The sequence below is a fragment of the Trematomus bernacchii genome, unplaced genomic scaffold (genome assembly GCF_902827165.1).
Source record: "Trematomus bernacchii unplaced genomic scaffold, fTreBer1.1, whole genome shotgun sequence".
Taxonomy (NCBI): domain Eukaryota; kingdom Metazoa; phylum Chordata; class Actinopteri; order Perciformes; family Nototheniidae; genus Trematomus; species Trematomus bernacchii.
Window position 1 is genome coordinate 13,146,739 of NW_022987593.1, and position 55,000 is coordinate 13,201,738.

General features: G+C 33.2%; 1 protein-coding gene and 1 long non-coding RNA gene across 2 annotated transcripts; both read left to right on the forward strand.

Annotated features, from left to right (window-relative positions):
• The first annotated feature begins 1,067 nt into the window (after window positions 1–1,067).
• LOC117481722 (NACHT, LRR and PYD domains-containing protein 12-like) lies at window positions 1,068–13,936 on the forward strand. The gene is made up of 11 exons (XM_034129575.1): window positions 1,068–1,161; window positions 6,377–6,802; window positions 7,166–7,255; window positions 7,628–9,500; window positions 9,876–10,049; window positions 10,246–10,419; window positions 11,381–11,554; window positions 11,819–11,989; window positions 12,285–12,455; window positions 12,636–12,682; window positions 12,883–13,936. The coding sequence occupies exons 2-11, from the start codon at window positions 6,529–6,531 to the stop codon at window positions 13,461–13,463; spliced, it is 3,729 nt and encodes a 1,242-aa protein (XP_033985466.1). The 5' UTR covers window positions 1,068–1,161; window positions 6,377–6,528; the 3' UTR covers window positions 13,464–13,936.
• Window positions 13,937–15,432: 1,496 nt separating this feature from the next.
• LOC117481801 lies at window positions 15,433–22,460 on the forward strand. The gene is made up of 3 exons (XR_004555804.1): window positions 15,433–15,505; window positions 16,903–17,167; window positions 21,681–22,460. It is a non-coding gene; the product is annotated as an uncharacterized LOC117481801 (long non-coding RNA).
• Window positions 22,461–55,000: the final 32,540 nt, after the last annotated feature.

Below are 55,000 nucleotides of genomic sequence, written 5' to 3' on the forward strand. Positions count from 1 at the left end.
GAAGCAGTTCCTGCCGTTGCTACGTAGTTCGAACGGTAACAACGGACTATTTTTCTTAGCGGATGCATGTCATTTTAAATCAATAAAACTATTTTTTAAATCAATAAAAACATTTTCTAAATCTTCAGCCTGTCGGGTGTTCTTTTACCCATAATGACCAAGTCGCTGCACATTATCTCGCTTATTACATGGCCACATTCTCAACAAAGTAACGACATGACTCCCAATATTAATTGAAATGTTTTTATTGATTTAAAAAATAGTATTATTGATTTAAAAAATAGTTTTATTGATTTAAAATGACATGCATCCGCTAAGAAAAATAGTCCGTTGTTACTGTTTGAACTACGTAGCAACGGCAGGAACTGCTTCGATAGCGTTTTGCTTTTTGATTACAGATTTGAAAATATCGTTGCTTGCTTTAAAAGTAGCACAATTCATTATGTCAAACCTTGGAAAGTATCTAGATATCCCTGCCCTAATGCCAAAGTGACTGGCAACTGAAAATATGGTTTCAAAAATATGTTTTGCCGTTTGATTTCCATGTCTGGACCGTTGCGTAAAAAGGACCGCAGCTCCGTGTTGAGGGTTTCTGCCCCGTTACTTCTCCGCTGTTTTCTTGTCCCTCTTGTCTTTTTATTTTCTTCGCTGGGGACTCATCAGCCACTAACCATTCCTCCAAATTACTGTGCTCTCCAAATATATAAAAATTAGTATTACAATCCTCCATGTTGCTCTCAGACGGGAGACAACGGAAAACTAAAGACAAGCAAACAGTTTGAAAAGTAAACTGCATGCAGAAACTGTATAGCCTACTACAGTTAAATCGACCGGACTTCTTTCTGCAGATGTGAGCGTCCTTAAAACGGTCAATAAATCCTTGACAGCGGTCTGTACTACTGGATTACGTAACAACGTGTCACGTGTTCTGAATTGACCAATCAGGATCGAGTATTCAACTAAGGCTAAACCATGTAATAAAGGAAGTTACAAAACAAAGAGGAACATAAATGAGCAGAAGTTGAAATCTCTGACTTTATTTCCTCATTTATCATTTCCTTAAAACTTTAAACCCTTCATTTGACGGAAATGAAGCAAGACAGCATAGAGAATGGACTTTTGTGGTGTCTACACGTTATATAATATTCTCCCAAATATCAGGTAAGTGTTTTGTTGTTTTATGTTAATGCTTGTAGATACATTTGTAATGTGATTGTGATGTAAAATGTAAACAGCTCTCTGTCTCAACACTAAAGCCTTCAAAATACTTGCTGTCTATTTGTTGCACTTGAAGAATAACAGGATTGGTTTGCCATTTCCCTATTTATACTGTAAAGATGTTTTATACATTTGGTAAACACCTCACTTTTCTATGGGCTCAGAACAGTCTCATAATACACACATGCACACAGAAGGATTCACACTTGTATTTCATGATCCGCACTTGTTTTTCAATGCACACACAAATGTGTTCCGTTTCATATACATGTAAATAAAATCCAAATACAGAAAAAAGTTTTACATATGTATTTTTGAGCCTCTATTTGTTTTCCGTTTAAAACCGCTGCACCTACAAACACAAACCGCTTTCTGTGCATGGATCGCTGTGCATTCGTGTGTGGGTTTTTTGAGACTCCCCTGATGGTCACCCGATTCGTACTTGTAATTTTTTCTATCTATAGCCAATCAGTTGTCTCCTCAATTCTAAGCCAATCACATGAGCGCGCCCCCACGAGGGTAGATTTCTTGCGTTCATGACGTAGCGCTTCATGTACGCATTTTGCGCTGTCCGGAGCTGGCAGGTCCATGGAGCCTGCCTGCAGGCGCTAATCTCAGGACACTTCCACTCTCAGTACATTGCCACTTTCCGAGCAGGAAATGCACGCAAATACAAGCCTTTATATTATTAAGGGACAGTGCCACTTTCCGAACCATTAATGAATGCTTGTGTACACAAAAACGGCAGGCAAAACCGTTTTAAATGTGTGTTTCCTGTATGGCGAATACAGCTGCTTTATTTATGTCTGTATGAAGTTGTTGTGAGTGTGGAGGGAGCAGCTACAGGTTAGCTTAGCCTAATCGATCAGTGCACTACGAAGCCAGTGCTAGACAGTGAACTGTCAACGGGGGGAGCCTCGCCGGTCATTATAGGCCGATATTCACTCTTAATAGTTTGATCGGTGCTCTCTATAAAGGCCGATCAGGAGAGCTGGATCTGATCGATATGGACATAAACGCGAGTAAAGTTTTAGCGAGCTGCATGACGGGCTGTCAGGAGAGAGGGAGGGAGAGAGGAAAAAAGAGATGATCCTTACGGCCCGTCCACACAGCAGCGTTAAAAAAATCTTGGAGGTGGGCGTATCTGAAGCTTGGGGATTTTTTGCGAGCAAGGCACCAACAACCAATCACATGAATCTCCCGCCCCCGACATACGAAGCAAAAAAGCCTGAAGTAAACTGGATATAAACTCCCCAAACAGGCGAAAACCTACCACTGTCTCTGCCACCTCCCTCCATGCCTGGCTCCTCCGGTTTATATCCCGGTAGGTAAATAGGGACTGGTCATAAAGCACCGGGTGATTCCCTACCGCTAATTTCTCCTCCATTTTTTGGAATATGAGGAAATGACCTGCGGTATGTCTCTCCCAGCATACACGCGGTTTGATTGGCTAGCGCTTGAACTGTCAGATTTGCATACACGGCATTTGATTGGCTGACGCTTCCACCTCAGCTTCAAAAGTTGAACATTGCTCAACTTTGAATCCTGAAAATCCTGAAAATCTCCGCTCTGCTGCCCACAATGCAGTTCGGCGAAAAGTGAGGCAAAGTGACGTCACCCCATTCAAAGTGAATGGGCAGAAGCGTTCCAAGATTTTTTAACGCTGCTGTGTGGACGGTCCGTGAATCCTGAAAATCCTGAAAATCTCCGCTCTGCTGCCCACAATGCAGTTCGGCGAAAAGTGAGGCAAAGTGACGTCACCCCATTCAAAGTGAATGGGCAGAAGCGTTCCAAGATTTTTTAACGCTGCTGTGTGGACGGTCCGTTACTCCCGTGTTATTAGCCATATCCGGTCATAGTCCGGTAATTACCTGCTAACGGAAACTCTGCTACACAATTCTTATTATTATTGAAACATGACCGGTAAGTTTCAAATTTGTCCGGTAAAATAAATTCTGTCCGCGGGGACCCGCTCATGTGATTGGCTTAGAATGAAGGAGACATCTGATTGGCTATAGATAGAAAAAATTACAAGTACGAATCGGGTGACCATCAGGGGAGTCTCAAAAAACCCACACACGAATGCACAGCGATCCATGCACAGAAAGCGGTTTGTGTTTGCAGGTTCAGGGGATTTAAACGGAAAACAAATATGTGAGGATCAAAAATACATATGTAAAACTTTTTTCTGTATTTGGATTTTATTTACATGTATATGAAACGGAACACATTTGTGTGTGCATTGAAAAACACAAGTGTGGATCCGGAAATACAAGTGTGAATCCTTTTGCGGATCATGAAATACAAGTGTGAATCCTTCTGTGTGCATGTGTGTATTATGAGACTGTTCTGAGCCCATACTTTTCATCTAGTTCCATCATCAGGGCACATTTTGACTTTGTTCAATACTTTGGGTTATGTCTAAACCAGGGGTCTCCAACACGTCGATAGCTCGCGGGCAGCTTTTCAGTAGCTCGCCGCTCGCGGTTCACAGACTGTAGAAAAAATCCGACGACAATAAATGCTCCTGACTCAGTCCGTGTCGCTGCGGCTCCTCAGACACACATGGATTTATGTTTTAAAAAATACTCGTGTTAGCACCATGTCAGGTTTTTAGTGGATTTAATCAAGTCTTGGATTTGTTAGAAATTTAAAATCAATGTTTACAGATGAAGAACTCATTAATTTCAGTATTGTGTTCACACCTTAAAAGGTGTGAAAGGAGGGATTGTTAGAAATTAAAATCAATGTTTAATATAATAATTAGTCTAAAATATATCGTCAGTTTAAAAGCTGTTTTATTGTGAAAAAACCCGGAAGTTCTCATACAATCTCAATGCCAAGCTTTTATTCCTTCATATCCGGTCAGTATGTAGCATGTCGCTAACAATGTTTTAAATTAACTATTACAGCTGTTTATAAGGTATTAAATAGAAAGTCATGAAAGAGATAAGGAGGATAAAAGACTTAAGGAAGTAGGCACTCTCAGAGAGATGACCTAATCAGAGAAACTAAGACAATGAGAAAGAGGAGGGAAGTTCCCTCCCTACACCAACTATTAGAAGTATTCGATGTTCTCGCGTCCAGGAGAGGAGCTTAGAATGAAGAGACTAATGGAGTCTCCGAAAAGGTTCAAATTGGTGAGTTTAATTAAATGGCACGATGATACAACAAGCAGAGGGTAGGGAAAAGACAAAGCAGGTGATGTCTCTCGTGACGATATATTTTAGACTAATTATTATATTAAACATTGATTTTAATTTCTAACAGATTGCAGAGTATGAATGTCCTCTTCTTGCTATTTTCAGTTGATAAATACTTGTGTAAAGTTTGTGAAGGCAGGAGGAAAAAAGCTTCCGCGATCACCGTCTCCTCTGTTCCTCCAAACCCCGCCCTCTCCCTAAAAATAATGAGTGACAGGCTGATAGTAACCTGATAGAAACTTTATTATTCACTTAATCACTGATTGAGATGATAAAGCTAACTTAATCTCATACATTCATGGGATTTATGTAACAGTATAGAGAATGTAAGTGTGCACCCACATGCACTATTTTTGTTTTTATATGCTGTAACTTGTAAATACTCCTGTTGTCTGCTGTGTTCAGACTCAAGTCATGTTTGTGATGCCACATTCAGGACCTTCAGTGTCCTTTTTTTAACAGAAGACCATTGCTAGAAGCTGCAGCTAGACTGCAGAAGTATTAGTTTTTTGTTTTTGAGGGTGGAACAATTTCACACACAGATATAGGGAGGCTAGACCTATACAATTGATTTATTATGGTTTATAATTTAATGTCAAGACGAAGAAGAAGAAGATGGCTGAACTGTTCAGTGTCAATCCTGTGGAGATGGAGATGGAGGTTATAAATCTCCAAAATCATGTTCAGCTTAAGTCTCGGCAAAACTCACAACATTTCTGGAGCCTTGTAGACCCAGAAAACTATAAGAACATCACCAAGCAGCACTGAAAATGTCTGCTTTATTTGGCTCTACATACCTTTGTGAAGCAGCTTTTTCTGACATGAATGTCATGAAATCTAAATACAGAACAAGACTGACTGATGAACATTTAAATGACTATTAGAGTGAACCTGGGTACACTCCAGCATACACCTCTGGTGGACTGTGAAAAAGAGTGAATGCCACTTATTTTACACATGTGCCATAAGATGCTTGTAAGGTGGTGATTAAGGTGATGTATTTACTATGTGGGCCATAATAAGAAGTGAAAAAATTGTCTTTTTTTCTTGGACATTTATGTGAATTTTCTGTGATGTATTTACATGTGGGCTATAATAATATGTGAGAAATTGTCATTTTCTTGGACCTTGATGTGAAGTTAAGATTTTTTATAAGCTTTGGGTATTCACACGTGTACAATAGCTTAATTCAACTGGTGAGTGCTATTTGAATAAATGTAAGCGATGTGATGCAAGTAGCTCTTGGCCACTTTCATTTTTTCAACGTAGCTCTCAGATAAGGAAAGGTTGGAGACCCCTGGTCTAAACCAACAAGTCCTCCAACTAATACGACCAAATAGGTCGATTGTTCAAGCCCTTATTAAGACCAAATAGGTCGATTGTTCAAGCGCTTATTACGACCTATAATCACGTTTTAAAGTTTTAGACCTCTAGTGCTCCCGTTGACTGAAAACGCTCCGGTGGGTCGTATATTCACAAATAGAGAACCGCGTCCTGAAACCCGGAAGTAAACTCCTTCCGGTTCCTTCGACAAAAACCAATGCAATTTCTCCATAGGATTTGGGAAAATAGCTCGAAATAAGGTCTGTGGTTGACACACATTTAAGAGACAGATCACGTTTTGTTCAGCCGGATAATATCCACATGTTTACCCTACTTTTATAATTTTCTAATCATAAATCTATCGATTAGATTTATGATTATTATTACAGCAAAGCGGATGTTTCTCCGAATCGAAGGTTAAAAACACAAAAGCATTGTACACAATACATGTAACATGTAACGCTTTCTTTAGTTAACTTCTAAGTACATTTTTAATGATGTTACCTTTCTTGTCAAGTGGTGTCTGGTGTCAACATAGCCTCTTTTTAGAAGTAACAGACTTTAACTCCTTAACAATTGTTTTTGCTTTATTCCTCCTGCTCTTTTACAACTTCCATTTCATGGTGCTTTAGTCAAGGATGGCTCTATTTAAAATGAAACCAAGACCACCAGTAGGAGCTTTAAATGGCCAGAGTCTACATACCAATCATGTTAGCCAATCAGAACTTTTTTGTTACAGACCTTGAGGTTGAAAACAACTGCCTTATTTCAGCAGAGAGCCACAATGAATGCAGAAGACCTTTTAAACACTTTGGAAGATTTGAAAGAAAATGAATTTAAGGCCTTCAAGTGGCATCTGCAGCAACCTGGAGTCCTGGAAGGCGACCAAGCCATTAAAGAGTCCAAGCTGGAGAAAGCAGAGAGGCGGGACACAGTGGATCTGATGGTGAACACCTACAAACTCCATGGAGCACTCAAGCTGACCAAGAAGGTTTTAGAGAAGATACCCAGAAATGATCTGGTGCAGAGGCTTTCATACGCCAGCTCAGGACCAGAAGGTAAGTTACACTGTTTTATTTTGCATTTTTTGGTAAAAGCAGTTGTTTAACACACTACTATTTTAGGGGAACAGGATCTTTTTAGTGTGGTCTTTTATGTATTGGGGTAATCACCAATGAGTTATGTACTGTATGTGAGGTTAATGTGTTGATGACCTGAAATAAAGAAGTAGCATTGTTGTTAAAGAATGTATGTATTTCAGTAAGAGTTACCCTGAGCATAAGAATAAGTCAACATTGTGCAGACTTTTAAAGTCTTTGGGATGTTGGAAGAACGCTGATCAGCTGCTTGAAAACGCTGATAACCTTAATGATTAATAATTTGTCAAAATGATGAAATAATACATAACCTCTCTCTCACAGTCTCAGTTGCTGTCAAAGATGTTGGAGAGACTTCAGAGAGCAGAGGGACTACCTTCTTTCAGAGGGAAGGTAAAGCTGCGGTTTTCTCTGGTAAAAGGTTTTTAATAATTAAGTGTAATTATTTTAAATGTGTGGTCACACTGCTGTTGTAAGACATTATGACAGCATTATAACTGAGTACAAGTTTAACATGTTCCTTTAATTCATTCTTATAAAAGTTGCTCAGTGGTCCACGTCCAAATATACTTTAATCTTCCAGGGATCTTCCAATGGTTTTCCCATAGAGCATGCGAGACAACTTGCTCCACCTTTATGTTAAAGTTTGTTTGCAGTTTTGTATTTTCTTGAGAAACAAACCTTCGGTAAACCCAAAGCAAGTTGTTTACTGATGATTGTGAGAATACTATAGATGCATCTGTGGACTGATTCTATATCGTCGATTTTTCTTTCAATGTCACACAGATGTGATTGTTCCAGTACCAGAGCCACAGCCCATCACATATTACCAAAAGTTGCTTCAATCACACTTCCAGGACAAGTTTATGTGCGCACAAGAAGGGTGGTTACAGAAAAAGGATGAGCAACGTCTTGATGATATCTACACAGAGCTGTACATCACAGCTGGGGGGGACGTAAACATCAACACACAGCATGAGGTCAGGCAGATCGAGGCGTTGGTGGTGAAGCCAGCAGGAACAGAGAAAACAATTAAACACAGTGACATGTTCAAACCCCCCTGTGGAAGATATAAACCCATAAGAACAGTACTGACCATTGGCATTGCAGGAATTGGCAAATCATTCCTTGTACGCAAGTTTGTGTTGGACTGGGCTGAAGGAAGAACCAACCAAGACGTACATCTAATTTTCCCTTTCAGCTTCCGCCAACTGAATTTGTTTAAGGGAGAAAAGTTTAGTTTGGTAAAGCTCATTCAGGAATGCATCCAGGAAACCAGAGACATGAAGGAAGAAGTTATGAATCACATCTTTACAACTCTGCAGTCATCAGGAAACACCAACTATGACAAGAGCAAGTTTAAACTTCTGTTTGTTTTGGATGGACTGGATGAGAGCCGCCTTGATCTGAACTGCTCTACTAGTGAATACGAGGCAGTTAACATTGATGTGACAGCGTCAATGTCAGTGGATTTGCTGTTGACAAATCTCATCAAGAAGAACCTGCTTCCCTCTGCTCGCCTCTGGGTAAGCACACGCCCTGCAGCAGCCAATCAGATCCATTCAGATTTTGTTGACATGGGGACAGAGGTGAGAGGGTTTACTGATTCACAGAAGGACGAGTACTTCAAGAAGAGAATCAGAAATGAGGAGCAGGCCAGCAGAATCATCTCCCACATTAAGATATCACGAAGCCTCCACATCATGTGCCATATCCCAGTCTTCTGCTGGATCACTGGTACAGTTCTGGAGGATATGTTGAAAAGCAGAGGGCTGGGAGAGCTGCCAAAAACCCTGACTGAGATGTATGCAGAGTTCCTGATGTTTCAGATTCACCAGACAAAAAAGAAGTATGCCCACACCCAGTGCATTAAATACATGAAGTCATTGGCAAAACTTGCTTTCCGCCAGTTGGAAAAGGGAAACATGATCTTCTATGAGAAAGATCTCAAAGAGAGTGGCATTGATGTCAGCAGAGCCTCAGTGTGCTCAGGAGTTTTTACAGAAATCTTCAAAGAGGAACGTGGGAGGAAGCATGATGAACGCAAGATGTTTAGCTTCGTCCATCTCAGTGTGCAGGAGTTTTTTGCGGCTCTCTATGTAGAGAGCTCAGTCATTGACAGAAAAAAGAATGTGATGTGTGACCCAGGCCAAACAACTTGGGCAGTTGAGAAAATGAGAATGTTTTTCAGAAAAACATCTTTGACAGAGGTTCACATATTTGCTATTGACAAGGCCTTGCAGAGTGAAAATGGACACCTGGATCTCTTCCTTCGATTCCTCCTTGGTCTTTCACTGCCAGCCAATCAGACTGTCCTGAGAGACCTTCTGAATACGAAAATAACCTCAACAACCGATCAGGAAACGGCTGGATACATCAAGAAGAAGATCAGTGAGAATCTGTCTCCAGAGAGAAGCATCAATCTCTTTCATTGTCTGAATGAACTGAATGATCGTTCTCTAGTGGATGAGATCCAACAGTTCCTGAGTTCAGGAAGTCTCTCCACAGATAAGCTGTCTCCTGCTCAGTGGTCAGCTCTGGTCTTCATCACACTTTCATCAGAATGTGATCTAGAAGTGTTTGACCTGAAGACATATTCTGCTTCAGAGGAGGCGCTTGTGAGGCTGCTGCCAGTTGTCAAAGCCTCCGGAAAAGCTCTGTAAGTGCACAGATTACTGCATGTACTAACGGTATCACAGAAGGTTGTTCTTAAATAACCTATTAGTGAACTGAAAAAAGGATTAAGTCAACAAATTGATTAGTTATACAATATATTTAAAAGTCTTTCAACTTGTTTCTTCAGTAGGATTGTACCTCCACGGATACAAAGGTGCAGCAGACAGTGAAATTAATTGAAGGCATTATGTATTTCTGTACGTTATGGTAACGATGGGTACTGTTTGACAGTCAGTTTCCAGGAATTCATGAATTTTTGATACACCTCAGAAATGGAAGCCATATACATGTGTTTCTAACCTTGCAGAAATACAAAAAGTATCTAGTGTGTTTTTCTAAATAACTTCATTTTCTTCAGGCTCAGTGGCTGTAATCTTTCAGAGAGAAGCTGTGAAGCACTGTCGTCAGTTCTCGGCTCACATTCCTCTAGTCTGAGGGAACTGGACCTGAGTAACAACAAACCGAAGGACCCAGGAGTGAAGCTGCTCTGTGCTGGACTGGAGAGTCCAAACTGTGCGCTCGAGATACTCAGGTCAGATCTTACTCTGATGCTTTTTTGTAGTGCTGTGTTGCAGAAAGTAGGATGAAAAGAAAGTGTTTTTCTAACAAATGTTTCATTTGTTTCTGCTGTGTTTTGACTACCATTTATTTGTACTTTTTATCATAAGAAGAATGTGAAGATGTGTAAAGAATCTGTAGTGTGAAAGCAAAACCTAATTCTCTTTCAGGTTGAGTCAAGCCAGGTTAACAAAGCAAAGCTGTCAGGAGCTTTCATCAGTTCTCCGCTCACAGTCCTCTCGTCTGAGAGAGCTGGACCTGAGTAACAACGACCTGCAGGATTCAGGAGTTGGGCTGCTCTCTACTGGACTAGAGAGTCCAGACTGTACACTGGAGACTCTCAGGTCAGATCATCCAGTTCTGCTTTTAGGGAGCAACATGTTTTCTCATTTTACAAGGGTTTTTTGTTTGTGTTTTATAAAGTAGCGGAAAGACACCTAAATTACAGTTTACATTTAGAGTAAATGTAATAAAACATATCACACCTCACATTCATTCTAAGCTCCTTGTCTTTTAGGCCACATTTACACGAGAACGAAACGGCTTGTATCTGCATAGTTTCTCTTGCGTATAGCCCTATTATTTACACGAGGCCGTAACAAACGGACCCCACAAACGATAACGGGTCCCAAGGTGGATAGATTTGCAAACGAAACGCTCTGGGGGGTCAAACGAGTCAGTGTAATCGCCTCTATACGAATATTTCCTGAAAAAATAACGATAGCCCCACCTCTCCTGCTCACTGCTGTAGCATGGCCAGTAGCTACTGTCAGTAGCTACTGCTAGTGCTACTGCTACTGACCATGCTACTGATGTTAGTGCAAAATCTACAGCTCCTCTACCACAACCATCAGCAACAAGTGGACATGGAGAATTACATTAACTACTACATGTTGCTAAATCCACCGCGGGGCATAAACAGAAGGGTAGCCATGGCAACATTGCTGCGGGGCTGCTCCAGGGTCTTCTTTGCTGCTTTTGGTGTATTTTGGCGGAAGTTACAGCGCCACTTACAGTCCCGGCATATGTACTACAGCGTTTCCAGCGGTCTCGTTTGAACAGACACGTTAAATGAAACTAATGCATGTGAACGGAAGACTTTTTTGAAAGCGCATACTGTGCATAAACGCAAACGTTCCCGTGTAAAAGCAGCCTTAGTCTGAGAGAGCTGGAACTAGAGGCAATATCCTCCATTTGCAATAAGTAACTTTTCAACAGAATAAGGAAATACTAAAATCGGTTTTCTTACATTGTACACAACATAAACAGTTTCAGTGCTTGATACTATCATTAACTCTCCCACAGACTGAGTGGTTGTCATCTTTCAGAGAGAAGCTGTGAAGCTCTGTCTTCAGTTCTCAGCTCACACTCCTCTTCTCTGACAGAGCTTGATCTGAGTAACAATGACCTTCAGGATTCAGGAGTGAAGCTGCTCTCTGTTGGACTGGAGAGTCCAAACTGTTCACTGAAGACCCTCAGGTTAGATCTCACTGAAACTTGTTAAACGCTGTATTGTGCCTCAAACATCAAATGTTTTATTGTGTAATTTTCAATTGAAATGACTTCATGATAAACTTTGAACCAAAAAAATAAAAAACGTATTCACTTGATAAATACACCATACACTTGTGTATGTATTCAGCCATTTAAAACAAATATGTGTAGTATAATTCCAAAACTTGAAATGTACTGAGACTCCAAACTGAAACATATGAATGTCATGTTTGCTTATTTACATTATAGGTTGAGTCAAACTGGGCTTAAAAATAAATGCCAGGAGCTTTCATCAATTCTCAGCTCCCAGTCCTCTGGACTGAAAAATCTGGATCTGAGTAACAACGACCTGCAGGATTCAGGAGTGGAGCTGCTCTCTGCTGGACTGGGGAGTCCACATTGTATGCTGGAGACTATGAGGTTATAAATCATCTTTCATTAAATATTACTGGACATACAAGTTGATTTCATGGATGTTGTCAAATAAAATTATTACTTTTTTAACACTTTCTGAAAGAACATCTATAGAATGGCTGGATATGTGTAATTTTTTTAAAATTATGAACCAAAAACTTAAAACATTTATGACGTGTGTGTGTGTGTGTGTGTGTGTGTGTGTGTGTGTGTGTGTGTGTGTGTGTGTGTGTGTGTGTGTGTGTGTGTGTGTGTGTGTGTGTGTGTGTGTGTGTGTGTGTGTGTGTGTGTGTCTCTCCAGGCTATCAGGCTGTCTGATCACAGAGGAAGGCTGTACTTCTGTGGTTTCAGCTCTGAGATCCAACCCCTTACATCTGAAGGTGCTGGATCTGAGTTACAATCATCCAGGAGACTCAGTAATAAAGGAGCTGTCTGCTGGACGGGAGGATCCACATTGGAAACTGGAACTCAGGTGCAAACAGACTTTTCTCTGAAAATACTGACAATTCCACAACATTACAATTTGAATTACAATATGTGCAAATGTATTACAAAGTGTGCAATCAATGACGAGGATAAAAACTCAAAAGCAATAATTCTCCAAGATGAGGAAGCTTCTCAAGGTTTATTCTGACGTTGTTTCTTCCTCCAGGGTGGAACATTGTAGAGAGCAGATGCTAAAACCTGGTCTAAGGAAGTGTAAGTTTGTGTTCACTTTCATTTATGAAAAATAGAAAAGCCAATCTATCTGCAGCAATTCTCAGTTTTGAAGAAGATTCAAAACAATGAGTCATTTTAAAGATCTGTTTTAATTAACAGTCAGCCTTTTATTAAAGCAACAAATAAACCCATCAGGTGTGTTGGATGATAAACTGGTGTGATATTGTGTTTTTCGTCAGATGCCTGTGAACTTAAAATGGACACATACACAATGAACAGAAACCTTAAGCTGTCTGACAACAACAGGAAGGTGACATCAGTGACTGAGGAGCAGCCATATCAAGATCATCCAGAGAGGTTTGACTACTGGCCTCAGCTGATGTGTAGCAATGGTCTGACTGGTCGCTGTTACTGGGAGGTTGAGTGGAGAGGAAGGGTCTTCATATCAGTGACTTACAGTGGAATCGAAAGAAAAGGAAACAGAGGTCGCTGCAGGTTTGGAGGGAATGATCAGTCCTGGAGTCTGTCGTGCTCGGATGCTGAAGGTTACTCAGTCTGGCATAACAAGAGAAGTATATACCTCCCTTACTCCTCCTCCTCCTCCTCCTCTTCCTCCTCCTCCTCCTCCTCTGTCTCTAACAGAGTAGCAGCGTATGTGGACTTTCCTGCAGGAACTCTTTCCTTCTACATTGTCTCCTCTGACACACTGATCCACCTCCACACTTTGCAAACCACATTCTCTGAACCTCTTTATCCTGGATTTGGCTTTGGGCTTGGGTTATTGCCATATAGTCCCTCTGTGTCTCTGTGTTCACTGTAGGAGGGAGAGTCTGAAAAACACACATGCACTTTTTCACCCAAAAAAAGTCCACGGTCACAAAGTGTTGTCTGTCTTCCTGATGCACACTCTTATCGTTTAGTTGTAATGTCATTTTTTGTGGTTATCAATTTCCCAAAATACCCAGGATAGACCAACAAAATGTGAACACAAAGAGCAAAGATTAACGTTACTGTCTGAACGCAATGTGCTTTGTATTGACTCACCTTATGCTCTTTTATTATGTCACTTTATGTCTGCACATTTTAAGTGCCTTAAACCACATTTTAAAGATGATTTTGTTCTGATTTGTCCGATAAAGACGTTTTTCTCAAATTAGTAGTCCATAATGTCGGTGTCCAAAAAAATCAGGTTTCAGACCCACATGATAATATCAAAAATATGATTGTTTCTTCAAACCAATGTATTAGATAGATAGATAGATAGATATAGAGAGAGAGAGAGAGAGAGAGAGAGAGAGATAGATAAGAGAGAGAGAGAGAGAGAGAGAGAGAGAGAGAGAGAGAGAGAGAGAGAGAGAGAGAGAGAGAGAGAGAGAGAGAGAGAGAGAGAGAGAAGAGGAGCGATAGATAGCTAGATGTGTAGAGGAGAGAAGAGAGAGGAGAATAAGCGGTTATGATGGATGGATGGATGGATGGATGGATGGATATAGATATAGATATAGATATAGATATAGATATAGATATAGATATAGATATAGATATAGATATAGATAGATAGATAGATAGATGTCTTTCATCTTAGTTGTTGTCACAGGGTCTCATTAAAAATCATTTAATGTAAAAGAAAATTGAAATAAATTGTTAATTTGTATATTGAAACATGTACATGTAGTTTATATTTCATACATTTGTATTTTGATAGTTTTTTATTGTTAGTCTGATAGGCACTAGGAAATAATTGAATGTTTGTTGGTCGTAATGTGTGTACCTGCCTGGGGACTGCAGATGGAAGTTCGCTTTTATCTATCTGGCATATACTGTAGCATCTCTCCTCTTTTTGAGATGAATGTATTTGTATGCACGGTCCTTGTTCAATAAATATATAATTATGTAATCAAGAGATACATGTTTTTTATTGGACGTAATTAAAGTAAGTAAAATATTTCCTTCGTAATACAGTGAAGAACAAAGTAAAATTAAATGGAAATACTTAAGTACAGTAAAAGTTCCTCAGAATGATTCCTTGAGTACAGTACTTCAGTGAATGCAGAGGTGAGAAGTACTAAGAACTTGTACTTGAGTAGTACCAGAGTGTAGGAATACTCTGTTAAAAGTAAAAGTCCTGCATACGAAAGTAAAAGTAGAAAAGTATTAGTATACAAATATACTTAAAGTACAAAAGTAAAAGTACTCACTATGCAGATTGGTCAATTTCAGAATAATATATAATATATGTTTTATAATGATTGATCATTAAAGTGTTCTCAAAGCTGGTAAAGGTGCAGCTAGTTTGAATGACTTTGTATACTGCAGGGTAGCTTGTGAATTTACTCCAGGTGGAACTAAAGTCTTATTTAACACTTGATTATATTTCACATCATTCATCCACATCTGTAAAGTAACTAAAGGTATTAGATAAATGTAGGGGATTGAAAGGACACAATTTACGTCTGACTTGTAGTGGGGTAGAAGTACAAAATATCATAACATAGAAATACTCAAGTAAAGTAAACATATCTCAAAAGTACAGTACTTGTGTAAATGTATGTAAGTACTTTCCACCACTGAAGCTAAACTTTGGACAAATCTTGAAAGTCACGTGATGGTTATAGGCGCCTACAATATTGCCTGACTGCAACACATTATACAATCATTGACGTGTTTAAGAATTTCTCATATTTTTTCGTATGATAAATAATACATTATAATATAAGAGAAGCTATGCATTTCATAATGAATTGTGTAATTTTTAAAGGGTAGCTAAATGCTATTGTTGAACAAATAGTTCAGGCAGCTGCTCAGCCGCCTTTATTCCGGATCTGTTCATCATGGTCTAACTGAAGGAACAGCTGATTTCTGAAGGTGAGAGCAGATCATTAATATATCATTATTATATCGTTTCTTGTTCATTTATCATTATACATTGATGGTTTAGCTTGTTTTCTGCTGTTCATTTGCGTAAAAAGCTCTTCAACAAGTCAGGGTTGGCAGCTAACAGCCTGCTAGCATCATACTGCTAGCTTTGTTAGCTTACACAACTGTTAGCAGGTTAACCTAAAGTCACTGATGTAACGTTTCAAAAACACACATGTTCAGTTTCACGTTTTCCTACAGGATGTAGCATTTAACAATTGCAGTGTATGTTTCTAGCTAGTTTATGCTGCCATAATATCAGAGGTGGAAGAAGTACTTAGATCTAGTACTTGAGTAAAAGTAGAAGTACCAGAGTGTAGGAATACTCTGTTACAAGTAAAAGACCTGCAATCAGTTTTAGCATCAAAATATACCAAAAGTAAAAGTAGTCATTGTGCAGATTGGTCCATTTCAGAATAATATATATGATATGTTTTATAATGATTGATCATTAAAGTGTTCTCAAAGCTGGTAAAGGTGCAGCTAGTTTGAATGACTGTGTGTACTGCAGGGTAGCTTGTGAATGTACTCCAGGTGTAGCTAAAGCATTATTTAAGGGTTAATTTGACATCATTAATCCAAATCTGTAAAGTAACTAAAGGTATTAAATAAATGTAGTGGATTGAAAGTACACTATTTACCTCTGAATTGTACCGGAGTAGAAGTACAAAGTAGCATACAACGGAAATACTCAAGTAAATGACAAGTACAGTACTTGAGTAAATCTACTTTACAACACGTCATAATATAGTTACCTTGCTCCCCAGTTTTTTTTGCAATATTTCAGTCAGCTTTTTTTACACCTAGCTCACATTACTGCAGTCTTTACTTCCTTTCCACACCCTTTACTTTAAGGGTACTAAAACCACACTGTTATTATTATCTGTTACAAGTAAAAGGCTAAGTATTATCAGGACATGTATTGAATGATGGTCCCATGTTATACAGTATATTATATCATTACATAATGATTACCCATGTATTCATGTCAAAGCAGGATTTTACTGTTGTAGTTGGTTGAGGTGGAGCTCCTGTTGAACTTTTAAATCATTCTTATTTTCATTGTGGATTACTATCTCCATTAATACATTGATTGGTTTATGGTTACAAAAGTGAGAAATGCTTTTAAAGTTTGTAATAACAAGTTTGCAATTACACTAAAAGTGTTTGGCTTGTCAAAATGTCCTAAAATAACAAGAAGGTTATTATATTATTTTTACTATCGCAGTTTTAGAGCTAGGCATTTTTGTTCCACATTTTGTTGGTGATACAAGGAAAAAGACAACAATAGATCTGTATTTAATTTGAAGGTACAGCTGACATCCATTCTTGTTTGTGTTTCGCAGCTTAAAGCCTGCCTGTCATGGGTCTGGCTAATTTCTGGAGGAACTACAAAGTCTTGATTGTGACGGTCCCGGGTGTGGGGCTGATCCACTGGGGCTGGCTCAAACTGAGGGCAAACTCTCTGCTGATGAAAGACCCACAGCAATACATCCCCGAACCCAGCATCGTCACTTTTATTTCAGCTGTTGGTTCAGCTCTGGCTGCTCCTTTTGCTGCTCCTCCTGCTGCTCCTCCGGCTGCTGCCAAGAGCAAGTGAACAAACCTCAGGTATGAAACTCTGTCTGCAGCTGGTTATCGTTTGGTTTGTATTGTTTATAGTTTAAGTGTTTTTTATTTTCAGAAGTCAACTTTATTGTCAATCTTCCAGTTTGTGTGTACAGACAGAGAGATCTAAATACCGTTTCCCACAATCCCAAATACAAAAACAAATATATATAAAAATATGTATGCAAATATGTATATACCTATATATGTACAGTACAGTACACAAAAAAAACACAAAAAAACAATAAAACGTATATACTAACTAAGCACTTATATACTAACAAAGCACTTACATACTAACTAAGCACTTACATACTAACTAAGCACTTACATACTAACTAAGCACTTATATACTAACAAAGCACTCCTATACTAACAAAGCACTTATATACTAACAAAGCACTTACATACTAACTAAGCACTTATATACTAACAAAGCACTCCTATACTAACAAAGCACTCATATACTAACAAAGCACTTATATACTAACAAAGCACTTATATACTAACTAAGCACTTATATACTAACAAAGCACTCCTATACTAACAAAGCACTTATATACTAACAAAGCACTTATATACTAACAAAGCACTTATATACTAACAAAGCACTCATATACTAACAAAGCACTTATATACTAACAAAGCACTTATATACTAACTAAGCACTTATATACTAACAAAGCACTCCTATACTAACAAAGCACTCATATACTAACAAAGCACTTATATACTAACTAAGCACTTATATACTAACTAAGCACTTATATACTAACAAAGCACTCCTCTACTAACAAAGCACTTATATACTAACAAAGCACTCCTATACTAACAAAGCACTTATATACTAACTAAGCACTTATATACTAACTAAGCACTTATATACTAACAAAGCACTCATATACTAACAAAGCACTTATATACTAACTAAGCACTTATATACTAACAAAGCACTCCTCTACTAACAAAGCACTCATATACTAACTAAGCACTTATATACTAACAAAGCACTCCTATACTAACAAAGCACTTATATACTAACAAAGCACTTATATACTAACAAAGCACTTATATACTAACAAAGCACTTATATACTAACAAAGCACTCATATACTAACAAAGCACTCATATACTAACAAAGCACTCATATACTAACAAAGCACTTATATACTAACAAAGCACTTATATACTAACTAAGCACTTATATACTAACAAAGCACTTATATACTAACAAAGCACTTATATACTAACAAAGCACTCCTATACTAACAAAGCACTTATATACTAACAAAGCACTTATATACTAACAAAGCACTTATATACTAACAAAGCACTTATATACTAACAAAGCACTCATATACTAACAAAGCACTTATATACTAACAAAGCACTTATATACTAACAAAGCACTTATATACTAACAAAGCACTTATATACTAACAAAGCACTCATATACTAACAAAGCACTTATATACTAACAAAGCACTTATATACTAACTAAGCACTTATATACTAACAAAGCACTTATATACTAACAAAGCACTTATATACTAACAAAGCACTCATATACTAACAAAGCACTTATATACTAACAAAGCACTTATATACTAACAAAGCACTTATATACTAACAAAGCACTTATATACTAACAAAGCACTCATATACTAACAAAGCACTTATATACTAACAAAGCACTTATATACTAACAAAGCACTCATATACTAACAAAGCACTTATATACTAACAAAGCACTTATATACTAACTAAGCACTTATATACTAACAAAGCACTCATATACTAACTAAGCACTTATATACTAACAAAGCACTCCTATACTAACAAAGCACTTATATACTAACAAAGCACTTATATACTAACAAAGCACTTATATACTAACAAAGCACTTATATACTAACAAAGCACTCATATACTAACAAAGCACTCATATACTAACAAAGCACTCATATACTAACAAAGCACTTATATACTAACAAAGCACTTATATACTAACTAAGCACTTATATACTAACAAAGCACTTATATACTAACAAAGCACTTATATACTAACAAAGCACTTACATACTAACAAAGCACTTATATACTAACAAAGCACTTATATACTAACAAAGCACTTACATACTAACAAAGCACTTACATACTAACAAAGCACTTATATACTAACAAAGCACTTATATACTAACTAAGCACTTATATACTAACTAAGCACTTATATACTAACAAAGCACTTATATACTAACAAAGCACTTATATACTAACTAAGCACTTATATACTAACAAAGCACTTATATACTAACAAAGCACTTATATACTAACAAAGCACTTATATACTAACAAAGCACTTATATACTAACAAAGCACTTACATACTAACAAAGCACTTATATACTAACTAAGCACTTACATACTAACAAAGCACTTGCATACTAACAAAGCACTTGCATACTAACAAAGCACTTATATACTAACTAAGCACTTATATACTAACTAAACACTTACATACTAACAACACACTTACATACTAACAACACACTTACATACTAACAACACACTTATATACTAAAAGCACTTACATACTAACTAAGCACTTACATACTAACAAAGCACTTATATACTAACAAAGCACTTATATACTAACTAAGCACTTATATACTAACTAAACACTTATATACTAACTAAGCACTTACATACTAACAAAGCACTTACATACTAACAAAGCACTTACATACTAACAAAGCACTTACATACTAACAAAGCACTTATATACTAACTAAGCACTTACATACTAACTAAGCACTTACATACTAACAAAGCACTTACATACTAACAAAGCACTTACATACTAACAAAGCACTTATATACTAACTAAGCACTTACATACTAACAAAGCACTTACATACTAACTAAGCACTTATATACTAACTAAGCACTTATATACTAACAAAGCACTTATATACTAACAAAGGACTTATATACTAACTAAGCACTTATATACTAACAAAGCACTTATATACTAACAAAGGACTTATATACTAACTAAGCACTTATAAGAAAGGACTGGCTTATCTAAAGCCTGTTGAGTATCACTTGAAATGTTTTGGCTCTATGAAACCTAATGTACTTATATGATTCTGTTTTCTTCAAGTTTGTATCTTCTTGGTCGAATGCACTTATTGTAAGTCGCTTTGGATAAAAGCGTCAGCTAAATGTAATGTACACAATCAAAAGACACGTTTATACATATGCACACATTTAAGACCTAAATAAAAGCACAACAATCAATACATACAAAAATAATAATCACATCAATATCTTTGAAAATGTACATTAGTGCAAGACTGTCCGTAGCAGCGTAAAAAGTGTCTGGTGCTGGATTTGAGTGTTTTTCATTTAATTTGTAATTCTCTTCTCCACTTTTTAAAGTATTTTGAGTATTGTATTATAAAGTCTGAACACAATTCTGCTTCTGTGACGAAAGAATTTCCCAAATGTGGATCAATAAAGTATCTCTGTATCATGTACTGAGCTTAAACAACCACCACAGATCAGGTGTTTCCAGCTGCAGTTCCTCTTCTGTCCACTAGATGCTGCTCTAGGCAAACTAATGAGGCAAATGTAAAGCCCCTACAGAAAGTCAATGCAGGTTTTTTACACAACAAGTTTAATATTAAATTAAACACAGTATTTACTCTGTCAGGTCTATAAGGGCTGGTTGTTTTTTGTTGGTTCTCTCACATTATAAACCAACATATTTTCTCACATGTCCTCCAGTATCACAGTGTCACCTTTTTCTTTCTTCAAGAAACTGGATTATATTGTAATCATGACTTCTCGTGTCTTGTTATTTTTGTCTTCTCGTCGCTTAAATACACACACAGGATTGGTTATTTGATTAGTGATGGTGTGCAAAATAAGTCTGACCATATCAGACATTTTATTGTAGATGCAAACTTCATACAAAAATATACAAATAATACTAAAAGTCAAGACACAATGAAAAGTACAATTAAATAATAATCAAATAAAAAGAAAACTAATCAAAATGGTTTTATCCTAGTTTCTTTTAATATTGAAAGGTCGCTGACATCATAATCTTACTAAAAGCTAAAAAGGATAGTCCTGTTTCTAACTTTCCTTAAAAGCTTCGACCTTTACAGTATATCTTATTATTCGATACATACAGTACTACTTCATGAAGCTGACTGAGCCAAGAGTGTGCAAAGCTGTCATCAAGGCAAAAGGGGGCTACTTTGAAGAATCTAAAATAAAAATCATATTCTGGATTGTTTAACACTTTTTTTGTCATTATTACAAAAATGACTAAATAATTCCATATGTGTTCTTTCATAGTTTTGATGTGTTCAGTATTAATCTACAATGAGAAGGTGTGTCCAAACTGTATCTGTATGGTTTCCCCATGCAGATAGATTAAGATATCCATGTCTTAGAGAGTGTTGTGTACTTTCTCCTGAGTGTTTTGTGTCTCCTTCCCCCTTCAGAGGAGCTGGTATGAGGTCTCAGAGCTGGCTCAGGAGGAACTGGCTGTGGGTGGCCGGCGGGGCGTTTGTTTCCATCCACCTGGCCACCTGGCTGATGCAGACCGCCATGAGAAGCTCTGTGCGCTCTGACGCTGCGCTCAAACAGAAAACTCCCGGGGAACGAATGGACTGACATTATGTGACTTTTCCATAGAAGTCAAGGAAGGAAGGACACCAGCTTGAGTTTAACACAACGGAGGACTGTGACCAACACAATGATTGAGTAACACTCAGATAAATCATCCACTGTGTCTGATTCTGACTTAAAATATTCAATTATCAATGGCCTGACTGCAGTGGAAAAGCTGTTTTTCTGTTGTGTTCTCTTCTGTTTAAAGGACCATTCTGTAGGATTTAGGAGGTGATATTTTGACGGAAAACTTATATAATATATGTTTTGTCAAATGCAGAATGTCGAAATACCGGGATGTGCTTCTGCATCTGGTTGCATTCTGCAGATTGGAAGCCAGCATGCCTTCCTGGCTATTAGGACCCACAACCAATTGCACAGTGGATATATGAGCAAAAGGTTAAAGTTCAAGGTGCTATGTTATCCTTGAGGAAGTCAAAATGATGAAATTACACACTGTACATTTGGAAAAGTAGAGGTATTGAGTTTTTTAACCATGTGTAAGCTCCCTACTAGAGGCAAATGAATCCTACACATTGCTCCTTTAATTGAATGTTTTGTTGATAATTCAGGTTTTGATTTACTGTGAATCCAATAAACAGATGAAATGATCCAAAGTTTCAATACAATCATGTGACCAGTATGAAAGTAAATTGTTAGAAAAATATCACTCGTCACCGGCTTGGTCTTCAATATCAGGATACATGTAATTATTATCCTTGCAATAATGGAAGTAGTCATCACACACAGAGCTGCGTGGGACAAATAGTTCCCAGAGTAGAGTCCTTGATATGCTTTATATACAAGAGAGGGTGTTACAGTCAACAAGATGGAAGAATACCGGTTCAAAGCAGTATTAGTTAAGATTAGCTAAGGCCTGCGTAAGCAATACACATGACAGTCATATGCCTATCTCTCTAGGGGCTGTGTCATCATGCCAGTCTTAGGAACATCATAACTTCAACACAGTGTCTCATGAGCGTCATCCATGTAGTCCTACATCCGGCTACGTACACAGCTACGTAGGGCCTCTGTTATCATGTGCTACTCTGATATAGAAGGAACATTCAGTATTTCCCCAACATACATATATATGGACAGTATCTAAGTTTGAAACATGAACATTTGAAGTGTAGAGCTTTAATTTGTGTGTTTGTGTGAACCAGCTAAAGGGAAAAAGTTGTACCAAATGTTCTTCCAGCAATAGTTGAATTAATTTATTCAAACATGTTGTCCGTCTCCAACTTCCTGTCTGTGTCTCTCCGCACCAAGCCCATTGTTTCTACTGAAAGTGCACACAATACTTGTCAGAAGTTACGTTCAGTGTAAACTAATGATAATAAAAATGTCAGAAATCTGCTTTAACCTCCGAAGTTTTAGGACATTTGCTGAATAGCAGCTACAACTACCATGGTTATCGTTTACAAAATAAATCTACTAGGAAATTGCAGGGCAAAAGTCAATGTTACCCTATTTAAGTGTAACACAGTGAAGATGTGAAGAAGGGAAAACAATTACCAGAGAGGTCAAACTGCGGAAAAACCTTTTCACCTTTTGAACTTTTGCACAGTCGCTGCCATTTCAAAGAAAGGTCTTACTTGGGCCAAAGCCTCAGGAATAGACCGTCATACCGTTAAACAATACACTGTTTTTCTTTAAAAAAATCAAGTTAGGTTTACAGATTTGTTATAAGTCATCAAATCGTTTTTGTTTTTTCTTTCTATCCTGGAAATGCCAGTAGACTTTATTGAGAGAAAAAGAACAGCTGTAAACAACTGGGCTGTAACTCATAAGGAACAAGAGAGAGGAATGGAAAACGTTTTTCCATCATTAAAAACCTAGAAATTGGCCCGTGAAATTCACCGTGTAACTTTGTTTTCTACAGATCCGGCTATAGGGAGCGAGACCAGGGTCCAGTACATTTGCAGACTTTTTACTGCTTTGGAGATTTCATCTTGTTTTCTAACAAGAGTCACACGACTGGCTCTGTGAAGCTGGAAGGGCCATTTTAACCCTCCTATTGTCTTCGTTTCCCCCCCCTTACTTTGGTGTTCGCGGTCAAATTTGACCGGTCCTGTTTTAACTGCTATTACATTAACACAAAAACCATTAATCATCACCAAATGTCCTTTAACACCCTTTCAAACTGTACATATTGTATCAGACTACTGGTATACATGAAAACCTGCAGTTAATATACAAAGAATAAACACTGAACATGTATTGTGTGTGACCCATGTGGGGGGATGGGCACATAAGAGCGGGAAATGTGTCAAATTGTTCTGTGTGTGTGTGTGTGTGTGTGTTTGTGAGTGCCAGGTGTGATTCACATGGGGGGATTGGGCACATAAGGGGGGGGGGGTCACATCTGGAGTATGTGTGTGTGTGTTTTATCTGATCCGGATGGTTACTAATTCCTTTTCTTTATGGCGGTCATTTTTGACCGGGAACACCGGTAAAGTTGACTAAATCATCCAAAATGCAATGAAAGTGGTGATCAGCTATATGTTCAAATGTCTACTGTGAAGGATATCATAAAGCCTTAATGCAATCAAATGTAAAACAAAAAAGTTATGATTGATGAAAGTATTAAATCGGACAGATTTGACCCGAAGACAACAGGAGGGTTAAACTAAAAAACAGAGTATAGACAAATAGACCGGATGATAGCCCTAAGGGGAAATTCACAAAATGTTATAGAATAGAATAGAATCCTTTATTGTCATTATACAGGTACAATGAGATGAGCAGAGCTACTCCTTTTTTTAAGGTGCCATCAAAAATACAAAAAACAAACGAGACGTACAACATTCAGGAGAAGACAACATACAAACAACAAGCATTCATATGACTCATGAGTCATGACTCAATGAAGCTGCATTTTTTATCCATTGAAGAGTTGCTGACTCCTACTAAAGCACAACATGTTTGATCCATCCATGAATTTCTGAAATGACATTCTGAAAGCCAATTTAAGTGAGTAAATGTTGAGATATTTCACAGGACATTTGAAATCTTTGACTTGATGCAGGCGCTACATTAAAAGTCAGAAGATCACAAAAGTCATTACAATTTTCACATATGGAGAGCATTCATTTCTATACAAAATGTCATAGCAATCCATCCAGTAATTGTTGAGTGATTTCATTCTGAAGTGGTTGATCCACTAACACTACCCTCCCTAAAGCCACACTGCTAACATGGCTTATAATGTTTGAAAAGAAAAGCAGTTTGAAGTTGGTAAAACTTTTCTGCATTTCATTTATTTTCCAAATCAATAACTTAACAAGGTTCCATAATGAGGCAGGTTGTGTTTTGCTGAGTCAGAATTCAATTACTCTTTATCATTTACAGGTCCAGAGAAACAATTACAGTCATTGATCATCCTCCTCTCCTGCAGACGTCTGCAACCGTGTTGTGTGAAATAATTACCGTTTCCTATTATCTAAAGTTATTTTGGACCAATGAGTGAACAGAATGAGATCCCATACAGGAGCCCTGCATGATGTTCAGACTCTGGGAGAGAAGCTGATTCAGCACTTTGTTTTATTAGCACTGTGATATTTACGGCAAGTGTTCTTTTGTCCCCCCCCCACCTACGTAGTGTTCATACAGACAGAAAGGTACATGATGTTTACTACTTTAGGATATCTAGACATTTAGTGCATTTATATTGAGGAATAAAGTGATATCTTGTGGTTATTGTTAGCTCCACCTCTGCTCCATGGGCTCTGAATGTGGTGGATTTAGAATTCTAATTCAACATTCTAGAATTTTAATTCAACATTATAGAATTTTTGTTCAACATTCTAGAATTCTAATTCGACATTCTAGAATTCTAATTCAACATTCTAGAATTCTAATTCGACATTCTAGAATTCTAATTCAACATTCTAGAATTATAATTCAACATTCTAGACTCCTAATTCAACATTCTAGAATTCTAATTCGACATTCTAGAATTCTAATTCAACATTCTAGAATTATAATTCGAGATTCTAGACTCCTAATTCAACATTCTAGAATTGTAATTCAACATTCTAGAATTATAATTCAACATTGTAGAATTTTAATTCAACATTCTAGAATTCTAATTCGACATTCTAGAATTCTAATTCAACATTCTAGAATTCTAATTCAACATTATAGAATTATAATTCCACATTCTAGACTCCTAATTCAACATTCTAGAATTGTAATTCAACATTCTAGAATTATAATTCGACATTCTAGACTCCTAATTCAACATTCTAGAATTCTAATTCGACATTCTAGACTCCTAATTCAACATTCTAGAATTATAATTCGACATTCTAGACTCCTAATTCAACATTCTAGAATTCTAATTCGACATTCTAGAATTCTAATTCAACATTCTAGAATTATAATTCGAGATTCTAGACTCCTAATTCAACATTCTAGAATTGTAATTCAACATTCTAGAATTATAATTCAACATTGTAGAATTTTAATTCAACATTCTAGAATTCTAATTCGACATTCTAGAATTCTAATTCAACATTCTAGAATTCTAATTCAACATTATAGAATTATAATTCCACATTCTAGACTCCTAATTCAACATTCTAGAATTGTAATTCAACATTCTAGAATTATAATTCGACATTCTAGACTCCTAATTCAACATTCTAGAATTATAATTCGACATTCTAGAATTCTAATTCAACATTCTAGAATTCTAATTCAACATTTGAGAACTTTAAATGAACATTCTAGAATTCTAATTCAACATTCTAGAATTAAAAATTAATATTCTAAATTTGTAAATGAACATTCTAGAATTGGAGCATTTTAAGATGCTAATATTATGTTCCGAGGAGGGAAAAGGCTATACAATTGAACCATGATGTGGGTAACTTAGCGTCAATCGTTTGATATCTAGACATTTAGTGCATTTATATTGAGGAATAAAGTGATATCTTGTGGATATTGTTAGCTCCACCTCTGCTCCATGGGCTCTGAATGTGGTGGATTTAGAATTCTAATTCAACATTCTAGAATTTTAATTCAACATTCTAGAATTTTAATTCAACATTCTAAACTCCTAATTCAACATTCTAGAATTCTAATTCGACATTCTAGAATTCTAATTCAACATTCTAGAATTCTAATTCGACATTCTAGAATTCTAATTCAACATTCTAGAATTCTAATTCAACATTCTAGACTCCTAATTCAACATTCTAGAATTCTAATTCGACATTCTAGAATTCTAATTCAACATTCTAGAATTCTAATTCGACATTCTAGACTCCTAATTCAACATTCTAGAATTCTAATTCGACATTCTAGAATTCTAATTCAACATTCTAGAATTATAATTCGAGATTCTAGACTCCTAATTCAACATTCTAGAATTGTAATTCAACATTCTAGAATTATAATTCAACATTGTAGAATTTTAATTCAACATTCTAGAATTCTAATTCGACATTCTAGAATTCTAATTCAACATTCTAGAATTCTAATTCAACATTATAGAATTATAATTCCACATTCTAGACTCCTAATTCAACATTCTAGAATTGTAATTCAACATTCTAGAATTATAATTCGACATTCTAGACTCCTAATTCAACATTCTAGAATTCTAATTCGACATTCTAGAATTCAACATTCTAGAATTATAATTCAACATTCTAGAATTATAATTCAACATTCTAGACTCCTAATTCAACATTCTAGAATTATAATTCAACATTCTAGACTCCTAATTCAACATTCTAGAATTCTAATTCGACATTCTAGAGTTCTAATTCAAAATTCTAGAATTATAATTCAACATTCTAGAATTCTAATTGGACATTCTAGAATTCTAATTCAACATTCTAGAATTTTAATTCGACATTCTAGAATTCAACATTCTAGAATTCTAATTCAACATTCTAGAATTCTAATTCAACATTCTAGAATTGTAATTCAACATTCTAGAATTATAATTCGACATTCTAGACTCCTAATTCAACATTCTAGAATTCTAATTCGACATTCTACAATTTTAATTCAACATTCTAGATTCCTAATTCAACATTCTAGAATTATAATTCGACATTCTAGAATTCAACATTCTAGAATTCTAATTCGACATTCTAGAATTCTAATTCAACATTCTAGAATTCTAATTCGACATTCTAGACTCCTAATTCAACATTCTAGAATTCTAATTCAACATTCTAGAATTCTAATTCGACATTCTAGACTCCTAATTCAACATTCTAGAATTCTAATTCGACATTCTAGAATTCTAATTCAACATTCTAGAATTATAATTCGAGATTCTAGACTCCTAATTCAATATTCTAGAATTGTAATTCAACATTCTAGAATTATAATTCAACATTGTAGAATTTTAATTCAACATTCTAGAATTCTAATTCGACATTCTAGAATTCTAATTCAACATTCTAGAATTCTAATTCAACATTATAGAATTATAATTCCACATTCTAGACTCCTAATTCAACATTCTAGAATTGTAATTCAACATTCTAGAATTATAATTCGACATTCTAGACTCCTAATTCAACATTCTAGAATTCTAATTCGACATTCTAGAATTCTAATTCAACATTCTAGAATTCTAATTCAACATTTGAGAACTTTAAATGAACATTCTAGAATTCTAATTCAACATTCTAGAATTAAAAATTAATATTCTAAATTTGTAAATGAACATTCTAGAATTGGAGCATTTTAAGATACTAATATTATGTTCCGAGGAGGGAAAAGGCTATACAATTGAACCATGATGTGGGTAACTTAGCGTCAATCGTTTGATATCTAGACATTTAGTGCATTTATATTGAGGAATAAAGTGATATCTTGTGGTTATTGTTAGCTCCACCTCTGCTCCATGGGCTCTGAATGTGGTGGATTTAGAATTCTAATTCAACATTCTAGAATTTTAATTCAACATTCTAGAATTTTAATTCAACATTCTAGACTCCTAATTCAACATTCTAGAATTCTAATTCGACATTCTAGAATTCAACATTCTAGAATTATAATTCAACATTCTAGACTCCTAATTCAACATTCTAGAATTCTAATTCGACATTCTAGAATTCTAATTCAACATTCTAGAATTCTAATTCAACATTCTAGACTCCTAATTCAACATTCTATAATTATAATTCAACATTCTAGACTCCTAATTCAACATTCTAGAATTCTAATTCGACATTCTAGAATTCTAATTCAACATTCTAGACTCCTAATTCAACATTCTAGAATTCTAATTCGACATTCTAGAATTATAATTCGACATTCTAGACTCCTAATTCAACATTCTAGAATTCTAATTCGACATTCTAGAATTCTAATTCAACATTCTAGAATTATAATTCAACATTCTAGACTCCTAATTCAACATTCTAGAATTCTAATTCGACATTCTAGAATTCTAATTCAACATACTAGAATTCTAATTCGACATTCTAGACTCCTAATTCAACATTCTAGAATTCTAATTCGACATTCTAGAATTCTAATTCAACATTCTAGAATTATAATTCGAGATTCTAGACTCCTAATTCAACATTCTAGAATTGTAATTCAACATTCTAGAATTATAATTCAACATTGTAGAATTTTAATTCAACATTCTAGAATTCTAATTCAACATTATAGAATTATAATTCCACATTCTAGACTCCTAATTCAACATTCTAGAATTGTAATTCAACATTCTAGAATTATAATTCGACATTCTAGAATCCTAATTCAACATTATAGAATTCTAATTTGACATTCTAGAATTCTAATTCAACATTCTAGAATTCTAATTCAACATTCTAGACTCCTAATTCAACATTCTAGAATTCTAATTCGACATTCTAGAATTCTAATTCAACATTCTAGAATTCTAATTCAACATTTGAGAACTTTAAATGAACATTCTAGAATTCTAATTCAACATTCTAGAATTAAAAATTAATATTCTAAATTTGTATATGAACATTCTAGAATTGGAGCATTTTAAGATACTAATATTATGTTCCGAGGAGGGAAAAGGCTATACAAATGAACCATGATGTGGGTAATTTAGCGTCAATCGTTTGATATCTAGACATTTAGTGCATTTATATTGAGGAATAAAGTGATATCTTGTGGTTATTGTTAGCTCCACCTCTGCTCCATGGGCTCTGAATGTGGTGGATTTATAATTCTAATTCAACATTCTAGAATTTTAATTCAACATTCTAGAATTTTAATTCAACATTCTAAACTCCTAATTCAACATTCTAGAATTCTAATTCGACATTCTAGAATTCTAATTCAACATTCTAGAATTATAATTCGACATTCTAGACTCCTAATTCAACATTCTAGAATTGTAATTCAACATTCTAGAATTATAATTCGACATTCTAGACTCCTAATTCAACATTCTAGAATTCTAATTCGACATTTTAGAATTCTAATTCAACATTCTAGAATTATAATTCAACATTCTAGACTCCTAATTCAACATTCTAGAATTATAATTCGACATTCTAGAATTCTAATTCAACATTCTAGAATTCTAATTCGACATTCTAGACTCCTAATTCAACATTCTAGAATTCTAATTCGACATTCTAGAATTCTAATTCAACATTCTAGAATTATAATTCGAGATTCTAGACTCCTAATTCAACATTCTAGAATTGTAATTCAACATTCTAGAATTATAATTCAACATTGTAGAATTTTAATTCAACATTCTAGAATTCTAATTCAACATTATAGAATAATAATTCCACATTCTAGACTCCTAATTCAACATTCTAGAATTGTAATTCAACATTCTAGAATTATAATTCGACATTCTAGACTCCTAATTCAACATTATAGAATTCTAATTCGACATTCTAGAATTCTAATTCAACATTCTAGAATTATAATTCAACATTCTAGACTCCTAATTCAACATTCTAGAATTCTAATTCGACATTCTAGAATTCTAATTCAACATTCTAGAATTCTAATTCAACATTTGAGAACTTTAAATGAACATTCTAGAATTCTAATTCAACATTCTAGAATTAAAAATTAATATTCTAAATTTGTAAATGAACATTCTAGAATTGGAGCATTTTAAGATACTAATATTATGTTCCGAGGAGGGAAAAGGCTATACAAATGAACCATGATGTGTGTAACTTAGCGTCAATCGTTTGATATCTAGACATTTAGTGCATTTATATTGAGGAATAAAGTGATATCTTGTGGTTATTGTTAGCTCCACCTCTGCTCCATGGGCTCTGAATGTGGTGGATTTAGAATTCTAATTCAACATTCTAGAATTTTAATTCAACATTCTAGAATTTTAATTCAACATTCTAGACTCCTAATTCAACATTCTAGAATTCTAATTCGACATTCTGGAATTCAACATTCTAGAATTATAATTCAACATTCTAGACTCCTAATTCAACATTCTAGAATTCTAATTCAACATTCTAGAATTCTAATTCGACATTCTAGAATTCTAATTCAACATTCTAGACTCCTAATTCAACATTCTAGAATTCTAATTCGACATTCTAGAATTATAATTCAACATTCTAGAATTATAATTCAACATTCTAGAATTATAATTCAACATTATAGAATTATAATTCGACATTCTAGAATTCTAATTCAACATTCTAGAATTATAATTCGACATTCTAGACTCCTAATTCAACATTCTAGAATTCTAATTTAACATTCTAGATTTCTAATTCAACATTCTAGAATTCTAATTCGACATTCTTGACTCCTAATTCAACATTCTTGAATTATAATTCGACATTCTAGAATTCTAATTCAAAATTCTAGAATTATAATTCAACATTCTAGAATTGTAATTCAACATTCTAGAATTATAATTCGACATTCTAGACTCCTAATTCAACATTCTAGAATTGTAATTCAACATTCTAGAATTCTAATTCAACATTCTAGAATTATAATTCAACATTCTAGACTCCTAATTCAACATTCTAGAATTATAATTCAACATTCTAGAATTATAATTCAACATTCTAGACTCCTAATTCAACATTCTAGAATTCTAATTCAACATTCTAGAATTATAATTCAACATTCTAGACTCCTAATTCAACATTCTAGAATTCTAATTCAACATTCTAGAATTATAATTCGACATTCTAGACTCCTAATTCGACATTCTAGACTCCTAATTCAACATTCTAGAATTATAATTCAACATTCTAGAATTATAATTCAACATTATAGAATTCTAATTCGACATTCTAGACTCCTAATTCAACATTCTAGAATTCTAATTCAACATTCTAGAATTCTAATTCAACATTCTAGAATTATAATTCGACATTCTAGACTCCTAATTCGACATTCTAGAATCCTAATTCAACATTCTAGAATTATAATTCAACATTCTAGAATTATAATTCAACATTCTAGAATTATAATTCAACATTCTAGAATTATAATTCGACATTCTAGAATTATAATTCAACATTCTAGAATTATAATTCAACATTATAGAATTATAATTCGACATTCTAGAATTCTAATTCAACATTCTAGAATTATAATTCAACATTCTAGAATTATAATTCAACATTATAGAATTATAATTCGACATTCTAGAATTCTAATTCAACATTCTAGAATTATAATTCGACATTCTAGACTCCTAATTCAACATTCTAGAATTCTAATTTAACATTCTAGATTTCTAATTCAACATTCTAGAATTATAATTCGACATTCTAGACTCCTAATTCAACATTCTAGAATTGTAATTCAACATTCTAGAATTATAATTCGACATTCTTGACTCCTAATTCAACATTCTAGAATTATAATTCGACATTCTAGAATTCTAATTCAAAATTCTAGAATTATAATTCAACATTCTAGAATTGTAATTCAACATTCTAGAATTATAATTCGACATTCTAGACTCCTAATTCAACATTCTAGAATTCTAATTCGACATTCTACAATTTTAATTCAACATTCTAGATTCCTAATTCAACATTCTAGAATTATAATTCGACATTCTAGAATTCTAATTCAACATTCTAGAATTATAATTCGACATTCTAGACTCCTAATTCAACATTCTAGAATTGTAATTCAACATTCTAGAATTCTAATTCAACATTCTAGAATTATAATTCAACATTCTAGACTCCTAATTCAACATTCTAGAATTATAATTCAACATTCTAGAATTATAATTCAACATTCTAGACTCCTAATTCAACATTCTAGAATTCTAATTCAACATTCTAGAATTATAATTCGACATTCTAGACTCCTAATTCGACATTCTAGACTCCTAATTCAACATTCTAGAATTATAATTCAACATTCTAGAATTATAATTCAACATTCTAGAATTATAATTCAACATTATAGAATTATAATTCGACATTCTAGAATTCTAATTCAACATTCTAGAATTATAATTCGACATTCTAGACTCCTAATTCAACATTCTAGAATTCTAATTTAACATTCTAGATTTCTAATTCAACATTCTAGAATTATAATTCGACATTCTAGACTCCTAATTCAACATTCTAGAATTGTAATTCAACATTCTAGAATTATAATTCGACATTCTTGACTCCTAATTCAACATTCTAGAATTATAATTCGACATTCTAGAATTCTAATTCAAAATTCTAGAATTATAATTCAACATTCTAGAATTGTAATTCAACATTCTAGAATTATAATTCGACATTCTAGACTCCTAATTCAACATTCTAGAATTCTAATTCGACATTCTACAATTTTAATTCAACATTCTAGATTCCTAATTCAACATTCTAGAATTATAATTCGACATTCTAGAATTCTAATTCAACATTCTAGAATTATAATTCGACATTCTAGACTCCTAATTCAACATTCTAGAATTGTAATTCAACATTCTAGAATTCTAATTCGACATTCTAGACTCCTAATTCAACATTCTAGAATTCTAATTCAACATTCTAGAATTATAATTCAACATTCTAGACTCCTAATTCAACATTCTAGAATTATAATTCAACATTCTAGAATTATAATTCAACATTCTAGACTCCTAATTCAACATTCTAGAATTCTAATTCAACATTCTAGAATTATAATTCGACATTCTAGACTCCTAATTCGACATTCTAGACTCCTAATTCAACATTCTAGAATTATAATTCAACTTTCTAGAATTATAATTCAACATTCTAGAATTCTAATTCGACATTCTAGAATTATAATTCAATATTCTAGAATTATAATTCAACTTTCTAGACTCCTAATTCAACATTCTAGAATTCTAATTCAACATTCTAGAATTCTAATTCAACATTTGAGAACTTTAAATGAACATTCTAGAATTCTAATTCAACATTCTAGAATTAAAAATTAATATTCTAAATTTGTAAATGAACATTCTAGAATTGGAGCATTTTAAGATGCTAATATTATCTTCCGAGGAGGGAAAAGGATATACAATTGAACCATGATGTGGGTAACTTAGCGTCAATCGTTTGATATCTAGACATTTAGTGCATTTATATTGAGGAATAAAGTGATATCTTGTGGTTATTGTTAGCTCCACCTCTGCTCCATGGGCTCTGAATGTGGTGGATTTAGAATTCTAATTCAACATTCTAGAATTTTAATTCAACATTCTAGAATTTTAATTAAACATTCTAGACTCCTAATTCAACATTCTAGAATTCTAATTCGACATTCTAGAATTCTAATTCAACATTCTAGAATTATAATTCAACATTCTAGAATTCTAATTCAACATTCTAGAATTTTAATTCAACATTCTAGACTCCTAATTCAACATTCTAGAATTCTAATTCGACATTCTAGAATTCTAATTCAACATTCTAGAATTATAATTCGACATTCTAGACTCCTACTGTAATTCAACATTCTAGAATTGTAATTCAACATTCTAGAATTATAATTCGACATTCTAGAATTATAATTCGACATTCTAGACTCCTAATTCAACATTCTAGAATTATAATTCGACATTCTAGAATTCTAATTCAACATTCTAGAATTATAATTCAACATTCTAGACTCCTAATTCAACATTCTAGAATTCTAATTCGACATTCTAGAATTATAATTCGACATTCTAGACTCCTAATTCGACATTCTAGACTCCTAATTCAACATTCTAGAATTATAATTCAACTTTCTAGAATTATAATTCAACATTCTAGAATTCTAATTCGACATTCTAGAATTATAATTCAATATTCTAGAATTATAATTCAACTTTCTAGACTCCTAATTCAACATTCTAGAATTCTAATTCAACATTCTAGAATTCTAATTCAACATTCTAGAATTCTAATTCAACATTCTAGAATTCTAATTCAACATTTGAGAACTTTAAATGAACATTCTAGAATTCTAATTCAACATTCTAGAATTAAAAATTAATATTCTAAATTTGTAAATGAACATTCTAGAATTGGAGCATTTTAAGATGCTAATATTATCTTCCGAGGAGGGAAAAGGCTATACAATTGAACCATGATGTGGGTAATTTAGCGTCAATCGTTTGATATCTAGACATTTAGTGCATTTATATTGAGGAATAAAGTGATATCTTGTGGTTATTGTTAGCTCCACCTCTGCTCCATGGGCTCTGAATGTGGTGGATTTAGAATTCTAATTCAACATTCTAGAATTTTAATTCAACATTCTAGAATTTTAATTCAACATTCTAGACTCCTAATTCAACATTCTAGAATTCTAATTCTAATTCTAGAATTCTAATTCAACATTCTAGAATTATAATTCAACATTCTAGACTCCTAATTCAACATTCTAGAATTATAATTCAACATTCTAGACTCCTAATTCAACATTCTAGAATTCTAATTCGACATTCTAGAATTATAATTCAACATTCTAGACTCCTAATTCAACATTCTAGAATTATAATTCAACATTCTAGACTCCTAATTCAACATTCTAGAATTCTAATTCAACATTCTAGAATTATAATTCAACATTCTAGACTCCTAATTCAACATTCTAGAATTATAATTCGACATTCTAGAATTCTAATTCAACATTCTAGAATTTTAATTCAACATTCTAGACTCCTAATTCAACATTCTAGAATTCTAATTCGACATTCTAGAATTCTAATTCAACATTCTAGAATTATAATTCGACATTCTAGACTCCTAATTCAACATTCTAGAATTGTAATTCAACATTCTAGAATTATAATTCGACATTCTAGACTCCTAATTCAACATTCTAGAATTCTAATTCAACATTCTAGAATTCTAATTCGACATTCTAGAATTCTAATTCAACATTCTAGAATTATAATTCGACATTCTAGACTCCTAATTCAACATTCTAGAATTGTAATTCAACATTCTAGAATTATAATTCGACATTCTAGACTCCTAATTCAACATTCTAGAATTATAATTCGACATTCTAGAATTCTAATTCAACATTCTAGAATTCTAATTCAACATTTGAAAACTTTAAATGAACATTCTAGAATTCTAATTCAACATTCTAGAATTAAAAATGTATATTCTAAATTTGTAAATGAACATTCTAGAATTGGAGCATTTTAAGATGCTAATATTATCTTCCGAGGAGGGAAAAGGCTATACAATTGAACAATGATGTGGGTAACTTAGCGTCAATCGTTTGATATCTAGACATTTAGTGCATTTATATTGAGGAATAAAGTGATATCTTGTGGTTATTGTTAGCTCCACCTCTGCTCCATGGGCTCTGAATGTGGTGGATTTATAATTCTAATTCAACATTCTAGAATTTTAATTCAACATTCTAGAATTATAATTCGACATTCTAGACTCCTAATTCGACATTCTAGACTCCTAATTCAACATTCTAGAATTATAATTCAACTTTCTAGAATTATAATTCAACATTCTAGAATTCTAATTCGACATTCTAGAATTATAATTCAATATTCTAGAATTATAATTCAACTTTCTAGACTCCTAATTCAACATTCTAGAATTCTAATTCAACATTCTAGAATTCTAATTCAACATTTGAGAACTTTAAATGAACATTCTAGAATTCTAATTCAACATTCTAGAATTTTAATTCAACATTCTAGAATTTTTATTCAACATTCTAGACTCCTAATTCAACATTCTAGAATTCTAATTCGACATTCTAGAATTCAACATTCTAGAATTATAATTCAACATTCTAGACTCCTAATTCAACATTCTAGAATTCTAATTCGACATTCTAGAATTCTAATTCAACATTCTAGAATTATAATTCAACATTCTAGACTCCTAATTCAACATTCTAGAATTATAATTCAACATTCTAGAATTATAATTCAACTTTCTAGAATTATAATTCAACATTCTAGAATTCTAATTCGACATTCTAGAATTATAATTCAATATTCTAGAATTATAATTCAACTTTCTAGACTCCTAATTCAACATTCTAGAATTCTAATTCAACATTCTAGAATTCTAATTCAACATTCTAGAATTCTAATTCAACATTCTAGAATTCTAATTCAACATTTGAGAACTTTAAATTAACATTCTAGAATTCTAATTCAACATTCTAGAATTAAAAATTTATATTCTAAATTTGTAAATGAACATTCTAGAATTGGAGCATTTTAAGATGCTAATATTATCTTCCGAGGAGGGAAAAGGCTATACAATTGAACCATGATGTGGGTAACTTAGCGTCAATCGTTTGATATCTAGACATTTAGTGCATTTATATTGAGGAATAAAGTGATATCTTGTGGTTATTGTTAGCTCCACCTCTGCTCCATGGGCTCTGAATGTGGTGGATTTAGAATTCTAATTCAACATTCTAGAATTTTAATTCAACATTCTAGAATTTTAATTCAACATTCTAGACTCCTAATTCAACATTCTAGAATTCTAATTCTAATTCTAGAATTCTAATTCAACATTCTAGAATTATAATTCAACATTCTAGACTCCTAATTCAACATTCTAGAATTATAATTCAACATTCTAGACTCCTAATTCAACATTCTAGAATTCTAATTCGACATTCTAGAATTCTAATTCAACATTCTAGAATTATAATTCAACATTCTAGACTCCTAATTCAACATTCTAGAATTATAATTCGACATTCTAGAATTCTAATTCAACATTCTAGAATTTTAATTCAACATTCTAGACTCCTAATTCAACATTCTAGAATTCTAATTCAACATTTGAGAACTTTAAATGAACATTCTAGAATTCTAATTCAACATTCTAGAATTAAAAATTTATATTCTAAATTTGTAAATGAACATTCTAGAATTGGAGCATTTTAAGATGCTAATATTATCTTCCGAGGAGGGAAAAGGCTATACAATTGAACCATGATGTGGGTAATTTAGCGTCAATCGTTTGATATCTAGACATTTAGTGCATTTATATTGAGGAATAAAGTGATATCTTGTGGTTATTGTTAGCTCCACCTCTGCTCCATGGGCTCTGAATGTGGTGGATTTAGAATTCTAATTCAACATTCTAGAATTTTAATTCAACATTCTAGAATTTTTATTCAACATTCTAGACTCCTAATTCAACATTCGAGAATTCTAATTCGACATTCTAGAATTCAACATTCTAGAATTATAATTCAACATTCTAGACACCTAATTCAACATTCTAGAATTCTAATTCGACATTCTAGAATTATAATTCAACATTCTAGAATTCTAATTCGACATTCTAGACTCCTAATTCAACATTCTAGGATTATAATTCGACATTCTAGAATTCTAATTCAACATTCTAGAATTTTAATTCAACATTCTAGACTCCTAATTCAACATTCTAGAATTCTAATTCGACATTCTAGAATTGTAATTCAACATTCTAGAATTATAATTCGACATTCTAGACTCCTAATTCAACATTCTAGAATTCTAATTCAACATTCTAGAATTCTGATTCGACATTCTAGAATTCTAATTCAACATTCTAGAATTATAATTCGACATTCTAGACTCCTAATTCAACATTCTAGAATTGTAATTCAACATTCTAGAATTATAATTCGACATTCTAGACTCCTAATTCAACATTCTAGAATTCTAATTCGACATTCTAGAATTCAACATTCTAGAATTTTTATTCAACATTCTAGACTCCTAATTCAACATTCGAGAATTCTAATTCGACATTCTAGAATTCAACATTCTAGAATTATAATTCAACATTCTAGACACCTAATTCAACATTCTAGAATTCTAATTCGACATTCTAGAATTCTAATTCAACATTCTAGAATTATAATTCAACATTCTAGACTCCTAATTCAACATTCTAGGATTATAATTCGACATTCTAGAATTCTAATTCAACATTCTAGAATTTTAATTCAACATTCTAGACTCCTAATTCAACATTCTAGAATTCTAATTCGACATTCTAGAATTCTAATTCAACATTCTAGAATTATAATTCGACATTCTAGACTCCTAATTCAACATTCTAGAATTCTAATTCAACATTCTAGAATTCTAATTCGACATTCTAGAATTCTAATTCAACATTCTAGAATTATAATTCGACATTCTAGACTCCTAATTCAACATTCTAGAATTGTAATTCAACATTCTAGAATTATAATTCGACATTCTAGACTCCTAATTCAACATTCTAGAATTCTAATTCGACATTCTAGAATTCAACATTCTAGAATTATAATTCAACATTCTAGACTCCTAATTCGACATTCTAGAATTCTAATTCAACATTCTAGAATTATAATTCAACATTCTAGACTCCTAATTCAACATTCTAGAATTATAATTCAACATTCTAGACTCCTAATTCAACATTCTAGAATTCTAATTCGACATTCTAGAATTATAATTCAACATTCTAGAATTATAATTCAACATTCTAGACTCCTAATTCAACATTCTAGAATTATAATTCGACATTCTAGAATTCTAATTCAACATTCTAGAATTTTATTTCAACATTCTAGACTCCTAATTCAACATTCTAGAATTCTAATTCGACATTCTAGAATTCTAATTCAACATTCTAGAATGATAATTCGACATTCTAGACTCCTAATTCAACATTCTAGAATTGTAATTCAACATTCTAGAATTATAATTCGACATTCTAGACTCCTAATTCAACATTCTAGAATTCTAATTCAACATTCTAGAATTCTAATTCGACATTCTAGAATTCTAATTCAACATTCTAGAATTATAATTCGACATTCTAGACTCCTAATTCAACATTCTAGAATTCTAATTCGACATTCTAGAATTCTAATTCAACATTCTAGAATTCTAATTCAACATTCTAGAATTCTAATTCAACATTTGAGAACTTTAAATTAACATTCTAGAATTCTAATTCAACATTCTAGAATTAAAAATGTATATTCTAAATTTGTAAATGAACATTCTAGAATTGGAGCATTTTAAGATGCTAATATTATCTTCCGAGGAGGGAAAAGGCTATACAATTGAACCATGATGTGGGTAACTTAGCGTCAATCGTTTGATATCTAGACATTTAGTGCATTTATATTGAGGAATAAAGTGATATCTTGTGGTTATTGTTAGCTCCACCTCTGCTCCATGGGCTCTGAATGTGGTGGATTTAGAATTCTAATTCAACATTCTAGAATTTTAATTCAACATTCTAGAATTTTAATTCAACATTCTAGACTCCTAATTCAACATTCTAGAATTCTAATTCGACATTCTAGAATTCAACATTCTAGAATTATAATTCAACATTCTAGACTCCTAATTCAACATTCTAGAATTGTAATTCAACATTCTAGAATTATAATTCGACATTCTAGACTCCTAATTCAACATTCTAGAATTCTAATTCGACATTCTAGAATTCTAATTCAACATTCTAGAATTATAATTCGACATTCTAGACTCCTAATTCAACATTCTAGAATTGTAATTCAACATTCTAGAATTATAATTCGACATTCTAGACTCCTAATTCAACATTCTAGAATTCTAATTCGACATTCTAGAATTCTAATTCAACATTCTAAAATTATAATTCAACATTCTAGACTCCTAATTCAACATTCTAGAATTATAATTCAACATTCTAGACTCCTAATTCAACATTCTAGAATTATAATTCAACATTCTAGACTCCTAATTCAACATTCTAGAATTATAATTCAACATTCTAGACTCCTAATTCAACATTCTAAAATTATAATTCAACATTCTAGACTCCTAATTCAACATTCTAGAATTCCAATTTGACAATCTAGAATTCTAATTCAATATTCTAGAATTATAATTCAACATTCTAGACTCCTAATTCAACATTCTAGACTCCTAATTCAACATTCTAGAATTATAATTCGACATTCTAGAATTCTAATTCAACATTCTAGAATTATAATTCGACATTCTAGAATTATAATTCGACATTCTAGACTCCTAATTCAACATTCTAGAATTGTAATTCAACATTCTAGAATTATAATTCGACATTCTAGACTCCTAATTCAACATTCTAGAATTCTAATTCGACATTCTAGAATTCAACATTCTAGAATTATAATTCAACATTCTAGACTCCTAATTCAACATTCTAGAATTGTAATTCAACATTCTAGAATTATAATTCGACATTCTAGACTCCTAATTCAACATTCTAGAATTCTAATTCGACATTCTAGAATTCTAATTCAACATTCTAGAATTATAATTCGACATTCTAGACTCCTAATTCAACATTCTAGAATTCTATTTCGACATTCTAGAATTCTAATTCAACATTCTAAAATTCTAATTCAACATTCTAGACTCCTAATTCAACATTCTAGAATTATAATTCGACATTCTAGAATTATAATTCGACATTCTAGAATTATAATTCGACATTCTAGACTCCTAATTCAACATTCTAGAATTGTAATTCAACATTCTAGAATTATAATTCAACATTCTAGACTCCTAATTCAACATTCTAGAATTCTAATTCGACATTCTAGAATTCTAATTCAACATTCTAGAATTATAATTCAACATTCTAGACTCCTAATTCAACATTCTAGAATTCTAATTCGACATTCTAGAATTCTAATTCAACATTCTAGAATTATAATTCGACATTCTAGACTCCTAATTCAACATTCTAGAATTCTAATATTCGACATTCTAGAATTCTAATTCAACATTCTAGAATTATAATTCAACATTCTAGACTCCTATTCACATTCTAGAATTATATTCACTTCTGAATTCTATTTCAACATTCTAAGAATTATAAATTCCAACATTCCTAGACTCCTAATTCAACATTCTAGAATTATAATTCAACATTCCTAGACTCCTAATTCACCATTAGAATATAAAAAAAAAAGACATTCTAGAATTATAATTCAACATTCTAGACTCCTAATTCAACATTTCTAGAATTATAATTCAACATTCTAGACTCCTATATTCAACATTCTAGAATTCTAATTCAACATTCTAGAATTATAATTCAACATTCTAGACTCCTAATTCAACATTCTAGAATTATAATTCGACATTCTAGAATTCTAATTCAACATTCTAGAATTTATTCACATTCTAAGACTTCCTAATTCAACATTCTAGAATTATAATTCGACCATTCTAGAATTCAACATTTTCTAGAATTATAATTCAACATTCTAGACTCCTAATTCAACCTTCTTAGAATTGTAATTCAACATTCTAGAATTATAATTCGACATTCTAGACTCCTAATTCAACATTCTAGAATTCTAATTCGACATTCTAGAATTCTAATTCAACATTCTAGAATTATAATTCGACATTCTAGACTCCTAATTCAACATTCTAGAATTCTAATTCGACATTCTAGAATTCTAATTCAACATTCTAAATTCTAATTCAACATTCTAGACTCCTAATTCAACATTCTAGAATTATAATTCACACATTCTAGACTCTAATTCAACATTCTAGAATTATAATTCAACATTCTAGACTCCTAATTCAACATTCTAGAATATAATTCAGACATTCTAGACTCTAATTCAACATTCTAGAATTATATTCAACATCTAGACTCCTAATTCAACATTCTAGAATTCTAATTCGACATTCTAGAATTCTAATTCAACATTCTATAATTATAATTCAACATTCTAGACTCCTAATTCAACATTCTAGACTCCTAATTCAACATTCTAGAATTCTAATTCGACATTCTAGAATTCTAATTCAACATTCTAGAATTCTAATTCGACATTCTAGAATTCTAATTCAACATTCTAGAATTATAATTCAACATTCTAGACTCCTAATTCAACATTCTAGAATTCTAATTCGACATTCTAGAATTGTAATTCAACATTCTAGAATTATAATTCGACATTCTAGACTCCTAATTCAACATTCTAGAATTCTAATTCGACATTCTAGAATTCTAATTCAACATTCTAGAATTATAATTCAACATTCTAGACTTCTAATTCAAATTCTGAGAATTAATTCAACATTCTAGACTCCTAATTCAACATTCTAGAATTATAATTCAACATTCTAGACTCCTAATTCAACATTCTAGAATTATAATTCAACATTCTAGACTCCTAATTCAACATTCTAGAATATAATTCAACATTCTAGACTCCTAATTCAACATTCTAGAATTCTAATTCGACATTCTAGATTCTAATTCAACATTCTAGAATTATAATTCAACATTCTAGACTCCTAATTCACATTCTAGAATTATAATTCGACATTCTAGAATTCTAATTCAACATTCTAGAATTTTAATTCAACATGCTAGACTCCTAATTCAACATTCTAGAATTATAATTCGACATTCTAGAATTCAACATTCTAGAATTATAATTCGACATTCTAGAATTCTAATTCAACATTCTAGAATTATAATTCAACATTCTAGACTCCTAATTCAACATTCTAGAATTCTAATTCGACATTCTAGAATTCTAATTCAACATTCTAGAATTATAATTCGACATTCTAGACTCCTAATTCAACATTCTAGAATTCTATTCGACATTCTAGAATTCTAATTCAACATTCTAGAATTATAATTCAAACATTCTAGACTCCTAATTCAACATTCTAGAATTATAATTCAACATTCTAGACTCCTAATTCAACATTCTAGAATTATAATTCAACATTCTAGACTCCTAATTCAACATTCTAGAATTATAATTCAACATTCTAGACTCCTAATTCAACATTCTAGAATTATAATTCAACATTCTAGACTCCTAATTCAACATTCTAGAATTCTAATTCGACATTCTAGAATTCTAATTCAACATTCTAGAATTATAATTCAACATTCTAGACTCCTAATTCAACATTCTAGAATTATAATTCGACATTCTAGAATTCTAATTCAACATTCTAGAATTTAATTCAACATTCTAGACTCCTAATTCAACATTCTAGAATTATATTCACATTCTAGACCCTAATTCAACATTCTAGAATTATAATTCAACATTCTAGACTCCTATTCAACATTCTAGAATTCTAATTCGACATTCTAGAATTATAATTCAACATTCTAGAATTATAATTCAACATTCTAGACTCCTAATTCAACATTCTAGAATTATAATTCGACATTCTAGAATTCTAATTCAACATTCTAGAATTTTAATTCAACATTCTAGACTCCTAATTCAACATTCTAGAATTCTAATTCGACATTCTAGAATTCAACATTCTAGAATTATAATTCGACATTCTAGAATTCTAATTCAACATTCTAGAATTCTAATTCAACATTCTAGACTCCTAATTCAACATTCTAGAATTCTAATTCGACATTCTAGAATTCTAATTCAACATTCTAGAATTATAATTCGACATTCTAGACTCCTAATTCAACATTCTAGAATTGTAATTCAACATTCTAGAATTATATTCGACATTCTAGACTCCTAATTCACATTCTAGAATTCTAATTCGACATTCTAGAATTCTAATTCAAAATTCTAGAATTATAATTCAACATTCTAGACTCCTAATTCAACATTCTAGAATTATAATTCGACATTCTAGAATTCTAATTCAACATTCTAGAATTATAATTCGACATTCTAGACTCCTAATTCAACATTCTAGAATTATAATTCAACATTCTAGACTCCTAATTCAACATTCTAGAATTCTAATTCAACATTCTAGAATTGTAATTCAACATTCTAGAATTATAATTCGACATTCTAGACTCCTAATTCAACATTCTAGAATTCTAATTCGACATTCTAGACTCCTAATTCAACATTCTAGAATTGTAATTCAAACATTCTAGAATTAATTCGACATTCTAGACTCCTAATTCAACATTCTAGAATTCTAATTCGACATTCTAGAATTCAACATTCTAGAATTATAATTCAACATTCTAGACTCCTAATTCGACATTCTAGAATTCTAATTCAACATTCTAGAATTGTAATTCAACATTCTAGAATTATAATTCGACATTCTAGACTCCTAATTCAACATTCTAGAATTCAATTCGACATTCTAGACTCCTAATTCAACATTCTAGAATTGTAATTCAAACATTCTAGAAATTATAATTCGACATTCTAGACTCCTAATTCAACATTCTAGAATTCTAATTCGACATTCTAGAATTCTAATTCAACATTCTAGAATTATAATTCACATTCTAGACTCCTAATTCAAACATTCTAGAATTCTAATTCGACATTCTAGAATTCTAATTCAACATTCTAGAATTATAATTCACACATTCTAGACTCCTAAATCAACATTCTAGAATTCTAATTCGGACATTCTAGAATTCTAATTCAACATTCTAGAATTATAATTCAACATTCTAGACTCCTAATTCAACATTATAGAATTATAATTCAACATTCTAGACTCCTAATTCAACATTCTAGAATTCTAATTCGACATTCTAGAATTCAAACATTCTAGAATTCTACTTCGACATTCTAGAATTCTAATTCAACATTCTAGAATTATAATTCAACATTCTAGACTCCTAACTCAACATTCTAGAATTATAATTCGACATTCTAGAATTCTAATTCAACATTCTAGAATTATAATTCGACATTCTAGACTTCTAATTCGACATTCTAGAATTCTAATTCAACATTCTAGAATTATAATTCAACATTCTAGACTCCTAATTCAACATTCTAGAATTATAATTCGACATTCTAGAATTCTAATTCAACATTCTAGAATTTTAATTCAACATGCTAGACTCCTAATTCAACATTCTAGAATTATAATTCGACATTCTAGAATTCAACATTCTAGAATTATAATTCGACATTCTAGAATTCTAATTCAACATTCTAGAATTATAATTCAACATTCTAGACTCCTAATTCAACATTCTAGAATTCTAATTCGACATTCTAGAATTCTAATTCAACATTCTAGAATTATAATTCGACATTCTAGACTCCTAATTCAACATTCTAGAATTCTAATTCGACATTCTAGAATTCTAATTCAACATTCTAGAATTATAATTCAACATTCTAGACTCCTAATTCAACATTCTAGAATTATAATTCAACATTCTAGACTCCTAATTCAACATTCTAGAATTATAATTCAACATTCTAGACTCCTAATTCAACATTCTAGAATTATAATTCAACATTCTAGACTCCTAATTCAACATTCTAGAATTATAATTCAACATTCTAGACTCCTAATTCAACATTCTAGAATTCTAATTCGACATTCTAGAATTCTAATTCAACATTCTAGAATTATAATTCAACATTCTAGACTCCTAATTCAAACATTCTAGAATTATATTCGACATTCTAGAATTCTAATTCAACATTCTAGAATTTAATTCAACATTCTAGACTCCTAATTCAACATTCTAGAATTATAAATTCAACATTCTAGACTCCAATTCAACATTCTAGAATTATAATTCAACATTCTAGACTCCTAATTCAACATTCTAGAATTCTAATTCGACATTCTAGAATTATAATTCAACATTCTAGAATTATAATTCAACATTCTAGACTCCTAATTCAACATTCTAGAATTATAATTCGACATTCTAGAATTCTAATTCAACATTCTAGAATTTTAATTCAACATTCTAGACTCCTAATTCAACATTCTAGAATTCTAATTCGACATTCTAGAATTCAACATTCTAGAATTATAATTCGACATTCTAGAATTCTAATTCAACATTCTAGAATTCTAATTCAACATTCTAGACTCCTAATTCAACATTCTAGAATTCTAATTCGACATTCTAGAATTCTAATTCAACATTCTAGAATTATAATTCGACATTCTAGACTCCTAATTCAACATTCTAGAATTGTAATTCAACATTCTAGAATTATAATTCGACATTCTAGACTCCTAATTCAACATTCTAGAATTCTAATTCGACATTCTAGAATTCTAATTCAAAATTCTAGAATTATAATTCAACATTCTAGACTCCTAATTCAACATTCTAGAATTATAATTCGACATTCTAGAATTCTAATTCAACATTCTAGAATTATAATTCGACATTCTAGACTCCTAATTCAACATTCTAGAATTATAATTCAACATTCTAGACTCCTAATTCAACATTCTAGAATTCTAATTCAACATTCTAGAATTGTAATTCAACATTCTAGAATTATAATTCGACATTCTAGACTCCTCCTATTCAACATTCTAGAATTCTAATTCGACATTCTAGACTCCTAATTCAACATTCTAGAATTGTAATTCAACATTCTAGAATTATAATTCGACATTCTAGACTCCTAATTCAACATTCTAGAATTCTAATTCGACATTCTAGAATTCAACATTCTAGAATTATAATTCAACATTCTAGACTCCTAATTCGACATTCTAGAATTCTAATTCAACATTCTAGAATTGTAATTCAACATTCTAGAATTATAATTCGACATTCTAGACTCCTAATTCAACATTCTAGAATTCTAATTCGACATTCTAGACTCCTAATTCAACATTCTAGAATTGTAATTCAACATTCTAGAATTATAATTCGACATTCTAGACTCCTAATTCAACATTCTAGAATTCTAATTCGACATTCTAGAATTCTAATTCAACATTCTAGAATTATAATTCAACATTCTAGACTCCTAATTCAACATTCTAGAATTCTAATTCGACATTCTAGAATTCTAATTCAACATTCTAGAATTATAATTCAACATTCTAGACTCCTAAATCAACATTCTAGAATTCTAATTCGACATTCTAGAATTCTAATTCAACATTCTAGAATTATAATTCAACATTCTAGACTCCTAATTCAACATTATAGAATTATAATTCAACATTCTAGACTCCTAATTCAACATTCTAGAATTCTAATTCGACATTCTAGAATTCAACATTCTAGAATTATAATTCGACATTCTAGAATTCTAATTCAACATTCTAGAATTATAATTCAACATTCTAGACTCCTAATTCAACATTCTAGAATTATAATTCGACATTCTAGAATTCTAATTCAACATTCTAGAATTATAATTCGACATTCTAGACTCCTAATTCAACATTCTAGAATTATAATTCAACATTCTAGACTCCTAATTCGACATTCTAGAATTCTAATTCAACATTCTAGAATTGTAATTCAACATTCTAGAATTATAATTCGACATTCTAGACTCCTAATTCAACATTCTAGAATTCTAATTCGACATTCTAGACTCCTAATTCAACATTCTAGAATTGTAATTCAACATTCTAGAATTATAATTCGACATTCTAGACTCCTAATTCAACATTCTAGAATTCTAATTCGACATTCTAGAATTCTAATTCAACATTCTAGAATTATAATTCAACATTCTAGACTCCTAATTCAACATTCTAGAATTCTAATTCGACATTCTAGAATTCTAATTCAACATTCTAGAATTATAATTCAACATTCTAGACTCCTAAATCAACATTCTAGAATTCTAATTCGACATTCTAGAATTCTAATTCAACATTCTAGAATTATAATTCAACATTCTAGACTCCTAATTCAACATTCTAGAATTATAATTCAACATTCTAGACTCCTAATTCAACATTCTAGAATTCTAATTCAACATTCTAGAATTCTAATTCAACATTCTAGAATTCTAATTCAACATTTGAGAACTTTAAATGAACATTCTAGAATTCTAATTCAACATTCTAGAATTAAAAATTAATATTCTAAATTTGTAAATGAACATTCTAGAATTGGAGCATTTTAAGATGCTAATATTATCTTCCGAGGAGGGAAAAGGCTATACAATTGAACCATGATGTGGGTAACTTAGCGTCAATTGTTTGAAAGCCAAGCTTATTCCCTTCAGGTGGCAAATAATAAGCCAATACTACAGAACTACCATGAATGTTGATGTTCTGAGACAGGATCGATTCACTGTGGTTCCCTAATATTATCTGGGGCTACATGTATAGATGTACAGTATAAATGGATTACTAAAGGAATATACTGTATGTGTGTAATTGGAAAGGACCAACCGTTGGATGAATTATTCAGAGAAACAAAGACAGGTTAAATGGATGCATGTTAGACACCAGGCAAGCCAACAGTTAAGGTAACTGTAGTTCAATCAGGAGAGACTTCATTTTGTTTAAAGAACATTTATTGACACATGTCATATGATAAATGTTAAGTCTTTGGCGATTAGACCCTGATCCTGAAATCGTGTATCTAAAGGGGGAAATGCAGCGTGAGCATAGGGAACCCCCCCGGGGTCTAGACACTGGTGATGATGCTGAAGATCTGGATTTGATGAGGAGATGGGATGAAGAGGAGGTGGGATGAGGTCTTTGGATTAGCTCTCCTGGCACTGGATATGATGAAAGGAGGTGGATGGGGAGGAGGCGGGCGGCAGCATGAAAACCTCAAATCACAGCTGACTGCAGGAGAGAGGAGAACCATTTTAAAGTTTGGCTGCAGCACAGTGATTGGCTGCTGAGATTGAGGTGAATGTAATACAGTAGGTTAACAGAAAGCCCGTGATGAGCTGATTATAAGCAGCTGCGGAGTGAATGTATATTAGTCTTCCTGAAAGAACTTGCACTGAGCTTCATTTAGCAGACAAGTAACACTGGATCTTAATTCAAATTAAAAGTCAATATTTGGGCAGCATTTCACTTCCTTAAATAAAGACAATACATTTGGACTTTTAGGAATATACCAGATAATTACTGTAGAGTGTTTATGCAAATCTGTTGTCTCACTTTGAGAATGCACACACTGAAACGGAATCAGTCTATCACAATGAACTAACCCTAACCACTCTTCTCTTGTCAACCTCTCGTTATTCATTAAATGTTTTCACTTTTTATCTTGCCTTCATCAAGGTGTTGTCATGTGGCTTGGAAAACCGAATACATACTTACATCTATGGAATGCAGAAATGTACATAAGAAATATGAATGATCAGAAATACAAAACATGTCACATTACGGCCAACTTTCCGTAGTAATGAAGCTCAGCGCAAGTTCAACCAGGAAGACCGTCTTTACTCATTCATGTATTTCTATTCCCATGTTACTACTCTCTCTCCTCTCAATAAGTGACCGGGGGCGTCACTCTTCAGCTTAACCAATCACTTCGCTCTATTCCCAAGAGCCTATCATAGCGCTCTGTCAAACCTTTTAAGTCTGCTCTTCCCCCTCTGACAGCTGTCATTTCAGGTGACTCTACGCAACCCTCCTCCACCCCTTTTCACCTCCTGTCCCTCTGAATCCAGGGTCAAGCTAAACCACGCCTCTTTAGACCGACCCATCTATCCATTCACCACCACCAGTGTCTAGACCCCAGAGGGGTTTCATCGGATCGGTTCTACCCCTCCCGAATGATACTTCCTGCACAACGGGGCCTAATCGCCAAAATTACCATTGCATTCATTTGTGCATCTGCGCAATAAATATGTATTATTATATCAAAACCGTCTCTCCTGATTGAAGTATAGTAGTCTATCATCTGGGTAAAAAGGTCAAATCTCTTTTCTACCACTTGTCATACTATTTTTGGGAACTCAAACAAAGGCCATACATGGTCTTTAAAAAGACTTATCCATATGCGGAACATTTAATGAAAATCAATACATGAAATATATAGGAATTCAGGAATTGATCCTAAAAGAGACACACTGGTTTTCAACATGTGTACGCCACAGCAGGCTAAATGAAGAACTTCTGATAACGAACATGTGCTGGTTTCACAAACATCCATCACTCCACAGCACTGATATCTCTGTCTGCATGGAGGTCGAAGGTCAAGGACATTAAGATTAAGTTCATCTCAGGATTCAAAACCAGACTTTGTTTCTTGTTACAATATACAAATAACTGTTAGGTTCAACCCTGAGGTTTCTTTGTAGTTTCTCTCTTTAAGTTTATGAACCGAGCGTTCCTCTCAGAGCAAATTCCTGAACCCCTTCACATCAGCAGCAGTAATTAGCCCCACCTCTGTGAGAGAGTAAAGATTGCAACATGTTTACCCGTTTAATTTGATATTGATCTGCCGGTTTGGTTTCTCTGGAAGATCAGGGTTTGTTTGTTTTATTCAGGAGGACACACCTTTAAATATACAGTCTATGGGACACAGCAGCGTACAGTGATGATTAGTTATTATGGTGCCATTTGGGAGAGGCTTTAAATCACATGTGTCAAACTCAAGGCCCGGGGGCCAAATCAGGCCCTTGGTGGATTTAATTTCGGCCCGCAGGATAATTTCTAATTACTATTAGATCTGGCCCGCCGGTATATTGCTCTCACACCTTCACTCAATCCTGAGGGTTTCCTCCGCTCAGAGCCTGACCCCAAACATTGATGAACTTGCACCCAAGATGAGATGCCAAGTATCTGGCTTGAACTAGCATCACAGAGCAGCACACTGAGTTTACATGGATGTTTCCACTTTCTTTCTTGAGACAACAGGGTATGTTTGGTTTTTTCTTTGAGGGAAATAGTTTTTTTGAAGCTGTTGTTGGCCTGTGGAGAAATGTAATCATAAGAAATGACTCTGGAAAAGCTGCAGATAGAGCCATAAGAAATGAATGCAACTGATTATTTAATGTTTAATGTTGTTTTTATAGGCAATCATTTAAGCTTTGTTAGTTCCAGGTTAATATGTGCAATAAGTTCATTTCAATAAGTTTTGCAATAAACATTGAACCAGTCCGGCCCTCGACTAGTACCCATTTTTTTATTTTGGCCCACTGTGTATTTGAGTTTGACACCCCTGCCTTAAATCATTGTTCCTTTTTTTCGTTCTACTTTCCACTTTCACTTTTTCCTGTTTATTGGTGTATTACTCTTTGTGTAAATGCATCCACTGCATGCACATTTAAAATGAATGGATCTATAAGATCATATACATTTAAAAATAAAGGGTTCGTGACTTGTGTAACATTAATACTGGATCCCGATTGGCTTCAAGCTAGTTTTAGGGGATATAAGAAAAAACTAAAAACGTAATTTTCAATTAGCAAAACACACTTTTGAGTGGACGGACATTAATGCATGTTGCAATAATAACTGCACAGATATGGATTTCGTGTCTTCCTGTGTATATGTCAATGTTTACATAAAGAAGATGGTGGCTGCTGGTGGACAGGTGTGTTTTGTGGGGGTTGATCCTGTATTTCCTGTTGCTGGTGGTTTTTCTGAAGAAGTTACTATACGCTACAGAAAAGTTTGTAATCAGCTGTTTTATGGATGTTTTTTTTCTAACCTTTTATTATGGCTTTTTAAAGAGAGATAAAAACAGACACTAAATTACATTTGAGATAAGTTTGAAGACGTTTAAGCTGCGATTAGTCACTCCACAATATGGTCAGCTGATATTCCCTGATCTAGTTTGAATGGTTTCTTGTTAGAGACGTTGTTGTGCTCTTGACACTAAAACAGGAACATTTTCCCATTACATGTTTTAGACATTGTGATGCTAAGCTTACCGTTTATTTTACCAGTCTGCTGCTTTCTTATTACTTTACATTACATGTTACTTGTTAGACGCTTTTATCCAAAGCGACTTACATACTCAATACTGTGGGCAATCCCCACAGGAGCAATTTGGGGTGAAGTGTCTCAGGGACACAACGACATGCTGACTGCAGTGGTTTGAACCTGTGCTCCCCTGATCCCAACACCAACGCACAACCCACTGCACCACACGCCTATTGTTCTTATGTTCTTATTGAACTGTTGCTCAGAGGTATGTTGATTTCTTTCTGCCCTTTACATTGTCAACCCTAAAATGCATAATAGGCCACTTTAAGTCTAATACTTGCACAAATGTAAGCAAACATATTCTGAAGTTTGACACTTGCTTTTGAGAAGAGTTTTTACCAAAATATTGACATTTAACTAAACTAATACTGCATTTAGAAGAAATAAGTGTTTAGGGTCAGTCTGGTTGAACCAATGAACAGCGTTTCATTCTCAATGTACAAAACGAAACCCTTCACACATCAATATATTTTTGTAAAAAGGACGTTCTAACAGGGGTGTCAAACTCAATTTCATCGTAGGCCACATTAACATTATGGTTGCACTCAAAGGGCCGGTTGCAACTATATAAATATACATATATAAATATATAATATATATAATGTTTTATATTACATTATTGCCTCTGAATTGGATTATTATCGGATGGGGTAATAACTTCGTAATTAGTCTGAAAGCAGAAGTCCAGGGCAAATAATTGCAAGTCTCTTCAGTGTGCATGTCACAAAACGAGATGCATTGTGGGACATGTAGTTTATGGGCAACCTGCTTCTGTAAAGTGGCATGTAACCGTATAATAAACATATTATATTATTTGCAAGCTCTTACGGGCCACATAAAATGAAGTCGCGGGCCGGATTTGGTCCCCGGGCCTTGAGTTTGACACCCCTGTTCTACAACTTAAAAGCAAATAATACCTGATCGAAGTCCTCTCAGACATTTGACTGTACCTAGAGAAGATGTGTGGAAAGAGATCACAATCTTTTCAATATGATATCATTATTTGATGCATGTTGTTCATCTGTTGATTTGTAGATGATGGAGAGATTGAACAGATGACCTGCTAACCTTTTGGCTATGATACTGTACTTTTCACATACCACCAGACCACCCTGCTGACTGCCTGACCTCGTGTTGAGCTTATCATTTACATTGTCTGACTTTGATCCTGACTTTTCCGTAACCATTTCACTTCCCTTTTTTAACCACGACTAATTCATGAAAGCCCAATCCCTTCTGCCGAGACGCTGCTAATGCAGTCGGTGTCAAACTCATTTACATTTCTGCACAGAGGATGTTGGTAGATTGTTCATACCGTGGCTTCCCGATCCGCAGTCCGCTCTCCCTCTTGGCTTTCTTCCAAGTTTACGATCCCTCAGGCTGGCGAGCAGCACCACAGATGTTTACCCCAAAACCAGAGCAGAGAAACTGCATCCTAAGCAGTACTTTTCCTGTCATCGCTACCTACTGCTCCGTTTGGAAACAGTCAACCAGGCTGAACTGAGTGTGGTGGATTTGCGTCTTTGTCAGAAACAACAGACCACCCAAAACGGACATAAGGTCAGTTTAGAAATGCCACCAACTTCACTGGCAGCAGACTGTCTGACAATTTCTGAAGTTTAAATCGAGTTGTTCAGCCATTATGTCATGAGTCAGGCTGGAAACAAACACACAGAAGCATGTGGTAGTCATTACACTTTCAAAACTATCACTACACACACACACTCCTACATACATTCTGTGAGAATTCATGGTATGTAAGCTTGTCTGATTTATAGTTTGGACGAGAGATCAGGCTTTAGGTTTCAGAGTTATTAGGAATGTAATCATTCTAGGAGAACATTTTGGTCTTTGTACAGTAGATAAAAATAGAAATAGCAGGAATAGTGCAGGACCTAACATTACAGGGGCCCTGTTCTGCTCATTTTCAGTTTCATATTTATATTTTGTGCCTCTCCTGTGACATGTCTCCATGCTTTAATGTTCAAAAAGCTCTTTATTTTTCTCATACTGCCTGTGCTGCAGCACCTCTTTTCACCCTCTGTCTGAAACCAGAGCCCAGTCTGCTCTGATTGGTTAGCT

Excerpts from the sequence above, each read along its gene's own strand:
- LOC117481722 (XM_034129575.1), top strand. The coding sequence starts at position 6,529 with ATGAATGCAGAAGACCTTTTAAACACTTTGGAAGATTTGAAAGAAAAT. Across the intron at positions 11,990-12,284 it reads TGTATGCTGGAGACTATGAG|GCTATCAGGCTGTCTGATCA; the intron begins GTTATAAATCAT and ends GTGTCTCTCCAG. Across the intron at positions 12,456-12,635 it reads CATTGGAAACTGGAACTCAG|GGTGGAACATTGTAGAGAGC; the intron begins GTGCAAACAGAC and ends TTCTTCCTCCAG.